The sequence below is a fragment of the Sus scrofa genome, chromosome 8 (genome assembly GCF_000003025.6).
Source record: "Sus scrofa isolate TJ Tabasco breed Duroc chromosome 8, Sscrofa11.1, whole genome shotgun sequence".
NCBI classification, from domain to species: domain Eukaryota; kingdom Metazoa; phylum Chordata; class Mammalia; order Artiodactyla; family Suidae; genus Sus; species Sus scrofa.
In genome coordinates, this window is record NC_010450.4 from 55,728,213 (window position 1) to 55,786,802 (window position 58,590).

The 58,590-nt window shown below is 42.0% G+C and overlaps 2 protein-coding genes across 5 annotated transcripts; both read left to right on the forward strand.

Annotated features, from left to right (window-relative positions):
• Positions 990-34,086, forward strand: SRP72 (signal recognition particle 72). The gene is given in 20 exon segments (XM_021100536.1): positions 990-1,146; positions 2,930-3,050; positions 5,522-5,619; positions 5,622-5,644; positions 7,226-7,369; positions 7,449-7,560; positions 9,933-9,964; positions 11,490-11,614; positions 11,708-11,765; positions 13,721-13,852; positions 14,677-14,805; positions 16,047-16,119; positions 18,447-18,496; positions 21,053-21,148; positions 22,411-22,514; positions 22,654-22,731; positions 23,427-23,564; positions 27,120-27,157; positions 31,338-31,497; positions 32,246-34,086. Coding segments are annotated over 20 exon segments (2,001 nt in total). The 5' UTR covers positions 990-1,034; the 3' UTR covers positions 32,424-34,086.
• Positions 34,690-48,437, forward strand: ARL9 (ADP ribosylation factor like GTPase 9). Of its 4 annotated transcripts, XM_021101374.1 has the most exons (5): positions 35,540-35,652; positions 36,567-36,669; positions 39,062-39,224; positions 42,008-42,183; positions 47,527-48,437. In XM_021101374.1, the coding sequence occupies exons 3-5, from the start codon at positions 39,209-39,211 to the stop codon at positions 47,704-47,706; spliced, it is 372 nt and encodes a 123-aa protein (XP_020957033.1). In that variant the 5' UTR covers positions 35,540-35,652; positions 36,567-36,669; positions 39,062-39,208; the 3' UTR covers positions 47,707-48,437. The 4 variants fall into 4 exon arrangements, with proteins under 4 accessions (XP_003356986.1, XP_003129075.5, XP_003356985.1 ...); XM_003356938.4 differs by lacking the exons at positions 35,540-35,652; positions 36,567-36,669 and adding an exon at positions 34,690-35,102; XM_003129027.5 differs by lacking the exon at positions 36,567-36,669 and having other exon boundaries at positions 35,304-35,652.

Genomic DNA, 58,590 nt, shown 5'->3' on the forward strand with positions numbered 1-58,590 from the left:
GGAACTGCTGCGCAATCAGAGTGCTAACTTGTTCTCTGGAACCAGAAGGACACAGCGATATAGAAAAGGCATTAGCTAGGCTGCTGGGAAAGAGGCGGGGAGTGGCAGGAAGCGGTAAGATGGTGCCAAAAATGGGTCTGCAGAGGAGGCGTTCAATGGAAGAGCCTGTCATTCTCCGGAGGAGCACACTCCTTTAGGTACTCGGTCCTGACCCTCAAACACATCCTAACCCCTACATTCCTGTGTCACTCCAGCGCTTATTGTGCCCGGATGCGTAGGTATCATTTATCCTACAACCCTGATACGTCACCCATACTTTATGGTGGCGAAAACTGGGACTCTGACATCCCGCTCCGTCAGACATCTGGGGGGTCGCAGAGCCAGGAATGGTACCTGGGTATTCTCGCTCCAAACTCATTACCCTTCGGGCCTTAGTGCCCACTGCTCCCGACCTGGCAGCCGAGGGGGATTCACCAAACATGCTTGGCGCCTGGAGAGTCTTTGCTTTTTCTGTGCCTTTCCTCATGTTCGCTTCTCCGCCTGGATTACCCAGAACCAGCCCCAGGTTTTCCGAATCCCCTGCCCAGACCCCCTTCGGACGGTGATTCCTCGGGGCAGTTCTAGGCAGCAGGAAGCCGACTCGGCCCTGCCCTCCCCTAGCGAGGCCTCCCACGGCTTCCAGCAGTGCTTCCCCACCACACAGGCCTCCCCTAGGCTCCGGGGACTGCTGCCCAGCTCCGCCTCTGCAGGCACGCTGCGCCGCCACCACCCCGGAAACGCACGTTGCGCCGCCGCCGCCCCGCTACCCGCCCCCCCGCCCCGGGCTTCAGGGGTTGTTCCTCCAACCCGCTCCAAGTACGGCGCATCGGCTCTGTCTACGTGCACTCCTAGCTCTACGAACCACGCCGGCGGAGCCGACACCGCCTCACGGTTCTGGGTGCCTCCGACCCCCGAGCCCCGCGGCCCCGGCTTCCGCTTCGCGCGGACCCTCCGCATCCTCTTCCGGGTCAGAGGTCGCCCGCGTCCCCGCCAAGATGGCGAGCGGTGGCGGCGGTGGGGGGGTGTCGGTGCCTGCACTCTGGAGCGAAGTGAACCGTTACGGCCAGAACGGCGACTTTACGCGCGCTCTCAAAACCGTCAATAAGAGTAAGTGCCCGCGTGGGCGCCGGGGCCGGGGGAGCCGGCCCGCCGGGAGGATGCGGCCTCCTTCGGGGGCGCGTGACCACCTCCCGGCAGACCCGGGGAGGGGAGAGCCCACCGCCGCCGCGGCTGGAGCGCCCAGCGGACGCGGGACGCAGCCCCTCCGCGTCCTGGCCGGCCCTGGGTCCGTGGCGGCTTCAGGCCACGTTTGCTTCCCTCTCTACCTTCTGCGCGAGGCCAGGGCATCTCTGAAGGGACTGCAGCTGCCGGAGTCCCCTCCAAGGTGTTTTTATTACACTGCACTGTTTGCACGTCCAGTCTTGCAAATGCTCCATTCCCATCGCGTCCTTTTCGCCCGCCTTTTAGCGGGGTGATGAGACAGTATCGCTGAGGGGCCTGTTCTCTTGGGGCGCAGCGCGGGGAGGCAGCGCCTAGGACACGTCATTGGGAAGCTAGCACTGACGAGGTGGAAGCCGCACCCACTCGGGGTAGAGGCTCGGGCTGGATCCGACGTCCGCAGACAGGCCCGCCCCACACCAGAAAAAGAGTGTGTAAAAGCAGTGACGTTTGAAATAACCTTGCAAAGCAAAGTTTATCTGATCATTTCGAGTCAGCTCCTCCGATATGACGTTCAGCCCATATTTTATCCTTCGTCATCCAAGTGTAATACGGCCATGCTTTTTAAGCTCTGTCGAGGTAAATTTTTACCTGAAGATATTCCCTGTATTTGTTAGGTGTGGAAATGTAGTTACAGAAATAACATACGAGGTATTTCTGTAACATACAAGTGTGAATTTTCAACAGCCTTTACTGTTCATCCTTTAACAGTGGGTTAAGGATCTGGCGTGGCCGTGAGCTGTGGTGTGGGTCGCAGACGCGGCTCGGATCCCAGCGTTGCTGTGGCTCTGGCGTAGGCCTGTGGCTACAGCTCCGATTAGACGCCTAGCCTGGGAACCTCCATATGCCTTGGGAGCAGCTCAAGAAAAGGCAGAAAGACAAAAAAGAAAAGAAAATTGAGATTTGGCAGTCAAATGACTTGTCCAGGACCTCAAGGCATTAGTGACAACCCTGTACTCAAAGCTGACATTTGCTTCCAAGTTCTATGTGAACTTTTTTCTTTTGCTGTGAAGTAATGAAATATGTATGATGTAGCGTGTGTCCCAAGATGAAAAAGCTATAGTAAACAGCTTCATTCTTGCTTCTTCTCTTTTTTTATTGGACGTTTATTTATTTAGTTACTTTGCCTTTTGTCTTCTTAGGATATGGAGGTTCCCAGGCTCGGGGTCGAATCAGAGCTTGTTGCTACCATCCTACACCACAGCTCACAGCAACGCCGGATCCTTAACCCACTGATTGAGGTCAGGGATTGAACCTGCAACCTCATGGTTCCTAGTTGGATTCGTTTCCGCTGAGCCATGATGGGAACTCCCATTCTTGCTTCTTTATTTCACTTTGCTTTTTTAGTACATACATCTTAGGAAGATATCTCACTGAAAGTCTAACTTAACTCCCCTTATTGTCACTTCTTAAGTTAAAAATAAAGATCAGCAGAGTTCCCACTGTGGCCCTATGGGTTAAGGATCAAATGTTGTCTCTGCAGTGGCTCAGGTCACTGCTTTCTTTGGCCTGGGAACTTCCATATGCCATGGGTGCCACTAATAAATAAATATTTTAAAAGGGTTTTGACTAATCATTTATGCTGCAATGCAATTAGAACTATAGCTTCCTGAGGCAGGAAGTGTAGAAATGAGATGGATTTAAAAGTTGCTGTCCTACAATTGCTCTCTAGTACTGCAGATCCACAAGGATGATGTCACTGCCCTACACTGTAAAGTGGTGTGCCTTATCCAGAATGGGAGTTTCAAGGAAGCCTTGAATGTCATCAATACTCACACCAAAGTATTAGCCAAGTAAGTGATTTAATTCATTGTTTGTGCACGTTTACCACAGCTGTAACCATTGCCATGTCCCCCCCAACCCCCGCTATTCAGTGATTTTTTTTTTTTTTCCTACTTTTTTCCTTCCTTTTACTTTCAGTAGTGTTTTTGATGCTGGAAGGAGCAGTACTAACTGTTCTTTTCTGCCTTAAGGAGCTGTTTCTTTACACTTGTCTTCCCTTTCACCCACTAAGGAGAAGGGAAACTGAGGAGTGTGAAACAGAAACCAGAGCAGTAAGACTCCTTGGAGGACACAGGGAGCACACCTCAATAGAAGTTTAATTTAAAAAAAAGTAGGGAGGAGTTCCCGTCGTGGCGCAGTGGTTAACGAATCCGACTAGGAACCATGAGGTTGCGGGTTCGGTCCCTGCCCTTGCTCAGTGGGTTAATGATCCGGCGTTGCCGTGAGCTGTGGTGTAGGTTGCAGACGCGGCTCGGATCCCTCGTTGCTGTGGCTCTGGCGTAGGCCGGTGGCTACAGCTCTGCTTCGACCCCTAGCCTGGGAACCTCCATATGCCGTGGGAGCGGCCCAAGAAATAGCAAAAAGACAAAAAATAAAAAAAAATAATAATAAAAAGTAGGGAGTTCCCATTGTGGCTCAACAGGATAAGAGCCCAACTATGTCCTTGAGGATGCAGGTTTGATCCCTGGCCTTGCTCAGTGGGTTAAGGATCCTTTGTGGCTGTAAGCTAATTTGACTCGGAACCTGTGTTGCTATGGCTGTGGCATATGCTAGCCCTGCGTCTCCGATTTGACCCCCAGCCTGGGAACTTTCATATGCTGCATGTGCGGCCCTAAAAAGAATATAAAAAAAAGGCAGAGCGGGCAGGACCTCTGGGATGGCATGGCAGTCTCAGGTGACCTCTTGTGCCTGCCTCCTTTGAGAATTATTTAGGCAAGTGTAATTTCAGGCCAAGATCTTTGAGTGTCAGAGTTCTTTAGCAGTCTTTAGAATATAGAGCAGTTTTTTGTTGTTAATCTTTTTCATTTATTTCATTTATCATTTCATGAAATGTGAACTTATATTCTGAATTGTTACTGTAATTTTATTTTTCTTTACATTTCATCCTAAACCCCAAAAGAAATGTATATTGAAATGAAATTTGCAGCATATTTATTCTTTAATGTTTATAAAGTTAAAACAGTATATTGTATGCTTTCTTTTGTGTAATAAAAGGACAGTCTAAGAATTTCTGTGTATTTTTTGTATTTGCAAAGACAAACACCAGGAAACCATAACTTAGAATAGTCACTTGTAGGACGTGAAGGGAACATAGTAAATTTGAATAACAGCAGGAGTAAAACCTTTCAATGTATGCCTTTTTGTTTTTTTTATTTGGGGCAACTGCATGTAGTACAGAATAAAAACAAATTTTTAGGAGTTCCCTGTGGCTCAGCAGGTTAAAGATCCGGTGTTGTCACTGCTGTGGCCCAGGTTTGATCCCTGGCCGAGGAACTTCTGCATGCCATGGGTGCAGCCAAACACCGCTCCCCGCCCCACAAGAAAACAAAAAAAAAAACCCAGATTTTTAAGCTGTATTAAAAGTAAAAGAGTAATAAAGGGGACACCGCTTTCTACTAATAAACACGTTTATGCTAAAATTCATTGTTTTGCATTTTGGCCATTTTGTGAGATAGAGAAATTTTCAGATAATTTTTTCTTAGTGTAGTAAATAAAGGATATTGCCATTTGCTTGATAATTATTTTTCCTCATTGAGTATGGTTGAAACTTGAAGATGATTTTTATATGTGACATTAAATAAATTTTTTAGTCTATGTAAGTAGTTTTTTGGTTAGTTGTGTGTTTACCAGTGTTTGGTTACAAGTACCATGTTGTAGTAACATAGCTAGTTACTATTTTTTTGCTAATTAATTGCTTCTTCAGCAAGTTAAAAGCAGCATTATATGGCTTGTTATTTGATTAATAGATTTTAGAAACTTGATTTAAAACAATGTTCAGATTGTCTTTGTATCTAAAACAGTTTTTAGCTGATTCATGATTTCTTCCTTTTTTTTTTTCCTGGCACAGCTGTTGACCTAAATGAGTTTCCCAAGCCAGGAATCAAGCTGGGGCAACACAGAATCCTTAACCCACTATGCAGGGCTGGGGATGGAACCTGAGCCAGTGCAGAGACAATGCCAGATCCTCAATTCAGTGTGCCACAGCGAGAACTCCTGACTTCATTCTTATGTATTTATGTATTTATTTCAAAAGGCCAATAATTCTACTATCCATGAAAGCAAGAGACCCTAGGGAAATGGCTGTAATATTTTCTGCCACTTATGAGCTGTCTGATTTTCTGACAAGTCACTAACCTTTGTCATCTTATAATGGGGATTAAATAACTTAATCTGTATCACGTGTGCTTAGAGCAGTGTCTGGCATATAGTGGGTACTCTGCAGCTTTAGCTAATAATCAGATACTGTTTTTTTCTTTTTCAGTAACTCTCTTTCCTTTGAGAAGGCCTACTGTGAGTACAGGCTGAACAGAATTGAGAATGCCTTGAAGACAATAGAAAGTGCCAACCAGCAAACAGACAAACTAAAGAGCTTTATGGACAAGTGGTAATTAATGCTTTAAAGTCCTTGCTGAAGTCATCCTGAGTGAGTGTGCCTCTGCCTATAACAAGGAGCAGGGATGAGCAACCCCAGCCCATCCTGAGGCTCTGTGAAACTGGCCACCAGCCTGGGTCTTGAGGTTTGAACATACTCCCCCTTCCTGATCTTCATATGAACAGTTGCGTATCTAGTGTTCTCTGGACAGATGACTGACTTCCCCAGAGTAAGTGGAAAAGTTGAAAAGTCCAAATTTCAACTGACTATGAAATTTGGACTTTTTAGTTGAAAAGATGAAGGCCAGTCAGCTTATATACTTACACAGTTTTGAAATAGTATTTTAGTTTTTAACTGGTATTTTATTCTAAGTTGAAAGTAAAAGTATGGTGAATAAGAATTTAGGTGAATTCAGATAGTTCATGAAATCCTTGGAAATGTATTATTCTAAAAGAGGTTTGAGATGCACAATTAAGCCTAATGTAAAATAGGGCTATTTTACATTATATTTGAAAGGACAGAAATGTTATGTTAGAATAAGCAAAACCCTCTTAAAATTTTTTAAAATGTCAGTTCAGGGCAAATAATGTTGTATTGACTGTATTGTTTCCGAAAGGTAGTGTGAGTTTAACAAAGAAAGATTTGGGCAAGGTCATGGATTGTAGGCCTATAAAGAACATTTTAGAGTTCGCGTCGTGGTGCAGTGGTTAATGATTCCTACTAGGAACCATGAGGTTGCTGGTTCGGTCCCTGGCCTTGCTCAGTGGGTTAAGTATCCGGCTTTGCCGTGGGCTGTGGTGTAGGTCACAAATGCGGCTCGGATCCTGCGTTGCTGTGGCTCTGGCATAGGCCAGCGGCTCTACAGCTCCAATTGGACCCCTAGCCTGGGAACCTCCATATGCCGCGGGAGCGGCCCTAGAAAAGGCAAAAAAACAAACAAAAACAACTTTTCGTGTAAGCTGGGTTCGCCTAGGGTAAATTCCAGCATTTTGAGGTTGGCAAAGGGCACTTGTCTTTGCATACACAGTAGCCTGGTTGACTCAGAGCGGCACTTCTTACTGCCCTCTGAACACTTGGAATGAAATAAGCAAGAATTGGGTTATGCATACCTGATACTACCCTCTCCAATAGTTGTTTTCTGGGAAAGAGGAATGAGGATTAAGTGTAATGAACTCCTAGCAAATGTTAAGTCTTTTTGTTAACATCTAATTTTGTTCCCATTTACTGGGACTTAGGAATCTTGTGGAAATTTTTTTTCGTTGTAAGTCAGATTTAGGTAACGGGGTTGATTTCTACAGAATGGTCTTCCACACCCCTGAGCCACCTGACCTCAAGATGGCAGTCAGTACAGCAGCTTTCTAACAAGTCATGCCACCACTATGCAGTAGAGTAGACATGGCAGGTCTGTTTGTGATTAAATTAAATTGATTATCAGTACTTTTTCTGGAAGTACTAATGGCATACAGAACTAATTGAAAAACTGTAAAGGCAAACCAGTTGATTGCCCATGTTATGCTGAATTCATTTTCCTCTGTAGCAGTTTCAAAAAGGTTTTGTCTTCTCTCATTTTTCACTTGCTACCTCTCTCTTCAGTTATACCGGTTAGAACGCTATGATGAATGTCTGGCTGTGTATAGAGATCTTGTCCGAAACTCCCAGGATGATTATGATGAGGAGAGAAAAACAAATCTTTCAGCAGTTGTTGCAGCTCAAAGCAACTGGGAAAAAGTGGTTCCAGTGAGTATCCCCATATGCCCACACAGCCGTGAAATAATATTCCTGTCCCATGTTTAACTGGGATTTTGCTCTGTGGCAGGAGAACTTGGGTCTCCAAGAAGGCACACACGAACTGTGCTACAACACTGCATGTGCACTGATAGGACAAGGCCAGCTCAACCAGGCAATGAAAATCCTGCAAAAGGCTGAAGGTTGGAAGTTAAAATTCTGTGTAAATGTAATGTGCATATAACCTTGTGAAGTATTTCCAAAAATTGCATTTGGCTTTGGCAGGTTTAAATGGAAATTGATGCAGTGCTAGATGCTAGGTACAGCAGGTCCATCCAGCCTTTCTCTTGGGTTCTTGACTGTGTCTCCACTGTTGCTGTCTTAGCCCTAAACCAGTCTACATGTTCATTTTAACTGCAACAAACCTTAAGATTAAATTTTGAAGAATAGGTTTTTGAACAAGTTAGTATGAATGTTAAATTTAAATTCAGTGAGTTAATGAGCATTTGGTAAATATTATCACTTATTGGTATTAAACAGATGTACAAGTGTAGTGACAGTATGGTGTGCCCATGTGTATGCACACGTGCACATACGTTTATATATTCATAACACTATTCAAGCATGTTTCAGCTCCATTTAGTATGTTTCCATATACAGAATTTACATGCTTTGAGGCTCTTAATTAAGAGAAAAAGAAAATAATTTATTAGCGAACTTATGTCTGGTTTCAACTCCGGAAACGTTTATACTTTGTCTGCATACATTTTTCTTGGAAGCTTGATGATATAGGGGCCGCAGTGAATGAGGGGAAGGAAATAAAGGTGGAATAGGGTCTGTTTTATTTTTAAATACTGATTGTTAAGACAAAAGCAGAGGTTAGAGCATCATGAAAAGAAAAATGTGTTTAAGAATTATAATTCCTGGGAGTTCCTGTCGTGGCTCAGTGGTTAACGAATCCGACTAGGAACCATGAGGTTGCGGGTTCGATCCCTGCCCTTGCTCAGTGGGTTAATGATCCGGCGTTGCCATGAGCTGTGGTGTAGGTTGCAGACGCGGCTCGGATCCTGTGTTGCTGTGGCTCTGGTGCAGGCTGGCAGCTACAGCTCCGATTCGACCCCTAGCCTGGAAACCTCCATATGCCGTGGGAGCGGCCCAAGAAATGGCAAAAAGACCAAAAATAAATAAATAAATAAAAAAGAAACGAGAAATGAATTAAAAAAAAAAAAAAGAATTATAATTCCTGGAGTTCCCATCGTGGCGCAGTGAATAATGAATCCGACTAGGAACCATGAGGTTGCGGGTTCGATCCCTGGCCTTGCTCAGTGGTTAAGGATCCGGCATTGCCGTGAGCTGTGGTGTGGGTTGCAGACTCGGCTCGGATCCTGCATTGCTGTGGCTCTGGCATAGGCTGGCGGCTACAGCTCTGATTAGACCCCTAGCCTGGGAACTCCATATGCTGCAAGAGAGGCTCAAGAAAAGGCAAAAAGACAAAAAAAAAACAAAAAGAATTATAATTCCTGGATCATACACAGTAAAATTTCTTTTTTTTTAATTTGGTCTTTTTTGGGCCACACCCATGGCACATGGAAATTCCCAGGCTAGGGGTTGAGTGGGAGCTGTAGCCTGTTGGCCTTCACCATAGCAACACCAGGCCTGAGCCTTGTCTGCAGCCTACACCACAGCTCAGGGCAGTGCTGTATCCTTAACCCACTGAGTGAAGTCAGGGACCACCAACGCACGTCCTCATGAATCCTAGTCAGGTTTGTTCCTGCTGAGCCACGACAGGAGCTCCACACCCAGTATTAACAGTGTGGGAGAAGGACATCCCCCTTTGTTGCAGATTTGGATGTAAAAGTAGTATAGGCTTTGCAGTGGCAGTTTGGTGCTGTGTAGCCGAAGTTGGCATACCCTTTGATCTAAGACGTTCATTAATGGAGTTAAGGAAATAATTATATATATCTATATGGGTTGAAGGGATGTTCATAAGAACAAAAATTTAGAGACATGAGTTTCTATCTTTTTAAAGAACTAGCTAAGTTGTGTTAAAACCACAGATTACCATACAGTCATGAACAATAATCATGTTAAAAATAATTTATATGTGTTGTAGTATAAAGATGTCCACAGTATGTTAAATGGGGAGAAAGGTATTTCAAAATAGTATATAGAATATTCCACTTTCTTTTTAAAATTATCTGAGCATTAACATTAAAGAAAAAAATAACTGAAATGCCAAAGTGGTTATCTCTGAGTGGGAGGACTATTGTCTTTATTTTTTATACTTTCCTATAATTGATTTTTTGCAGTCAACATTTGTTACCTTTAAATATTTTGAATTTTCCTTTAAAAAAATTTTAACGTAGAGATTACAAATGAAAGAACATGTCAAAGAGCTAGAGTAATCAGAGATTGATATTTATGTAATATAGTTGATGCTAGTGATACATCCCAAGTTTGCTTGTTATTAAGATAAGCTTAAATCTTCTGCTTAAGAATTTAGTTCTTGCTCTTTGGAACATAAAAGAAACAAGTTACCCAACAATGTTAATTTTAAAACCATTTTTCCCTGCAGATCTTTGCCGCCGTTCATTTTCAGAAGACTCTGTAAGTGTTCCTCTCTTAAACCCAGATTTTACACTTCTGGCTAATATTTTGTAGGAGACTCTTTGTACTGTTACTGACTTTTTGTGTGTGTGTGTGTGTGTGTCTTTTTAGGGCCACAGTTGGGGCATATGGAAGTTCCCACGCTAGGGGTCAAAATTGGAACTGCAGCCATTGGCCTAAGCCACAGCCACAGCAACGAGGGATCCAGGCTGCATCCATGACCTAGACCACAGCTCACAGCAACACTGGATCCTTAACCCACTGAGCGAGGCCAGGGATGGAACCTGTGTCTTCATGGATGCTAGTCAGATTCATTTCTGCTGGGCCAGGACGGGAACTCCCTGTTTATTGACTTTTTGAGATGTTGTTAAATAGAAATTGAAAAAACCTTCTTGAGCAGTTTATTTGCTGCAATCTCTTAGAGTGAGAAATTACCATACAAAGCTCTTGTATGCCCTGTGCATTTCATTGAATTTCATATTAATATACATTCATTCTGTTTTAGGTGTAGGGCTCAGGTCTTTGAGTAGGGCTTATTCATAGGAATCCCAGGTGTGTTTCTTACATAATCTGTACAAACTACAACAGTCATGTTCTCCAGTTTTGTGGGGTTTTTTTAAGTGTAATAATATCTTAAAGATAATTGTGAGTTGGTTCATTACAGAGTCCTTTTTTCACTAATCTCTTACCACTTTCTGGCTCATACCTAATTAGATAGTAATTTTCTTTAGGAACTCACCTTTATTAAATATTTCTGAGCATTCAACATAGTTTTCATTCAAACAAGTGTCTTTTCTCACTCATAGTTCTTGTCTTATTCTAATATTTGAGTTTTAACCTTTTTTTTTTATCCAACACACTTGGCATAGTGGGATTGGAAACACGCACCTGTGCCTCCCGATCAGCTGCTTACTGGATGAGAGTAGGAATGCCCTGTGTGGCATGAAAGAGCAGCCTCGTGGCCTTGAGATTCACTGTGCATGGGCACCAGTCAGCCTCTTCAAAGGAGTGGAAATATAGATGAATCTGGAGTGTCAGTTAAGAGGGCTGCTACTTTTAATTACAAATTAATTTCAGCTCTGCAAGTTCTTTGTACAATGATAATTACTAGTTTGAATTTTGTAATCTTTGGATTAGAATTGTTTTAGAATTAAGAGTGAAGCATTTTGAAAGTGTTTTTCTATGAGAAAATTATTTCCAGAATTTAGGAATATTGTTATAGAAGTTAAACTTGAAGGCTGGTTTTTACATTTTTTTTTCATTCCTAGGTTTTAGAGAATAAAAATGCTCAATGAATGGCATTCCTGAGCTTGTTGCCATGTTCTTCCAGAATCTTTTTGCCATTCTTACTTAAGGTTTCCTCTTTTGGTGGCAGTTCCTAAATTCTAACAAACAGACTCTCTAAGAAAATTCCTGAAAATGATATGGCCTCTTCAGAATTGTATATCATTTGAATGTTTGGAACACAAGGTAAATATGTGGATCAATTTGGAGAATTTATAGGAAAAACATTTCTTGTGCTTAGGATGGTGCTGAGGAGGACCCACAAGCAGAACTAGCCATCATTCATGGGCAGATGGCCTATATCCTGCAGCTTCAGGGTCGTACAGAGGAGGCACTGCAGCTTTACAATCAGATAATCAAACTAAAGTGAGTGAGTTTTTAAAATGAAGTGTCTTTTATAGGGGATGAGGTTTCTTTTTAAAGATTTGCTCTTTTTTGACTGTTGCTTTTTGTTTACAGACCAACGGATGTGGCATTGCTAGCTGTGATTGCAAATAACATCATTACCATTAATAAGGTATGGAATATCCATGGCTTTCCCACATTTACATTTGACCCTGAAAGCATATTACTCCAGCCTGTTCTGGCATAAGTTTTTCCATGACAGAGTCCACTTGCAGCAAAATCACAATTGCAACTGTTATTTAACTCTCATGATGATGATTCTGCAAGGTGTATTCAAGTGATAAAATATTACTTGAATGCAGTTATAGGCTCTGAACTTTAACATCTTACCCTTTTCCATTTCAAAAAATTTATTGAAGTTCCCACTGAAATATGAAGTGCAGTCTTAATCATTGCATAGTTTTAAAAATCTCATTCCTAGTGTTGGAAAAATGTGCACATTTAAATTTCTTGTCATGTACTTTGTAACTGCAGTAGTTGGTAACAGACAAGAGCTCTGGGTGGTAATTTGAGCAGAGGCTGGAAGGAGGGATGTGGCTTGAAGGTTAAGCAACGGCCTAAGCTGGTGAACGTAGGGCAGAGCGTTTGACTTGTGGGGAGAAGAGAATAGAAATAAGAAGTCACATACATGCTGGCTAGTTAAAAAAATAGGTTAGATTGGTATCAAGCTATGAGGGAGCCTTAAGAATCAAAATTTATTGATTACCTATTTAGGCTGCATCCATGGCATGTGGAAGGAAGTTCCTGGGCCGGGGATTGAATCTGAGCCACAGTTGTGAGCACAGCTTGACCCTCTGCTTTGAAAAATCAAGATTTTTAAAAAGTGCTGTGGTAGCCAAGTTCAAGAGAAGCTTGGCAGTGAGATGCATCGTGAATTGAAGTATTAAATAGTGACATAGGAGTACCAACTAGTAATTTATTTCTTGAGGATTGATTTATATGAAAGCCAGTTTCTTTCTGTACATTTAAAATAATGTCACATTGGTGTGGAGCTTCACACTCAGAAAAAGTGGAATGTATTTTAGATTTCTTCTTTGTCTCCTTTTAGTCTTTAAACTAGTAGAAGTCCTGGTTTAAAAAGCATATTTATTTATTTGAAAGTAAACATGCAGGAGTTCCTGTCGTGGCGCAGTGGTTAACGAATCCGACTAGGAACCATGAGGTTGCGGGTTCGATCCCTGGCCTTGCTCAGTGGGTTAAGGATCCGGCGTTGCTGTGAGCTGTGGTGTAGGTTGCAGACGCGGCTCGGATCCCGCGTTGCTGTGGCTCTGGCGTAGGCCGGTGGCTACAGCTCTGATTCAACCCCTAGCCTGGGAACCTCCATATGCCGCGGGAGCGGCCCAAGAAATAGCAACAACAACAACAACAACAAAAAAAAAAGAAAGTAAACATGCATTTGACAAAGGTGGAGTACTGTGCATAGAGTAGATGCTCAGACGCCCAGTGTGTCCTTCTCATAGTGCAGTGTGACATCATTGTTTTCCATTCTTATTCCACTCCATTTGCTTATATCTGATAATGAGCCAGAGAATAATGAGTTACCATCCTCATTTGTCGTCTAAATTCTGAAGATAGTTTGTAGAAATTACAAATTTAGGTATCTTTGTAGTCCTGATTTCCACTGTAAGATTCCACTATGCAATCTCTGTGTACTTTTCTTCAAAAAGCTAAAAACAGACGATTAATAATGGAGAGAGAGGAAACCCAGACTTCTGTGTGGTGTAGTAGGTTGAGGATCCAGCGTTGTCACTGTGGCAGCTTAAATCACTGCTGTGGTGTGGGTTTGATCCCTGGCCTGTGAACTTCCACATGCCTCAGGCACGGATAGAAAAACAAAAATGAGAAAACCAAGAACCCGAGCCAAATTTATATGCATCTTCGGAGCACAGCCACCCCAACCAGGCAGGAGTATTTATTATCTTCTAAGCTCTCTTGTTGTGTTAATATAAAATAAATAAATGAAAGAGGAATAAGGCCTTGGGATGGAAGTCCAAGAAGAGTTGAAGACTCTTAAAAGAGTTGAAGTCTAAGAATGCTCTTAATTGTGGATGAACTTTTCTTTGTCAGGACCAAAATGTCTTTGACTCCAAGAAGAAGGTGAAATTAACCAATGCAGAAGGAGTAGAGTTTAAGCTTTCCAAGAAACAGCTGCAAGCTATAGAATTTAACAAAGCTCTACTTGCTATGTACACAAACCAGGTGGGTAACAGCTCTGCCCCCTTGGCTGTGGAGTATGTGGCATAAGGGGTGTATCAGTCCGGTCTATTTATGTTTTTTTATATTTTGTCTTAAATCCATGTATTCTTTAGAATGTTATGTACCATAGATTTTATTTGTTAAATAAGTAATTTGCCCAATTCTTTGTAAAGGTGTGCAATTAGAGGCTTTTAAGATGAAGAAAACACTATTCACAGATAATTTCCTCATTATTTTGCATCTCTCTGAAATAGACAAACTACAGTCATGATGATTGTACATTTAAGTTCTGTTTCTCATTTTTGTTTGGGCATAATTGCATCAAATTATAAATGGTAAGGAGGTCGATTCTAAGTAACATGCATAAACTAATTGTGATTTCAGACTCTTCTCGAACAGAGGTTTGCCATGGGGGACTGAGAGGCAGCAATGTTTTTATTGTTTAGAACTGAGTCAAGTTATTCTTAAATACTTCAGTAGGAAATACCTATACATTTTGTTGTTTTGAAGCAAAGTCTGAGACTTGATTTTTTTTTTTTTTTTAACAGATTTCTGGAGTTTAAGCATCCAGATAAATATTTAGGAATTGTCCTTCCCTAAATGCTTTTAGAACTCATAGCTTAAATTCAGTAAATGGAAATCTTTTTTTTATGGGGAAAAAAAAAAAACTCACCCTAGGCAGGTCTTACTTACTATTTTGTTTCAGTCAGTTTCCTTCTACTCCCCCATCCTTCCTTTCTTTTTGGTCATTCCTTTAATGTTTGTTTTCATTAACCAGCTTATTTTGTGTGTGTGTGTGGTGGGGGAGTAATACTACTGTCTTTTAGGCAGAACAATGCAGAAAAATATCTACCAGTTTACAGTCCCAGAGTCCTCAGCATCTTCTTCCTGTGTTAATCCAAGCTGCCCAGCTCTGCCGTGAAAAGCAGCACACAAAAGCAATAGAACTTCTTCAGGTAAAGGAATTACTTGAATTTTTATTGAGATATCAGTTAGTTGCAGCCGTGTCTCAGTTTCATCATGAGTTTACAAGCTTATAACTTTCATGGGAGACTAATAGGTAATAATATACTACTGTATTATCCCAGAGTGTCACTTTAGTTAATTCTTGGGGTGCAACCTTTGTTTTTATGAATTTGCATTAGTAAATATTTGCAATAAACCTTGAAGAATGATTTTCATTTGGAGATCAATTTAACATGAGTTAAGGGTTTGTTTTAGATGGAAAATTCCAGAATATGCATCACATCTTTCTCAATAATGTATCTTCTAGTAAGTCCCAATCTAAAACCTCAAGCATTTAGAGACTGACTTGGTTAGACTACATGGGAAAGTTGTACCATGTCAAATTAGGCCCATCCTGAGGGGCAGAGTTACCTAGCAAGGACTCTTAGTAAGGAGTTAGCATTTAATTGAGTATCTCTATTAAAAAACAAAAAACTATGTAGTAATCTTTATTATTACTCTACTGGTGACTTCTAGAAGTTTGACATTGCACTTATTTTGTAAAGCAAAGGAGTCTCAAAATTTTTTTGCCAAAGTTAAATTTTTTTTTTTTTTCTCTTTGTTTTTTCTAGGGCCACACCCACAGCATATGGAGGTTCCCAGGCTGGGGGTCTATTGGAGCTGTAGCCGCCAGCCTGCACCAGAGCCACAGCAATGCAGGATCTGAGCCACATCTGCAACCTACACCACAGCTCACGGCAACACCAGATCTATAACCCACTGAGCAAGGCCAGGGATGGAGCCTGTGTCCTCATGGATCCTAGTTGGATTCGTTAACCACTGAGCCACGACGGGAACTCCAAAGTTAAAATTTTGAGCTGAAATCAGAAGTTTAACTTTTTTTATGACTGCATCCATGGCACATGAAAGTTCCCAGGCTAAGGGTTGAATCAGAGCTGTAAGCCACAGCCATGGTCACAGCCATGCCGGATCTGAGCCACATCTGTGACCTGCACTGCAGCTTGCAGCAATGCTGGATCCTTCACCCACTGAGTGAGGCCAAGGATCAAATCTGCATCCTCATGGATACTAGTCGGGTTCTTAACCTGCTGAGCCACAACAGAACTTCAAGTGGTTTAACATTTCAAAACTGATTTAAATTTTAATGAGACTAAAATAAGTAATTAGAATTTGTGCACTTAGTTGTGTAAATTAAATGTGTTTTTTTCCCTCCCAACTAAAAAAATTTTAGGAATTTTCAGATCAGCATCCAGAAAATGCTGCTGAAATTAAGCTGACCATGGCACAGCTGAAAATTTCCCAAGGTATTCATGATTATCTCATCATGAGTAAAATTGTTTTAATGGAAACGTATTGTTGGAATGATTCTGAAGTAGTTGTGCACTATGTTATTTTTAAAAGTTTTGCATAGTGAAGCATAATTACTGCTGTTTCAAACATAAAGCTAGGTTGTGTGAGCAGACTTAGTAGTGGGTTAGTAGGCCTTTTCTTGGGTTATCCCTAAGTTGTTAGAATGTTTCTCAGTCTCTGCCTTGGCGTCTGTAGAAGCAAAGAAGTCTCCCGTTCTCTACATAGATTTCCTGGGTATGTTGTGTAGAAATCTTTATTATATCTGTCACTTGGTAGTATTTGCATGAAATAAGGTTTTACATTGCATCCTAGTTTTCAACATTTCTTAGTCCTTTATTCTTCATTTATACTTTATAACATGTCTTTGGTAGAGAAGAGACAAATTTAATGAGAATTGATGTTTTTGAATCTTACAGAAAACTGCTAGTGATTTTAGTTTATGATTTTGAACCGACCCCAAGTACCTTGAGAGCTGTGTTGTCCATATTTAGTAACCACTCTCCATATGTAGGTATTTTAAGTTCAAATTAAAATTCAATTCCTGGAGTTCCCGTTGTGGCTCAGTGGGTTAAGAACCTGACTGATATCCATGAGGATGCAGGTTCGATTCTTGGCCTTGCTTGGTAGGTTAAGGATCCGGCACTGCCGGGAGCTGCAGTGTAGGTCGCAGGTGCAGCTCAGATCCCGAATTGCTGTGGCTGTGGTATAGGCCGGCAGCTGCAGCTCCAGTTCAGCCCCTAGCCTGGGAACCTCCATATGCTGCGGGCATGGCCCTAAAAAGAAAGGAAAATAAATAAGTAAAATAAACTTCAGTTCCTCAGTCATGCTGGCTGCATTTCAGAATCTTCAGCCACTGTGGTTTAGTGGGTGGTACAGTGACCATCACCGAAAGTTGTGTCAGACAGCCCTGCTGCAGACCACGTTGTCTCAGTGGGGACCAAAGTGGCTTGATCAGAGCAGAGGGTTGAAAAAGTCTTAGATACTATGATGCTAAAGTGAAAATTTCATGGGTAGAGGGGAAAAATGTCTTTAAAAGGCTCCTTAGTGGTGGTGTAATAAAAATGAGGTTGAGACCAGCTACCCTCTTCTCACATTTCTTACCTTCCTCCTTTGTTTCTTTTCTTTTTTCCACCTCTCTTCTTTTTCTTGGCTTTCCTCTTTATCTTGTCTCATCTGGTTTTCAGTTTATTTTTGTGAGGATTATTTATCATACTAAAATCGCTGAGAGTAAGTCTGCTGGGGTTTTTGTTTGTTTTGTTTCATTTTGTTTTGTTTTTTGGCCACTTCTAGGGCCGCTCCTGCAGCATATGGAGGTTCCCAGGCTAGGGGTCGAATCAGAGCTGTAGCCACCAGCCACAGCCACAGCCACAGCAACTCCAGATCTGAGCCATGTCTGTAACCTACACCATTGCTCACAGCAACGTCGGATCCTTAACCCACTGAGCAAGGCCAGGGATCAAACCTGCAACCTCATCGTTCCTAGTTAACCACTGCGCCACAATGGGAACTCCTGTTTGTTTTGTCTTTAAAGACAGTGGAGGATTTTTTTGTTATTGAAGTTTGCAGTGAGTGGAAAATCAGGATTTTACACCGTAGGGAATTTTCCATTCCACTCACAGTAACATGTCAAGGCCTTCAGGGAAAGGAGTCCTACCTTTAAGTTAACAGTCTGAAAAAGGAGAATTGGGACTCACCAGATGGGGTGGGAGACTTCTTTTTTGCTAGCAGCTCTGCCATTACCTTTTTGAACGTAAGCAAGGTATATTATTTCTTTAGAACTCAATTTCCTTTATTTGTAAATCGAGTAAATAGGGTACGTCATTCCCAGGATCCAAAGCTTGAATATTTATTTATTTTATTTTATTTTTTTTTTGTCTTTTTGTCTTTTTTGTCTTTGTTGTTGTTGTCATTGTTGCTATTTCTTGGGCCGCTCCCGCGGCATATGGAGGTTCCCAGGCTAGGGGTTGAATCGGAGCTGTAGCCACCGGCCACAGCCACAGCCACAGCAACGCGGGATCCGAGCCGAGTCTGCAACCTACACCACAGCTCACGGCAACGCCGGATCATTAACCCACTGAGCAAGGGCAGGGATTGAACCCGCAACCTCATGGTTCCTAGTCGGATTCGTTAACCACTGCGCCACGACAGGAACTCCCAAAGCTTGAATATTTAAAGATGTCACAAAATAGTATTCTTAAATTTCTTATCTTTTTCCTCCCATAAGACGATTTTTTCAATGGTGCTAATTTTATTTTTAATCTCTTAAGGTAATATTTCAAAGCATGTCTAATATTGAGAAGCATAGAAGAGTTAAAGCATAAACCAGGCATGGTGAGTATTATAACTGAAATATTATTAATTGAAAAAGTAATGAAATTCATAGTCCATTGATATGTTTGATATTTCTTTGTTTTCAATTTAATTTCTGCTTATTTCTTTATATATTCCTAATGTTTGAGTAGTTGTGGCCCCTAAATACCAACAGGAGTTTCTGTTGTGGCTCAACGGGTTAAGTACCCGACATTGTCTCTGTGAGGATGTGGATTCAATCCCTGGCCTTGCTCAGTGGGTTAAGCATCTGGCGTTGCCACAAGCTGCGATGTAGGTCAAAGATGTACCTTGTATCTGATGTTGCTGGCATAGGCCTCAGCTGTGGCTCCAATTTGACCTCTGGCTCAGGAACTTCCATATGCCTCAAGTGTGGCTATAAAAAGAAAAAGAAAGAAAATAGTAACAATAGTTCTTGTGTAAATTTAATTTCATTGTATGCCCTGTTTTGCATTGGTTTATTATTTAGTCAAATGTGTCAGGCACTGATTAGGCACTGAAAGCCAATCTTTAATTTCTTAGCCTTAATTATTTTATCTTATAATGTCTTCAGTATGATTTCTTTGAGTTAAATCAATTTAGGAATTCAGTTCTCTGATTTAGCTTTTAGTTTGCTGATTATTCAAGTATCACAAGTTGAGATCACTAATATAGCTGTGAACACGTATTATGAAGGAAAGTCTAGTTTTCTAGGGTGGTATATGCATTTAATACTGTAGTAATAGGGACTCTTGTTCTCTAACGTGGCTTATTTACAGTTGGCGCTTGGCGAAAGCATAATAGTGTTACGGTAGTGTGTGTTTTCTCCTTTGAAGAATCATTTATTTATTTAATTTGTTTTTGGCCGCACCTGTGGCATATGGAAGTTCCCAGCCAGGGATCAAACCTGTGGCATAGCAGGAAGCCAGGCTGCTGCAGTGACAACACCAGAGATCCTTAATGCACTGAACCACAAGGGAACACCTGAAGAATCGTATTTTAAAGACCAAACTATGATTACTTTGTTAAAATCAAATATAATATATGGCTGAAAATAATGTTTTATTTAGGTTGTCGAATTTATTGACATAAAATTGATTACTTTTTTTTTTTTTCTGCTTTTTAGGACTGCTCCTGCGGCATATGGAGGTTCCTAGGCTAAGGGTCGAATTGGAGTTGTAGCTGCCAGCCTGTGTCAGAGCCACAGCAACACCAGATCCAAGCCGCGTCTGTGACCTACGTCACAGCTCACGGCAATGCCGGATCCTTAACCCACTGAGCGAGGCCAGGGATTAAACCCACAACCTCATGGTTCCTAGTCAGATTCGTTCCTGCTGCACCACGATGGGAACTCTACATGTTCTTTTTATCCTTTTAATATCTGTAGGACATTTTGTCCCTGTTACTAGTTATTTTTCGTCTTTTTTTTTTCTCCTAATTAGTCTGTCTGAGGCTTATTAATTTTTACGTTTTTTTCCATTGATCCACCTTTTTTTCTGTTGCCTTTTTTTATCTCCCCCCTCACTCCACTCCAGCCACATGGGGCTCCTTGCCGTCTCTCCAAACACTAGGTGAGCTTTCACTGGGTTTATATAGCTGGAGCTACATGTGACTCAGCATAAGAGTTTAGCCTTGCTGGTGTGTGTACCTCACTGATCACGCCTTGATATTTCACCAGTATCTTATTACATAAACTAACTTTTTTTTAGGGCCACACCCTTGGCATATTCAAGTTCCCAGGCTAGGGGTCGATTCAGAGCTGTATCTGCCAACCTACACCACAGCCACAGCAACAAGGGATCCAAGCCATGTCTGTGACCTACACCAGCTCATGGCAACACCAGATCCTTAACCCATTGATCGACGCCAGGGATCCAGCCAGCATCCTCATGGGTACTAGCTGGGTTTATAACCCTCTGAGCCACAACGGGAATTCCTAAACTAACTTTCTAAATGCATAATTATTATCAACTTCTGTGCTTACCTTGTGGATTGGTGACAAAACACTTGTGAACTGGCACTGCTTCGGAGGAATGGTACTTTGTACAGGTAAACATTCTTGTGGTTCATGGTATTTCTAGTTATGCTCTAGCAATTTTTTTTTTTTTTGTTTTGGCCATACGCAAGCCAGGGATTGAACTCACGCCACAGCAGTGACAATGCTGGATCCTTAACTGCCAGGCCATCAGGGAACTCCCATCTCTAGTATGTATGTACTAGCAGAGAGCCTGGCTATCTTTATTTGCTGTTTCTTTAGTGTTTTGTTTTTGTTTTTGTCTTTTTAGGGCCACACCTGCAGCATATGGAGGTTCCCAGGCTAGGTGTCAATTGCAGCTATAGCTGCCATCCTACATCACAGCCACAGCAATGCAGGATCTGACCTACATCTGCAACCTACACCACAACTCATAACAACACCAGATCCTTAACCCGCTGAACGAGGCCAGGAATTGAACCCACAACCTCATGGTTCCTAGTCAGATTCGTTTCCACTGCGCCACGACAGGAACTCCTTTCTTCAGTGTTTTTCGTTTTCAAAAGGTTTATTCTGTTCACTGATTTATCCTGTTGGCTGGGCAGGTGTCTGCATTAGTGACCATGTATAGCCATGAGGAAGACATTGACAGTGCCATCGAGGTCTTCACACAAGCTATCCAGTGGTATCAAAGCCATCAGGTAAGTAAATGGAGGAAAATGCTATTAGGGCATGTCTTTGCATAAGAATGAAAAGCTGCAGTAGTGAACTCAAAATTAAGGAAAATTAAAACATTTTAACTCACTGTTTAAGAAATGGAATGGTCACTTGGAGTTCCTGTCATGTCTCAGTGGTTAACGAATCTGACTAGGAACCATGAGGTTGCAGGTTCGATCCCTGGCCTTGCTCAGTGGGTTAAGGATCTGATGTTGCCGTGAGCTGTGGTGTAGATCACAGATGCGGCTCGGATACCGAGTTGCTGTGGCTCTGGCGTAGGCCGGCGGCTTCAGCTCCGATTAGACCCTTGGCCTGGGAACCTCCATATGCTGCAGGAGCGGCCCTAGAAAAAAGGCATAAAGACCAAAAAAAAAAAAGAGAGAGAGAGAGGAATGGTGACTTATGATGGAGCATGATAATGTGAGAAAAAAGAATGTATACATATATGTGTGACTGGGTCACCTTAGTGTACAGTAGAAAATAAACCAGCTATAATGGAAGAAAATAAAAATCACTTAAGAAAAGGAAAAAAAGATGGAATGCTATTAGACTATCATTTAGTTTTTAAGTATACCAAATCCAAATAAAGTTATTAGAAGAAGTAAGAGAGAAAAAAAGCTCAGTTATGTTTTCTGAAGCTCCTTCCTATATGTGTGTATGTGTGTTTGTGTGTGTAATCTTGAGAAATGAGAAGAGTGTGCATGATTGCATATAAGAAAGCTCATCTTTCTGGCTAGAGAACCCATGAATGGGTCATTGCTAGAATAGTACATGGCATAAATGTATATTTTGTCTTCATTTGATTAAGAGCATCTTCATTTTTTCCTCTATGAGCTCTACAAGGTATTATCCAACTTATAGATAAACACACAGGCAGGTGACATCTACACAGCGCTCTGAGCAAGGAAGGAGTATCAGTGTCTGGGAGGTAGTGTGTTCAATTAATGTCTGAGAGCTATGGTGACATAATTTAATATTTGATTATTTGAGAATATTTCTGGTTGTGGACAGGACAATCTGGAGAGAGAAGAGTTGTACTCCACATTCATAAACTGGTCTTCACTTGTACTGATTTCCCTATCCTTCCCCTGTGTACGTGTGTGAATGTGTGTGTTGTTTCATGAGTTCAACCTAGGATGAGAAACCTGATGGATAGATCCATTTTAAAGATCTAATGAATCTAACTTCACTGATCTGCTAGGTTTTTAGCTTAAAACTTTTTTCCCTCTTTTTATTGAACCTATAGCCCAAGTCTCCTGCTCATTTGTCCTTGATAAGAGAAGCTGCAAACTTCAAACTCAAATATGGGCGGAAGAAGGAGGCAGTTAGTGACCTAGAACAGCTGTGGAAGTAAGCTCTGCAGTAGGGGAGGGAAGGGGTGGAAATCCAGGTTTTCTTGCTCCTGTTGGATAGAAGGGAGTTCTTTTGCTTTTTTATGTTACTTTCTCCAGTTTCATAAACTGTTTAATAACTTCTCCATTTCTTTTAGACAAAATCCAAAAGATATTCACACCCTGGCACAGCTTATTTCTGCTTACTCCCTCGTAGATCCTGAGAAAGCAAAAGCGTATCCTTTTGATCGTTCCAGATACTGGATCTGTCTTCCCTTGCATGTCTTTGACCAGGGCTTTTGCTGTGAATTTCAACAAACAAATCCCTCCTAAATAGTAAAGACTATGTTGACCAAAAAATACAGTGGAAGGTCCAGTTTGGAGCATGGCTTGAAACAGGCAAAATCAAAGTCAGCCAAATGCAGTTTCTCTGCAGGCTCAAGTAGAGCAGCAAAGAAGAAGAAAAAGCATATACGTGACTCTGAAATGTCTTTCTGATTGAACGGTCGAATGCCCATCGCAGACATTGCTGCCGATCGGAGAGGATTTGGTGCCCCCACTGGCTGAGCCCAGACCCTGTGTGTGCTCCTCCAGAGCCACAGGAGAGCCTTTCAGGGAACAAGTCTGTGTTCTATAAGCTTGACGCTTGATCTGGAATGTAATTTTTAGTAAGCCTCCACCTGCAAGTGTGTCTCCAGATTAACGAACGTGTCATTAGGTCCTGACTCCTTTCTCGAGTTCTTCTTTGCAGTGGATGGTACATAATTGACCTTATGTCCCACCAATTTGTTATTCTCTACAACACTTAGTAACATTTTTTTTACTTTTGATGAAGGGTACCCGCAAAAGATTCTGTTCTTCTCTTGGTGTAGGTATAGTGGTAGACATGAGTATATGTGTGTATTGTGTTCCTGAACCCCGTCTGGTCCAGTCTTAGTAAACACTTGCCCTCCTCGGATAGCATGTCTCTGAAAGTGGATGTTGATGCTCTTGAAAATTCTCCTGGTGCTACGTATGTTCGGAAGAAAGGCGGAAAAGTTGCTGGAGATAATCAACCAAAGGAACACGGGTAATGCTTTTCATTGTAACATTCACTAATGCTGAATGTGAATTTTAAGTCATAAAGGGAATAAAAAGTTCACTCTCATGAAAATTCCATGTGAATAAAGCTTAAGTCCCTTCTATTTCTTTTCCCTTTAGTGTGTATACGTCCATATGTTTTTCTTTGTGTTTACACACAGAGCTGATTTAGAAATACTTTTCTTAGATTGGATTATTTTTTGTTTTTTACAAAAATGGGATTATATTGTGTTTAACTGTTTTAGAGTTTTCTTTAATAAGTCTTAAGAGATGTGTCAGCATGGACACATTTTGTTCTTTTTATGCATAGTATTCTGTAGTCTAGATGTTGTCCTGCTCTATTTACCTGTGAGTTATTGATGTACATTTATTAAACATCATTAAGAATTCTAAACCGTAGTTCATATAAGGATTATTTTGCTCATTGTAAGGGAAGGTTAGCCAGCTTTAGTAACATAAGAAGTCACATTCCGATTTCTTTCCTTGTTTTCCTACTTTGTCAACTCAAAAACAGCAGAGGCCTATTCAATAAAATGTTTTGGGGTTTTGGGGGGGTGGTTCTTCTTTTTCGGCTACCCCTCGGCTTATGGAGTTCCTGGGCTGCAGTGGTGACTTACCTCACAGTGGCAGCAGTGCCAGCTCCTTAACCCTCTGTGCTGGACTGGCTCCAGAGATGCTGCCAATCCCATTGCACCAAGCGGACACTGCTAAAATGTTTTTAAGATTATATTTTTGACTCAGGATTAATAGAGAATAGAAGAGATACAACACTTCCTGAGTTTTGTGGCTTTCATAATTTTTCACTGTTTTCTCCTTTTTTTTGAAAGACTTTTGAAATCTAATTTTTCCTGACTTAAAGATTATATCATCAAAAAAAAAAAAAAAAATGTGGAGTTCCCGTCATGGCTCAGTTGTTAGTGAATCCGACTAGGAACCATGAGGTTGCAGGTTCGATCCCTGGCCTTGTTCAGTGGGTTACAGGATCCGGTGTTGCCGTGAGCTGTGGTGTAGTTGCGGATTCGGCTCGGATCCTGCGTTGCTGTGGCTCTGGTATAGGCCAGTGGCTACGGCTCCAATTCGACCCCTAGCCTGGGAACCTCCATATGCCGCAGGAGTGGCCAAAGAAATGACCAAAAAAAATTATATCATTAACAGTTTATGATTGACTTCACTATGAACTCTACATTTGGTAAAAAGGTATTATCATCTTTATAATAGATTTTTTAAAAGTTAAATAAGGAATTAGAATCTCAGCAATATTGCATTGTTCTATGTTTCATTTCATCCCAATTTCAAGCCTTATCAAGAACCCCAAAATAATTAGTTCAAGCCAGATCTTTAGGGCAAATAATGCCTATTTAAATACTTTCAGGTTTTGTTTTTTTTTTTTTTTTCCTCTAAAACAGGGCTGGGTAAGAGCATACAGTTCTTTTCTAATCCTTCACTCTTCCTCTTTTCCCTTAGACAGTTATTAAGATATACGTTGATTTAAAGCTTCTCAATTGCAGCACAGTATTTTCATTAGGCATTATTAATGCCTTTTATGCTGACTTTTAGATATAAAAGTTTCATTTCTTTTGAAGATATACTATGTTTTTGACAAAAAATAAATCATTGTCCTTGCCCACAAAAGAGCTTCAGTGTAGCAGAAAGAAAATAGATTTGAGCAGTAACTGAAATCGAGGTTGCACGTGCTGTGCTGGTGCAGCCGGAGGGGAGTACATCAGATGGGATGGTCACCCTTCCAGGAACTGTGGGTTAGAGAAGCCTGCGTGGGTTAGAGAAGGCTGCGTGGAGGGGCTTGACTGTGTTGTCTCCAGAGGAAGATACAGGTGAGGTAGGCAAGGTGTGAGCAAAGGCACAGAGTGGGAAAGGGTAGATAGAGTATTGGGGAAAGTGTAGATGGAGTATTGGGAAGTAGAGGGCTGTCACATCGTCTGGCTGAGCACTAGGAGCTCTGAAGTAAGGTGGCTGTGATGCATTTCCTGGTCCTCAGGGCACCCTAAAAGAACTTGCACAGTGGCATGACTGAGTCGAGTGATGTTTGGGGAGAAGTAGTTTGCTTTTTTGTTTTTGAGAACTGTAACGATTTTTAATTTTTACTTATATTTAATTTATTTATGCACCTATTTATTTATTTTGCTTTTTAGGGCCACACCTACGGCATATATGGAGGCCAGGGGTCCAATCAGAGCTACAGCTGCCAGCCTACACCATAGCCTCAGCAACGCAGGATCCGAACCATGTCTCCCACCTACACCACAGCTCATGGCATTGCCAGATCCTCAATCCACTGAGCAAGGCCAGGGATCGAACCCGCACTTTCATGGTTCCTAGTCAGATTCGGTTCTGCTGCACTACAACAGGAACTCCTTGAGAAGTTTTTGCTCTCTCTCTTTTTTTTTTTTTTGGTCTTTTCTAGGGCCGCTCCTGCGGCATATGGAGGTTCCCAGGCTAGGGGTCGAATCGGAGCCGTAGAGCCACTGGCCTATACCAGAGCCACAGCAACGCAGGATCCGAGCCACGTCTGCAACCTACACCACAGCTCACGGCAACGCCAGATCCTTAACCCACTGAGCGAGGCCAGGGATGAAACCCGCAACCTCATGGTTCCTAGTCGGATTCGTTAACCACTGAGCCATGACAGGAACTCCAGTTTTTGCTCTCTTATCTCTGTAGTTCTCTGTTTGATAGTTCCCATAGAGGCACGTCACATGGAGGGGCATCTCACATGGAGGGGCATCTCACATCTGAGTGTGTGTCTTCTTTTCTCTAGCTGTCAGAGTACTTACCAGTTAGTTTGAAGTGTTTTCTTGACTTTGTATGCTCTTTCAGTACTTTTTTTTTTTTTTTTTCCCCCTGGTCTCTGTACTTAATAAATATTTTACTTAAAGAATCCAGTAAACTCATAAGGTTCAAAACTTGAAAGATAAAGAAGTCCAGAGTAGGAATTCTCTGTTAGCTCAATGAGTTAAGACCTGGCATTGTCACTGCTTTGGCATGGGTTTGATCCCTGGCCCACGAACTTCCACATGGCATGGGCACGGCTATAAATTATGTAATTAATTAATTAAAATACTGCTTCTTTAAAAAAAAAAAGCACAGAGTAAAAATCTTCCTTCCATCTGTCTGCTCTCTTTCTTCCCAAGGCCACAATCAATGTCACTAGTCTTGTGTATCCTCTCAGAAATATTCTTTGCATTTTTTATACCTATACATGTTCGGGCAAAGAGTTTAAGTTATCCGTTTTCTGATTTTGCTGTATGTAAGGTAACTTGCTTTTTACATAGACTTAATTTGTGCCGGTATAAATGGTATCTTGTTTTCTGAAAACAATTGTCAACCCTCTTTTCTAAAAACTGCCTCCTCAAAACTAGTGTATGGAGGTTGATTAAATTTACCCTGAATTAATATCCCAACTAGTTTATTAGCTCAAAATCTTAAACATCTTTGTGATAAAGTACCCAGCTCACTCTTTGGCACATTCTTAATGCTCTATGAATATTTTTGTCAGTGATGGTAACAACTTTTCTTCTCTTTGTAGACAGGGAGATTTGAAAAAAAAGAAGAAAAAAAAGAAGGGTAAGGCTTTTTAAAAAAATCTTTAAATTACTTCCTGTAAGATAAAACTTGAGTTTAGCCCTGTATAGAAATCTTCAGATATAGACAGACTGTTCTATCTTTGAAACTGAGTTTTGTCATGACTGTAGCTAACATTTATTTAATTTTATAACTTTGAGGAATGCAGTTCAGGAGCTCTCACTGTGGTGTGGTGGGTCAGTCATCCAACTTGTCTCTCTGGCAGTGTCAGTTCGGGTTTGATCCCCCACCTGGTGCGTTGCCTTAAGGATCTGGCATTGGTACAAGTGTGGCGTAGGTTGCAGCTGTGGCTTGGATTTGATCCCTGGCCCAGGAACTTCCATATGCCATGGGTGCAGCAGAAAAAGTGAAAAAAGAAAAAAAAGAATGCACTTCAGAAGTTCGAGTCCCTGAGCAGCAGGTTAAGGATCCAGTGTTGTCGCTGCTGTGGTGCAAGTTTGACTCTTGGCCCAGGAACTTAATTATGTGGCAGGCACAGCCAAAAAAACCCAGAGGTTTGAATTAACATTGTTCTTTTGCTGTAACTGAACAGATTCTTAACATACTTGCCTGAGTTTTTCATTTGGAAGATGGAATATGATTGTATATTCCTTTTAGGATTAAAAAGATACTACACGTAAAGCTCTTAGAACAGCACCTGGCACCAAGTAAGCCCTTACATGCTTTCAGCTGCAGGTACTACAGAACTCCATCAGAGTGGCTTAAGAAAATTAAGAAAATTTACTGTTACGACACGGGCAGTGTAGAGCAAAATTGGCATCAAGGTTGGTTTACCCAGTAGTTTTGTCTTTGTTCTGCTGTACACAAAACAGTCCCATTAGAGTAATCTGATGTATGTTGAAAACAAGGCCACATACCTGTCATTTACATCAAGCAGGACTAAGAGAGCCTCTGCATTTGGCAAGTCTTTCCCATTAATCTGATTGGTCCAGCGTAGGTCAGTGTCCAGACCTGAACCATTAGCCAGGGGAATGCCATGCCTGATTGGCTTAAGCTGTCTTTAACTATGGCGAGAGTGGGTGGACTTCACCACGCTTGGCTTCAGCTAGGTTGAGGGTAACCCTGAAGCTACGTCATAACTGTAGCTAACATTTATTTAATTTTATAACTTGTTCCTTTGTCTTTGGGAAATGTGTGCTATTGGTCAGGTTGCATCTTGGTTTTGCCTGCCACAATCTAAGGATTTGGGTTTCACAGATCTCAATTTATTACCACTTCTCTGTTTTCCAGCTTCTAGAATGTTATTGATAGTATCTTTTCTCCTATTCTTCCTTCTAATGGGTTTATTACTATTTTAGTAGAGTTTTGGACAGTGCAGGAGTCTGATGTTTGCGTTTATTCCATTATCTTTACTAGTTCTTCCCTTTCATTTCTGTTCTTGAAAATTGGTAAAGACTCAGTAAATGTTTCATAATGTTTTATGTATTAGTGATAACTGTAGGGATCAGTAACCTCTGTTTTCACTTTCTTTTTTTTTTTTTTTTTTTGTCTTTTGTCTTTTTTTTTTGTTTTTGTTGTTGCTATTTCTTGGGCCGCTCCCGCGGCATATGGAGATTCCCAGGCTAGGGGTTGAATCGGAGCTGTAGCCACCGGCCTACGCCAGAGCCACAGCAACACGGGATCCGAGCCACGTCTGCAACCTACACCACAGCTCATGGCAACGCCAGATCGTTAACCCACTGAGCAAGGGCAGGAACCGAACCCGCAACCTCATGGTTCCTAGTCGGATTCGTTAACCACTGCGCCACAACGGGAACTCCTGTTTTCACTTTCTTTTCTATTTTTTGTGGTTTCCAGATGAGTATTTTTTAAAATTTACAGGTGGTATGCTCATTCTGAAAACAAAAGAAAGTAAAAACAAAGGAAGTAGACTTCTGTCATTATAGAATGGTATAATGAATGGAAAATCCCCTATCCCAAATTCAGGATCCTAGAGATAATTACTTTTTTTTGTATATATAAACACATAGACTTTCACATGCTCAGTCAATATTTTTACAACACTGATAGGATATGAACAGATCATTGGGATAATTTGTTTTATCTTCTACTTTAGGCTCTATTGTACAGATATTTTTCCAAAGTATTAAATATAGATACACTTTGTCTTTTTAGGGCTGTCCCATGGCACATGGAAATTCCCAAGCTAAGGGTTGAAGGCCACAGCCACAGCAACGCCAGATCCCTTAACCCACTTAATGAAGCCAGGGATTGATACTAGTTGAGTTCATTACCGCTGAGCCACAAAGGGAACTCCACTTCTTCTTCTTCTTTTTTTTTTTTTCATATAAATAGCTGCTCTAGCAGCATATGGAAGTTCCCAGACCAGGGATTGAATTTGAGCTGCACCTGTGGCCATGCCAGATCCTTTAGCCCACTGTACCAAGCTGGGGATCCAACCTGAGCCTCCACGGCAACCCAAACTGCTGCAGTCAGATTCTTAACCCCCTGTGCTACAGCAGGAACTCCAAGATGTACTTCATTTTTTTAACCCACTTGTATAGCTTGCTGTAGTTGGAGCTGCTATAATTTATTTAATCATTCTCTTACTGGTGGACATTTATGTTAGTTTGCTGGGGTTTTTTGGGTTTTTTGTTTTTCTTTTTTTTCTATTTTGTCTTTCTAGGGCCGTACCCAGGCTAGGGGTCAAATTGGAGCTGTTGCCGGTGGCCTCCGCCAGAGCCACAGCAACGCCAGATCCGAGCTGTGTCTGTGACCTACACCACAGCTCACGGCAATGCCAGATCCTTAACCCACAGAGTGAGGCGAGGGATCGAACCCACACCCTCATGGTTCCTAGTCGGATTCGTTTCTGCTGCGCGCCACGATGGGAACTCCTTAGTTTGCTGTTTTAAAGACTATCATAGAGTATTCTTACACATACGACTTGGTAACTTAGGAGTTTCTGCAGGGTAAATTTCTAAAAGGATAAATTTTGACTGGTCCTGCCAATTAAATTGCTCTCTACAAAGGTTGTACCAGTACACTTCTGGAAGTAGTGTTTAGTGGTCACCCACTGTCTCACCAGCACTGGGTATTACTGCTCTTAATATTTGTTAGTTTGATAGAATTTTTTACCCTCTTCATTTGTCTTTTTATGGCCGCACCCATGGCATCTGGAAGTTCCCAGGCTAGGGGTTGAATCAGAGGTGAGGCCTATGCCACAGCCACAGCAACACCAGATCCGAGCTGAATTGTGACCTATGCCACAGCTTATGGCAACACCAGATCCTTAACCAGTGAGTGAGACCAGAGATCAAACCTGCATCCTCACAGAGAGACTATGTCAGGTCCTTAACCCACTGAGCCACAATGGGAACACTACCCTTTTCATCTTTAATTAGTTAGATAGAGCATCTTTTCACATGATTGATGATGACTTATTTCTCCGGGCTTATTCTAATTACAGCTCTGTCCATTTTCTTTACCTGGTTTACTTATTGATTATCAAGAACTTTTAAGAATATTAATTCACTCTGTTATATAGTATGCAGATAAATTTTTTTTTGTCATTTCTCTTGAAAATGTGCCTTTTATCAAATGAAAATTTGAACTTTTTTTTTTTTTTTTTTAAGGGCCGCCCTTGCGGCATAGGGTGGTTCCCAGGCAAGGGGTCCAATTGGAGATACAGCCGCTGGCTTACAGCACAGCAACACAGGATCCAAGCCACATCTTCAACCAACACCATAGCTCATGGCAAAGCCAGATCCTTAACCCACCAAGCGAGGCCAAGGATTGAACCTGCAGCCTCATGGTTCCTAGTCGGATTTGTTTCCATTGCACCATGATGGGAACTCTGAAAATTTGAACTTTTTAATACAAATACGTCTATGAAATCTTTTTATGACTTCTGAATTTTATGTCATGCTTGGTAATGAGGTCTTTTCCCATGCTAAGTTATATAATTAAAACTTTCTCAGATAAGTTTATTTTAGTTTTGATGTTATTTTTTTGTTTTAATTACTCAATGAATTTATTACATTTATAGTTGTACGGTGATCATCACAATCCAGTTTTATAGGATTTCCATCCCACAACCCCAGCGCATCTCCCCAGCCCCAAAAGTTTTAATGTTATTTATTCTCAGGCTTGGACACAGTGTTTAAACAATCTTGAAAATAGTATGGACAGATCTCTCATTTCTTTATCAATTGTTACACAGGGAAACTGCCTAAGAATTATGACCCAAAAGTGACCCCAGATCCAGAAAGATGGCTCCCAATGCGTGAACGCTCTTACTACCGGGGACGAAAGAAGGGTAAAAAGAAGGATCAGATTGGCAAAGGGACCCAGGGAGCATCTGCAGGAGCATCATCTGAACTGTGAGTCACTGCCCCCCACCTGAGGGCCCTCAGAGTATAGGTTGCTTCTTTCTCAGATTAGCTCAGGTCATTGGTAAGAATTTTTTAAATATATTTTCAATATGAGAAGTATAGCCAGATATCTTTAATAAATGTTTTTGTCATATGCTTAAGTAAAGGAAAGAAAATGTATTATTTCTGGTTTGGTTGTACTGTAAATATTAGACTTGTAGGATTATATTGTGAACATTAGGATTATAGTATCTTCAAAAGGAAACTAAATACACTCATTCAATTAACTAAATATCTAGATAAACAGATATAAATAAATAATGTGACTAGAAAACAATTTAAAGTATTACTAGGGAGTTCCCTGGTGGTCTAGTGGTTAGGATTCGGTGCTTTCACTGCTGTGGCCTAGACACAGTCCCTGGTCTGGGAACAGATCCCACAGCAAGCCACTGTATGCCACGGCCAAAAAAATAAATAAAATGTTATTTCTGTATGATAGTATTATAGGTCATTAAAAGTTTTATTTTTTTTATAAGCTTTCTAAAAAATGACATGTACCATCTATTAGGTTTTTTAAAATTATAAAGCAGTAAAAATTTTATTCTAAAGAAAAATGGATAAGGAGTTGGGGAACCCAGCTTCAAAGAAATAGAACACATGTGGGAGATTGTGAAGGGTGGAAAGCGAAGTCCAGGTACTGAAGTGTTTCTAGGCTTTTCCTTTGAATGACCACCATTTCCTCATCTGATGATTTCAGGGATGCCAGTAAAACTGTGAGCAGCCCCCCCACCTCCCCAAGACCTGGCAGTGCAGCAGCAGCATCCACATCTACAAGTAACATCATACCCCCAAGACACCAGAAACCAGCAGGGGCTCCAGCAACAAAGAAGAAACAGCCACAGAAAAAGAAGAGAGGTGGGAGAGGCGGCTGGTGAGGAGCGCAGCCTTGTGGCAGACGGCTTTCAGACTGTCCTCAGTGACACTAGGAGCACGATAAAGGCGACACAGCAAGAAGTACAGAGCTGCTCCCTCTCCCATCCCCACATTTTTGCGTGATTGTTTCCTTGTGCATCAAACAGGGAAGCCTATTCCTTAGACTCGGCCAGGCCAGACCTGGCGCTCATAATGCCTGCTCGTGCAGATGAGGACGCTGGACAGCTGCCCCCTTGCTGCTGTCTCCTTTCTTTCTAGTGGCCTGGTGTTTCTTTCAGTTTCACAAATAAGGCATGTGATTCAGGGTTTCCTAGGATATAAACAGAAACTACTTCTGTTTGAACTAGAGTCCGAAGATACTTGTTCTGTCAAATCTTGCTTTAAGTTATGTCTTAGGAGGCTGTAGGAGCCTGCAAGTGGAGTCTTCTGAGCATTCCAAATACCTGCCTAGAAGCAGCATGGGAGGAAAAGGGCCCTTAGGGTACCCAGTGTTTGCACTTCATCACATGAGGGGCCACAGGAAATAATCATAAAGTCTCCATTATTCTGACTGTAAATCTGTCATGTGATCCTGGAATGTGGGGTGCTAATATATATAGAATATATATAGGAATGGAAACTGTGTATATACACATATACACACACATATATAAATTAGAACTTCTGGAGTTCCCTTTGTGGCTCAGCGGTAACAAACCCAACTAGTGGCCATGAGGTTATGAGTTTGATCCCTGGCCTCACTCAATGAGTTAGGGATCCAGTGTTGCTGTGAGCTGTGGTGTAGGTCGTGGATGCACCTCAGATCCTGTGTTACTGTGGCTGTGGTGTAGGCCGGCAGCTATAGAAGAACTTCTTTGTGCCCCCATGTCATTTTCAAATTATTATGTTGATTTATTAACAATCTCAAAGGAAATGTATCAGTGTTGCAAGAAGTTGTCTCTTAGACCCAGTGTTCTGAGGTCAGATGGATTTGGATTTTGTCACTCAGAAAGCTTTCAGTGGCCCCTACCACAAACATGAATGTTGACTTCCTACATAAGAGGGAATCGGCCTCAGAGTACAGGATTAAAACTGAGCCCAACTGTTTGGCCCAGTTAATAGGTCTCAAATGACTCCTCTTTCTCATGGGGCTGTGACCACCACTCACTGCCCTTCTCAGAGTCATGCAGTCTTTTAGTCAGGCTGTGGTCTCCGGGTCTCTGGTCTTGCCTTGCTTACAAGTCGCTTTCCCATTGAACAGGCATGAGGCAGACGCCCTGGACGCCCACTCTTGTTCGTATTCATTTTATGCTGCCCAGGCTGGTGCTCGGTGTCAGCTTAGGACTGTTTCCTTGTGTTCATACTGCTCTGTCTGTCCTTGTTAATAAAGTGCTGCTGTGTTTGAACATATCTACTGAAAAATTCTTCAGAGAGTTTTTTAAAAGGCTTTCCTCCTTTACCCAAGGAAGAAGTGTGGCGCTGCCTGTTTAGCGTGATCAGAATGTGGTGGCATAGAGAACAAGAGACCTTGGCATTATGAATGACTTACTGTGTCATTTTACTTTCTGGGCTCTCAGAATAGTCTTTTCGTAAGAGTGACAGATTCCTTTTCATGAGTATATACCCCATTACAAAAATAATTGTTAATTTATGACTTGGATTCCATTAAATTTCTGTGGTGAAGAATACTCATTTTTTAGATTAACTAAGCCACAGATTTTTGGTGAAAATTATCCATATCCATCATTGAAAATTTTGACCCAAAGCACAATGAAGTTAACGGTCATTGTAATTGCCAGTCATTACTAAGCAGCTGAAATTGCAGTTCAAATAAGTTGTAATTGTTAAATGAAGTGTAAACACCTACATTAACTTTCTAGGAGTTCTTCTTTGGGACAGATCTTTAACCAGTGACATATACACTTTGTATGTGTGTGTACATTTATAAAAACCAATATGGGTACATCCGTCTGCTGTGGCACATTTTAAAATAAATCATGTTAGCAGCGAGTATGGATTAAGGCATTTTGGAGTGTTGGCATCTTACAGAGGACTTCTGTTAGTATATCAAGAATTTTTTAAGCTGAGTAGCTAAAATTGTCCCCCTGTCCCTCCCAGCAAAACAGTAAAACTAGTGAGATTGAGAGAACCTAGTTTGCACTGAAAATTCATTATGTTGATATTTGTAAATAAATCGAGGAGTAAACATTTTTTAAGCTACTAAGCTTAGCATTTTCAAGACTCCTTGGAAAACACTAACCTTAAAAACTACTTAAAAAACTGTTGTATCACTCAAAAGTCTTCTGGAACCTGCCATTCATTTATTCCTTAAAAACCTGTTTGAGAGGTAGATCTGATAAAGTCAGTTTATTGCGTTAACTTTGTCGGATTGTGAAATACACTAAAGAGTCCAATTTAACAAAATAATAAAAAGAACCATCCATATACTTGCTAAACTGTTTACCCGACCTTACACCACCTTTGAAGAGCCCCGTGGTACTTGAGTTGCTGCACAGTAGATCAGACCAGACTGTTACTTTATTACGCGATATGACTGGTGGCCCTGATCCTTGCAGACTAATCTCCAAAGAATTCTGTTTTAAGCCAAGTGCAGCCAATTTATAAGGGAGACATTCTCATTCCTCTCTCCCTGTAAGCGTCCGGACAGCATCACTGCAGGCTCATGGTGCCCCGCGAGGAAGGTGGGGTCCTCCGGGGCGGGCTCGGGGGAAGGCCTTTCGGAGACATCCCTCTCAGCCCAGGGAGCAGCTTCGCCGCCCTCCCCGGCACCGCGGCGGCGAGCCTCGGGATTCCCGGGGCTGGGCGAGACCCCGCTGGCCCCGCTCCAGCCCGCGTGCGGCGAGTCTGCGGCGGGCAGGCCCCGGCGCGCGAGCGCAAAGCGCCGGGCCCAAGGGGCGGCGCTCGCCGCGGGGGCCTACGTCTGCTCCCGGCGCCCCGCAGAGGCCCCGCCGCCAGACCCTGGCCCGCGGCTCCAGCGCGCCGGCGCGCGGAGAGGGGGGGCCGGCGCTGGTGATGGAGAAGGGGACCGGGAAGAGGGGAGAGAAGGGAAAGGCGCGGGCGGGAGGGCGGACGCGGGAGACGGCGGGGAAGAGGGAGGGCGTCCGGGGGAAAGAGGAGGGCCAGGAGCCAGCCAGGAGGCCAGAGGAGACCGAGGGAGAGCCGGAGCGAGCCAGGGAAAAAGAAGGGAAAGCGGACAGCAGCTCGACGACAGGGCCCTCGCCGGAGCCGCCGGTGAGAGGCCGGGGCCGGCGTCCGGCGTCGGCCGAGCGCGGCTCTGTTACGTGAGAGGCGGCCGCGCGGCGGGTGGAGTGGGATGCGCCGGACTGGGAACGACCGTCGCTGGCCCATTCTTCCCGGCCCCTGGCCCGCTCTCTCCATAAAGCCGACGCTGGGTCTCCGCCCTGGCCGGGTCTAGGGCGAAAAAGCCCCCTAGGTGAAGTTCACGGGGCCGGGGGGCGGGGGGGCGGCCGCAGTCTTTGCTGAGTTCTTTGTGGCAAGGCGCATGTTCCAAAGTTGTGCGGGCTGCTGGGGGCTCTCTAGACCTTTTGTGTGGGCACTGCGGTTACCACTTGTTTTCAGACCTCCAGCTTCCAGAAGGGACAATCACTAAGGTTTAATTGAGAGATTTCAGAAACAAGGCATTGTCCTCGCAAAGGTGATGCCACTTCTATGCGTACCCAGCGTGGTCAGTCATAGCCAGAGAGTAGAATGGAGAGCGCCAGGGTCTGGGGGAGGGAAGGTGGGAGTTGGTGTTTCAGTTTTTTAAGATGAAAAGAGTTATGGAGATGGATAGTGGTGGTGGTTGCACAGGATTATGAATAGATGTAATATCACTGAACCATATGTTTAAAAATGGTTAAGATGGTAACTTTTATGTAACGTGTATTTTACAACAATTTAAAAATTGAGGGGGAAGAGAAAGAAAAATCGGGCTTTATTTGGATCAGTTTAGTGGGCTCTGTGCTCCTGGAGTCCCTAAACTCAGAGCTACTTTCTGGTTTTAAACAGTGTGAATTAATAACAGATTTTATCTCTGGTAAAACAGACAACATTACCTTCACATGGGGTAAAGGAATAACTTTTGACAAGGAACAGTGATCTTGAGAGTCACATTTCATGCCTGAACTCTTGGTTTGAGTTTGCAGTAATCCCAGCTTTTCTTCAGAGATTACGAACATGAAGAAGCTTGCATTTTAGACTAAAGAATAAGCAAAATGTGAAGCATCAGTGACTGTAGAAAATTTCCAGGTAGGAGAAGCAGTGTGATTCAAAAGGGAGGAGGGAGCTGTTTTATTCACAATATTTCTTGGGACCTAAGATGCCATTATTTTAGGTACTGGAGAAACATGCTGCCAACAAGAATATGAAACACTGTGGATTATAAAATCCTCATTTCAGAGATGTTAAAATGTGCAGGGGTGGGGGGGAACATCTTGGAACTGATGAAATATGTGGGGTAGTCTGAGTGGGGCGCTGGTGGAGATCATGAGGGGGACAGGCCACATCCTGCACCATTTCTTGGTGGCACCGTTGCTCTAAAGCAAGCCATTGAAAACCGTCCAGTGAAGTCCCTCTTCCTCATGGCTGCTCTCCCAGGGTGACATTGTGTGCAGGTGCAGGGATGGAGAGGAAGCAGATGGCAGTAGGGAGCCTCTGTGGAAATATATTTGCTTTAAGAGCCACCAAGAATTCACTCCAAAAACAAACATGTACTTTAAAAAGTGCTGTTATTCACCAGACAAGATTCATAAATCATCCTCTGTACACAAGATCTCTTGAGACTAGACCTTGAAAATCTGATTTTCACGTAGATCTTATGTATTAAAAAAAAAAAGGAGGCGGAAAGTGGGATAGACATTCTAGTGCTGTTTAGGATCACTTTTTTTCTTTTAAACCAGACATCTAGTCTCAGTCTAATGTCAGCATTTAGTGTTTAAGCAGAAGTATATAAGATGATGATGAGATGTTTGCTTTTTAGGGCCGCACCTGTGGCATATGGAGGTTCCCAGGCTAGGGGTCTAATTGGAGCTGCAGCTGCCAGCCTACACCACAGCCACAGCAATGCCAGATCGGGGCCTTATCTGTGACCCACACCGAAGCTCACGGCAATGCCAGATCCTTAACGCACTGAGCAAGGCCAGGGATCGAGCCTGTGTCCTTGTGGATGATAGTTAGATTCGTTTCTTCTGAGCCATGATGGAGTCTCCTGTCTTTTCGTTTTTTTAAATGTTTCCTTTGCTGTGCCCATGTTTTTGAGTTTAATTAGGTCCCATTGGTTTATTTGTGTCTTTATTGTCATTATTCTAGGAGATGGATCAGACAAGATATTGCTGTGATTTATGTCAGAGTGTCCTGCCTATGTTTTCTTCTAGGAGTTTTATAGTATCTGGCCTTATATTCAGGTCTTTAATCCATTTTGAGTTTCTTTTTGTGTATGGTGCTAGAGAGTGTTCTAATTTCTTTCTTTTAAATGTGGCTGTCCAGTTTTCCAGCACCACTTATTGAAGAGACTATTTTCCTCCACTGTATGTTCTTTCTTCCTTTGTCATAGATTGGTTGACCATAGGTGCTGGGGTTTAATTCTGGGCTTTCTATCCTGTTCCATTGGCCTATATTTCTGTTTTTGTGCCACTACCATACTGTTTTGATGACTGTAGCTTTGCAGTGTTGTCTAAAGTCAGGAAGCTTGATTCCTCCATTTTCATTTTTCTTCTTCAATATTGCTTTGGCTATTTGGGGTCTCTTGTGTTTCCATACAAATTTTGAAATATTCTGTTCTAGTTCTGTGAAGACTGTCCTCGGTAGTTTGATAGGGATTGCATTGAGTCTGTAGATTGCCTTGGGAAGTATAGTCATTTTGACAATATTGATTTTTCCAACCAAGAGCAGTGTATATCTTTCCATCTGTTTGTGTCATCTTTGATTTCTTTCATCAGCTTCTTACAGTTTTCAGACTTTAGGTCATGTCTCTTTAGGTAGGTTTATTCCTAGGTATTTTATTCTTTTTGGTGCGACTGTAGAATCAGATTTAAAAATACGTGTTTATGATTGGAACCAGTTTAACAATTTCTATAATCTTCACCTTTCATTTAATCATGATATTTATATTGGAAAGTATACAAGGGTAACCTTGGTCTAAGAGCTTTAAATCTAGTGTTCCAACTGGAAAGACAAGACAGATGCATAATGTGACACCTTGGATGCATACATGCTGAATGGCAGAGTCAATACATGGGCCATGAAGGTCCCAGGACCCCAAACAACAAATTGAATTCTGGTGTGGTTGCCAATGGACATGAACTCAGGAAGCCAGTGTGGTTGAAAATTGGCCCTGCAAATATGGTCCCTTCCATAAATCCTGAAATATATATACATATACGTATTATTTACACAAGCACTTATTTGATAAATTGACCAGGGTTGCAGGATGGAGAGGGGATTTGCAATTAAGATTGCATAACTGAAGGCTGATTATAAAATACAAAGTGACTGGTACAGTTTGTTCTAGACTTGTTAACTTTTTTGTGAAGTTTGGTTCTGGTTTACAATTCCACCAATATTATTGGCAGGCACGCTGCTGGAAGCCAGAAAGACAAGGCCTTACGAGCAGAGCTTTATGGACTTCTCTTTTGCTTCTCAGGAGAAGAGTAAGCAGATCCTCGTGTTGGGCCTGGATGGAGCAGGCAAGACCAGTGTTCTCCACTCTCTAGCCTTAAACAGAGTCCAGCACAGCGTGGCACCCACCCGAGGTCTCAATGCAGTGTGCATCCACACTGAAGACAGCCAGATGGAATTCCTGGAGAGTAAGCTTGCTTTCTGAGTAGTTCTGGGTACAGCCAAGAGCCTATAACCACATGATTGTCATGCTTTCAGCCAGGTGTAGTGCCACCAACAGTGAGTGCCTGTGAAATGAAACCCTGGGTAGACTCTCGTAGACTGAGGGTGCTGTGTGGAGGGGTCCCTTTCTGCTCTTTCTGTTTTCTCCTTTTTGCAGTGGCAGGGATCAGGTGGAGGGGAGGAGAAGGCTTCAGCACCTCGTCCTAATAACAGCCTCCCTCCTGCTCCCCCAGTAAACATGCAGCCCAGGTAAACACAGTGTGTGTCCTCCTCAGTGATGCACATACCGATGGCCCCAAACATCTTGTAACCAGACAGCAACCCAGAAGCCCTACCCCATAGTCATTCTGTAGTCCCACCTCTCAAAATACTACTGTTCCCCAAAGTTGCATCAGAGCCTCTTGTCTTCAGACTCTTTCTTAGGATGATTTCATCCATCCTCTTGACATTAAGTACTATCTACATGTTCACGACTCCTAAGTTCACCAGCCACACATATCCACGTCACCTGATGTCTCTACCTGGCTGCTGCATTGCCCTCCTCGCAAACCTGACCTTGTCAAAACAGAATGTTTGCTGTATCTCCTTATCTGTTCCTTCTCTGTGATCCACGAGTTAGGAAAGCACTCATCACCTGTCCACGTGCTCAAGCCAGAATACTTGGAGTTTCCATACCCTCTTTGTACCCCCACCTCCAGCCCTCAAGTAAATCTGTGAATTTTTGCTTTCGTCCAAGTGTGAGAAGAAAATAGTGGGCAGAGAAATTGGTAAACCTGTGGGTAGATCTTGAAGATAAAAGCATTATTAGGAACAGAGGCTTCAGTTTGCCCAGAAGCTATGGAAGAAATATTTTAAATGACATAGATGGCCAAGAAAATAGTCTCAAAATATAAAATGTGAAAAGAAAAAAGGGAAGGAAAGGGAAGGGGAAAAAGAAAGGAAGAGAGGAAGAAAAAAGAAAGGAAGATTTCAATTAGGGGGAGGAAAGGACCACTCTGTCACTGGAGTGAAGGGTTTCGGCATGTTTTTGTCAGTTAGTAATAGGACCAAGGAGAAAAAAATCTGTAGAGATATATAAAATTTGAACACAGTCAACAAATTTGATCTAAGAAAAATATAAAACTGTCCCACTAGGCAATTTTAGCCACATCCAAAAGTTAAAATGCACATTCTCAAACAGAACAGTTACCAAATCAACCATTTCCTGGGCCACACAAAACAACATAAGACAAGGCATCGTACAAACCATGTTCTCTGACCACAGGCTCTTAGAAGTTAATTACTAAGTGATAATAATCCCTGTCTTGATGAAATGTCCAAAAAGTGGGGAACTACCCAAATGTTCATTCGTATTTAAACTACAAATCTTAATCCATGTGAATTATTCAGACTACACGCATTCTTCTAAAAAAGTTAAAAACACGAAACACTTGAAAGAGTGACTAGCCTGGCTCTGTATGAAGGAAAACAAAGGAAAGACAAAGACTCTTCCTTATTCGTTTTTTAAACGTTTTTGTTAAGTCCCTCAAACAGGTCTGCACACGCTCTGCGAAGGCTCTGAGAGTAAATGATATAGGCTTTGTGGGCCATGCAGTCTCTGCAGCTGCTCAACCCTGCCGTCTGTTCTGAAAGCAGCCAGAGACCATGTGTGAACAAATCTGCATGTCTGTAAAGCTTTGTATCGAAATCCAAATGTAATATAATGTTTATGTGCAGTGAAATGTTATTCTTTTCTTCCCCAAAACATCTAAAAATGTAAAATCCATTCTTTATTCATGGGCTGTACAAAAATAGGCAGTGATGAGAGTTCTCTGGTAGCCTAGTAGTTAAGGATCTGGCATTGCTACTGCTGTGGCTCTGGTCACTGGTGTGGTGCCAGTTCCGTCCCTGGCCCAGGAGCTTCTGTATGCCATAGATTGTCCACATCTATCCTAGGAGAAAAGTTATAAACTGAATTCAGTGTGTATGTATTATTAGCATTCCAAAAAGTTTCTTCTGGGAAGAATCAGCAGAATGAAATAACCCTGAGGCACTTTTTTTTAAGGCAGGTATTCCTGAATGCCCACAGGGCCATATTAACTCTTAGTGCAAGGTTAAGAGGGAAATTAGCTCTGGGATTTTGACAAAGGAAAAAAGTTATGCAGCTGAGGCTAGCCAGTGAAATTTAAATTAGTCCATTTAAAGCCACTTTAGGAGCTCCCACTATGGCACAGTGGGCTAAGAATCTAACTGCAACGGCTCGGGTCACTGCGGAGGCATGGGTTCCAGCCCCAGCCCAGTGCAGTGAGTCAAAGGATCCTGCATGGCTGCCGCTGCAAATTCAGTCCCTGGCCTGGGAACTTCCATATGCCTCGTGTGCGGCCATAAAATAAATACATAAAATAAAACTCACTTTAGAGTAACGTATTTTAACCCACCACCTGGAAGTAATTATCAGCCTACCCCTGCTGGCTGAGCTGTGCCTGAGAGACACACATGGGCCACAGTGGCTGCTGTGGCTGACAGAACCAGGTCCACTATAGTGTGCACAGAGGGTGGACGGAGGGCCCTGACACTGGGTTTTTGTGCTCTAGAGGGATGAACGCGTTGTGGAGGGTAAGTGTTCCCTGATAACACCTCTCAGTGGTTCTCAGAACTGAATGCAGTCTCCCAGGGCTCTTTTGCCAGCGGTCCGAAATGATGAGAAAGTGCCCTTCCCGCCCCTCAGGGGACATTTCTGGAGCTGTGTGTCTCTCCTTGTTCTGTGCAGTTGGCGGCAGCGAACCATACCGTTCCTACTGGGAGAAGTACCTGTCCAGGGGACTGCTGCTCATCTTCGTGGTGGACTCGGCAGACCATGGCAGGTTACCTGAAGCCAAGAAACACCTTCATCGACTAATTGGAACCAACCCAGTCCTTCCTCTGGTTGTGTTTGCAAACAAGCAGGTAAAAATCTGTGCAAATAGCAGTCGTACTCAGTACTTTTCCCCTTAATGCAAGGAATAGAAATGTCTACTTTTAATAGCTGGATACTGTACAATATGCTGGGTGTTCAGTTTATACTGTTAGATCGAATGGATTATACAGCCAGCCCTCTATAGCTAAGGAGTCAACCAACCGTGGATCTGGAAAAGAAGAATTCCAGAAAGTTCCAGAAAGCAAAACTTGTATTTGCCACATACAGGCAACTATTTACATCACATTTACATTGTGTTAGTGTATGATGAGTAATCCAGAGATTATTTAAAGTATACAAGAGGAAGGAGTTTCCACCATGGTGCAGCGGAAATGAATCTGACCAGTATCCATGAGGACGCAGGTTCAATCCTGGGCCTTACATCAGTGGGTTAAGGATCCAGTGTTGCTATGAGCTGTGGTGTAGGTCACAGACAAGGCTCAGATCTGGCTTGGCTGCGGCTGTGGTGTAGGCTGGCAGCTGTATCTCCAATTTGACCCCTAGACCAAAAACTTCCATGTGCTGCAAGTGTGGCCCTAAAAAGACAACAACAAAAGTATACAGGAGGATGTGTCTAGGCTACATGCAAATACTGGGCCAGTTTCTGTGAGGGACTTGAGCATGCTCAGATTTCAATTTCTGCTGGTGTCTTGCAACCAGCCCCCCTCAGATATCAAGGGACAGCTGTAAACTCTTTGAGAACAAAGACTGCCATTCACCTCTGTGTCCCTTGTAAAACCTACTGTACTGCGTTGTATGTAGTATGAATTCAACAGAGGTGTGTTGAGTTCAGTAAACATTTACTGACTGTTGAATTGGTTTCAACAAAATATTTGAGTGTCTACTATATATGGCAAAGTAATTTTATTTTATTTTATTTATTTATTTTTGTCTTTTCTAGGGCCACACCCATGGCATATGGAGGTTCCCAGGCTAGGGGTCTAATCAGAGCTGTAGCCGCTGGCCTACAGCAACTCGGAATCTGAGCCACGTCTGCGACCTATACCACAGCTCATGGCAACATCGGATCCTTAACCCACAGAGCAAGTCCAGGGGTTGAACCCACAACCTCATGGTTCCTAGTTGGATTCGTTAACCACTGAGCCATGACAGGAACTCCGCAAAGTAATTTTAGATCAGTCAACCTGACCTGACTTTATTTCACAGACATGTGTTAAAAAAACTAAACAGCCATGAAGAAATTGGAACCCATCTACTGTGGGGTTGGTGGGGATGGTGCAGCCACTATGAAAAACAGTGTGGCAGTTTCTTAAAGAACTAAAAATAGAATTTTCAGGAGTTCCCTCTTGGCTCAGCAGGTTAAAAATATGGCATTGTCAGTGTGATGGGTGTGGTTAGAGCTGTGGCACGAATTTGATCCCTGGCCTGGGAACTTCCATATGCCGCAGGCGTGGCCAAAAAAAGAATTTTCATATGGTCCAGCAATTCCACTTCTGGGTATATAAACAATAGAACTGAAAGCAGAAACTCTTAGCAGATATTTGTACACCCATGTTCACAGCAGAATTATTTACAGTCACCAAAACATAGAAGCAACCCAAGCATCCATCCACAGATGAATGAATAAACAAAATGTGGTATAAACATACAATGGGATATTATACAGCCTTAAAGAAGAAGGAAATTCTGACATATGAAACAACATGGATGAATTTTGAGGGCATTATGCTAAGTGAAATAAGCCAGCCACAAAAGGACAAATACTGTATGATTCTACTTTTATGAGGTGCCTCTAGGAGTCAGTCATAGAGACAGAAAGTAGAATAGTGGTTGCCAGGAGCCAGGGGAGGGAGAAACGGAGAATGATTGTCTAATGGTACAGAGTCTCTATTTTGCAAAGCCTCTAGAAATGGATGGTTATAAAACAGCGTGAATGCACCTAACTGTACACTTACCGATGCTGAATATGGCAAATTGTGCTGTGTGTATTTTATCACAATAAAAAAAACATCAAACATCTCTAGCATTGTGACCACATACTTCATTTTATTGCACTTCACTTTATTGGGCTTTGCAGGTGCTGTGTTTTTTTTTTACCAATTGAACGTGTGTGGGAGTCCTCCCTGGAGCAGATGCACAGGCACCATTTTCCCAGCAGCCTTTGCTCGCTTCATGTCTCTGTGTCACATTTTGGTAACTTCTGTAATATTACAAACTTTTAAAATTATCACCATATTTGTTATGATGGTCTGTGATCAGTGATCTTTGATGTTCCATTTGTTTTCAAATGTGGCTTGATTGAAGGATTGTGGCTTGCTGAAGGCTCAGATGACGGTGTGCATTTTTTAGCAGTAAGTTCTTTTAAAATTAAGGTATGTACATTTTTTAGACACAAAGCCATTGCACACTTAGTAGTCTATAGGATTATAAGTATAGCTTTCATATGCACTAGGAGATAAAAAATTCATGAGTTGCTTTAATTCAGTATATTCCCTTGACTGCAAACCAGATTTGCAGGAGCGCTGAGCTAAGCCATCCTGTCAACTCCTCTCTCAGTTGCCAGGGTTGCCAGTCATCAGAGAGCTCAGTTTCTACGATTTCTCCCACTGCTTCTGTGGGTGAACGTTTATGGATGTAAACTAAGTAATTACAATGATGACCTAAAAGTAAGATCCTATGTTAAAGTCCAGCATAGATGCTAGATTTTTTTTTTTTTAATTTTTATGGCTGCACCAGTGGCATATGGAAGTTTCTGGGCCAGGGATCGAATCAGAGCCACAGCTACAACCAATGCTACAGCTGCAGTGATGCCAGATCCTTAACCCACTGCACTGGGCTGGGCATCAAACCCAGGCTGCCACAGAAACAGCGCTGGATCCTTAACCTGCTATGCCACAGCGGGAACTCCAGGCTAGAGATTTTTATTTATTTTTTTGTCTAGTTGTCTTTTTAGGGCTGCACCCGTAGCATATGGAGGTTCCCAGGCTAGAGGTCCAATCAGAGCTACAGCTGCCAGCCTACACCACAGCCACAGCAACACAGGATCTGAGACGTGTCTGCAACCTACACCACAGCTCACGGCAACACTGGATCCTTAACCCACTGAGCAAGACCAGGGATCAAACCTGCATCCTCATGCATGCTCATCAGGTTTGATAACTGCTGAGCCACGACAGCAACTCCCAGGCTAGAGATTTTTAAAGTGAGCATCTTAAGTACCACAAAATATAAAGATATAGAAGATCATGGTACATATATGTGAGCTGCTTGGTAGTCCACTGCATGTATGTACCACAACTTTACCATTTCCTGGCTGAGCAGTTGGGTAATGTTCAGTTTTTATTCTTATGAAGAGTGCCACAGGGAGCCTTCATGTGTGTATTTCCTCATAGGTATGTACCAGTGTTTGTCTAGTGCATGAGGTGTTGTTGGGTTTCACATGTGTACATATTTAGTTTTACTACATATTACCAAGTTGCTTTTCCAAAAATACCATACTAATTTATTCTTTCTACCAGCAATATATGGCAGGTTTTATAGCTCACATCCTTGTCAATCCTTGGTCTCATGAGGATGAAATAGTATCTCATTATTCTGATTTGCATTTCCTTAATGACTAGTAAGCTTGAATGTTTTTGCAGATGGTCACGGGTTCTTAGTTTCACATTAGTTTAATTCTTTGGAACGAATTTCCACATCTGTAAATTGTCTTTTATTGTCTTTTGTCAAATTCCTATTAGGGTGTTTATCTTTTCTCATTTGAGTTATAGGAGTCTTAGAAAAATAGTCCTTTGTCTGTTATATACATTACAGATGTCTTCTCCAGCTTGATGTCGATATTGTCTTGTCATTTTACTTTGTTCATTGTTCCCTTTTTTATACATAGGTTTTCATTTTTAGTAGTCAAATTTATCAATACTTCCTTGGTGGTTTATATCTCTTCATCACATTGAATAACCAGAGCCATTTGGTGTCAAATGTGCAACTTTTATTGGGGTTTAATAATGAAAGGTTTGGGTTGTTCCCGTCGTGGCACAGTGGTTAACGAATCCGACTAGGAACCATGAGGTTGCGGGTTCGGTCCCTGCCCTTGCTCAGTGGGTTAACGATCCGGTGTTGCCGTGAGCTATGGTGTAGGTTGCAGACGTGGTTCGGATCCCGAGGTGCTGTGGCTCTGGCGTAGGCTGGTGGCTATGGCTCGATTCGACCCCTAGCCTGGGAACCTCCATATGCCGCAGGGGCGGCCCAAGAAATAGCAAAAAGACAAAAAAAAAAAAACCAATAATGAAAGGTTTGGATATTCTAGTTTAAGTTTAGTGCATCTTGGTTGATACTCCTTGGCCAGAGTAATCTGTGCTTTTTAGATGATTCATTGGTTCAAGTTACTATATAATTTTTTTTTCTTTTTACAGCCACACTCTGGGCATATGGAGGTTCCCAGGCTAGGGGTCTAATCGGAGCTGTAGCTGCCAGCCTACACTACAGCCACAGCAATGCAGGATCCGAGCCACATCTGCGACCTACACCACAGCTCATGGCAACGCCAGATCCTTAACCCACTGAGCAAGGCCAGGGATCAAGCCTGTGTCCTCATGGATCCTAGTTGTGTTGGTTGCCACTGAGCCACGATAGGAAGTCCCCCTCATTTTAACTTCTCCTCTCTCTGCCTCTCCTCCTGGGTCTCCCCCGTTAAGTCTTCCCTTCTTCTCCGTCTTGTCCTCTTTCTCTCCACCTGTCCTTCCCTTCTCGGCCTGCTTCACCCGCTGCTCCTTTTCTAATCCCTTCTTGATCCCTTCTCTTTCTCTTGCTCTCCCCCTAGATTTGATCCAGATTTTTTTGTTTGGTAGAAATAATGATTGCAAACAAACAAACAAACAAACAAAAAAAAAACTTCCCATTTGGAAAATGTTAGAATCAATAAAATATGATGTGAATAAAAAAAGATTATTGAATCAAATTTCTGTTGTTAAAGACACATTAAAAATAATCTTGGGAAAATAAAGACAAAAGTGAGAAAACAAAATTAGAAGCAGACAGAACATTGTAAATCAGCTATAATAAAAAAAATTAGAAAAAAATATCAAAAGCAAATTGACTGGACTGTTTAGGAAATTGATTAAGTTATTATATTGGCTTAACACCATTCCAGAAAATGCTTTTTTGATGATAACTCGTAAGTGGTAGTATAATTCTGATAAAAATCTTTATATTCAAACAACCATTAGGATCATAATAATGGGATTCCAGTAGCCTCCATATTAAAATGGAGGTGGGGTCATTGAGAGCAATAGACAAGAGCGATAAATGTATCTATGCAGAAAGATTGTAAAATAACCAATTTTTTCTCAATTCTTTTTCCATTCTTGGGGAAGGATCTGGAATCAGCCTACCCCATTGCAGACATCCATGAGGCTTTGGCATTGTCTGAGGTGGGCAACGATAGGAAGATGTTCCTGTTTGGAACCCAGGTAACTGAGGACGGCTCAGAGATCCCTTGGGTCATGCAGGATGCCAGGGACCTGATCGCACAGCTGGCTGCGGATGCACAGTGATGGCCCCCCGAGGCTCGCCATGTGCACCTCACCGGAATGGAAAGCGGCAGGCTGAAAGCCAGATGTTTCCACTTTCCAATAAAAAACAAGCCATTTCCTGTTTTCTCCGCGCATAGCAATGTACATTTATATAAAGTTAATTGATCAGGAGCACCTCTTTATTTAGATTTTGAACTTTAAAAATATCGGCAAAACAATGTGTTCCCTGGCGGCCTAGCAGTTAAGGATTCGGTGTCGTCACTGTTGTGGCTTGTGTTGGATCCCTGGCCCAGCGGGAGTAACCCCCCCCAAATAAAAACAAAACAAGGTACTTGGAGAGATGTGGATTTTTAATCAACAGGATAAAGTGAACATTTGCAGAATTCCCTTCATGGCTCAGTGGTTAAGGAACCCAACTTGGATCCATGAGGATGCATGTTCGATCTCTGGCCTCCATTAGTGGGTTAAGGATCCAGTGTTGCTGTGAGCTGTGGTGTAAGCGGCAGACGCGGCTCAGATCCTGCATGGCTGTGGTGTAGGCCGACAGCTGCAGCTGTTTTGACCTTAGCCTGGGAATTTCCATATGCTTCAGGTGCAGCCCTGAAAAGACAAAAGACCAAAAAAAAAAAAAAAAAAAAAAAAAAAAAAAAAAAAAAAGAAGAAGAACTTTAGCAAGTAATCATCTCATTTGTAGTTTCTCAGTGAAATGAGATTTCCATTATAATATTTTAATAAAGTTTTTTAAAGTGAAAGTCCAAGTGTTTTTCCTTTCAGTGTGTCCATCTAACAATGTAGGCAAAGATATATCAGGCCAGGGCCCTGAGAAAGTAAGTACCATCAAACCACACGGAAGAGAGTTTAACAGCAGTCAGAAAATTTAGAAAGTCTTCTTTTAAAGACACTGTTGCACTAAGTGAAGGATAGTGTGGGGATATATTTGCTTTTTGTTTTGTTTTGTTTTGTTTGTCTTTTTGCCTTTTCTTGAGCTGCTCCCGCAGCATATGGAGGTTACCAGGCTAGAGGTCTAATTGGAGCTGTAGCCCCCGGCCTACACCAGAGCCACGGCAATGCCAGATCCGAGCCGTGTCTGCAACCTACACCACAGCTCACGGCAACGCTGGATCCTCAGCCCACTGAGCAAGGCCAGGGATTGAACCTGAAACCTCATGGTTCCTAGCTGGATTCGTTAGCCACTGCACCACGATGAGAACTCCGGATATGTTTTTTAAATGCTTGATATTTTGCTTTTTTATATAGATAAGCTGCAGAAAATCAAAGATGAAGAAAAATCCAGAAAGGAAGTAGAGGAAAAAAACACCCTATCTATCAAGAATCAAAGATAAGAATTACATTAGACTTCTCAGAAACCATGTAAGCAAGAAGAGAGTGGAGTAAAATGTTTGTAGTATCAAGAGGAAAAGGCCTCAGCCTAGGCTGCTGTACCCTGTGAAACCCTTCACAGTGAAGAGGGAGTTTCCTTGGAGCACAGCAGGCTAAGGATCTGGTGGTGTTACTACAGCAGCTCGGGCTGCTGCTGTGGCTCAGTTTTGATCCCTGGCCTGGGAACTTCCACATGTATGTGTGGCTCCAAAAAAAGATGGAAAAAAAAGTGAAGGAGAAAGAGTTACTTAGACAAACGAAACTGAGGGAATTTGTTGCTAGTGCTTCTGCTTTACAAGAAATGTTAAAAAGTTCTTTAGAAAGAAGGAAAATGATATAGGTCAGAAATTTGGCTCTACATAAAGAAAGGAAAAACACTGGAAAAGAAGTAAGTGAAGGATTTTTCTTACTGATCTAACAGATTACGGCTTGTTCAGAATATTAATTGCAACACTATATTTGACCATATGATCATGTGTATGTATAAATGATATGACAGCAATGATACAAGGGATCAGATGAGGGAATTAGGATTATTATGTTCCTGTCAGGTTTCACATTGCCCCTGAAGTTGTGTAGTGTTTGTTGTTTGAAAGTAGACTTGGATTTGTTGTTAACATAAATTGCAAACTCCAGGACAACCACTTAAAACAATAAAAGAAGTTATAACTGATATACCAAGAAGGGAGAGAAAATGAAATGAAGTAAAATGTTCAAAGAAAACCACAAAAGGTAGAAAAAGAGTGGAAGACCAAAAAAAAAAAAAAAAAAAAGAATAAGAACAACAAATAGAAGACAGTAACAAACATGGTAGCTATTAATCCAACTAAATAATAACAATTTTAAAGGTCTGAGTGCACCAATGAAAAGACAGAGATTATTGGGAGTTCGCATCTTGGCTCAGTGGTTAACGAATCCAACTAGGAACCATGAGGTTGCAGGTTCCATCCCTGGCTTTGCTCAGTGGGTTAAGGATCCGGCATTGCGGTGAGCTGTGGTGTAGGTCGCAGATGCAGCTTGGATCCCATGTTGCTGTGGCTATGCTGTAGGCCAGCAGCTACAGCTCCGATTAGACCCTTAGCCTGGGAACTCCATATGCCTAGGGTGTGGCCCCAGAAAAGACAAAAACAAAAAAAACAGGTTATCAAAGTGAATTTAAAAAAAGATCCAGCGGGAGTTCCCGTCGTGGCGCAGTGGTTAACGAATCCGACTAGGAACCATGAGGTCGAGGGTTCGGTCCCTGCCCCTGCTCAGTGGGTTAACGATCTGGCGTTGCCGTGAGCTGTGGTGTAGGTTGCAGACGCGGCTTGGATCCCGCGTTGCTGTGGCTCTGGCGTAGGCTGGTGGCTACAGCTCCGATTCAACCCCTAGCCTGGGAACCTCCATATGCCGCGGGAGCAGCCCAAAGAAATAGCAAAAAGACAAAAAAAATAAAAATAAAAAAAGATCCAGCTATATGTTGCCTATAAGAAACTCACTTTAAATATAAAGAGACATATAAATTAAAACCAAGTGAATGGAGAAAGAAAGCAGGAGTAGCTCTGTTAACTTCAGACAGAGAAGACCTCTGAGTAAGGGAAGCCCTTAGGGATAAGGAGAGGTAATTATACCTAAATCATAAGCAACAAAACACGAAAGTGGGACTACATCAAACCAAAAAGCATCCACATCATAAAGGAAATCATCAGTAATATGAGGAGACAATCGACAGGATAGGAAAAATATTTCCAAACCAAATAGCTGATAAGGGGTTAATAGTCAAAATATATAAAGAACTTGAGCACCTCAACAGAAAATAAATTTTTAAAATGGGCAAAGGATCTGAGCAGATTTTTTTTTCCAAAGAAGATATTCGGGTGGCCAAGTACATGAAAAGATATTAAACATTATTCATCATGATGGAAATGCAAATTAAAACAACAATGGAATATCCCCTCCAGTCTGTTAGAATAGCCATCATCAAAAAGACCAGATACCTGGGAGGAAATACTTTCAAACAATAGAACCGACAAGGGCTTAATCTCCAAAATATACAAACAACTCATATTACCCAGCAACAAAAAGAATCAAATAATGGGCAGAAGACCTCAATAGACATATCTCCAAAGAAGATATATGGATGGCCAGTAGGCACATGAAAAGATGCTCAACATCATTAATTATTAGAGAAATGCAAATCAAAACTACAATGAGGTACCACCTGACACCAGTCAGAATGGCCATCATTAAGTCTACAAATAACAAATGCTGGAGAGGGTGTAGAGAAAGGGGAATTCTCCTACACTGTTGGTATGAATGTAAATTGGTACAACCTACTGTAGAAAATGGTACGGAGGTTCCTCAGAAAACTAAATCTAGAACTACCATGTGATCTAGCAGTCTGACTCCTGGGCATATATCCAGACAAATCTGTAATTCAAAAAGATACACACACCCCTATGTTCATTGCAGCACTCTTCACAATAGCCACATTTCTAAATGTCCATCAACAGATGAATGGATTAAGAAGATGTGGTGCATATACACAATGGAATACTACTCAGACATAAAAAAGAATGAAATAATGCCATGTGCAGCCACATGGATGGAATTAGAGATTCTCATACTAAGAGAGGTAAGTCAGAATGAGAAAGACAAATACCATGTGATATCACATATTTGTAAGCTAAAATATGGCACAAATGAACCTGTGTACAAACAGAAAGAGACAGACCTGGAAAACACACTTGTGGTTGCCAAAGGGGAGTGGGGAAGGAGTGGGGTGGACTGGGAGTCTGGGGTTAATAGATGCAAACTATTATATTTAGAATGGATAAATAAGGTCCAAATAATGGATATAGCATAGGAAACTATATCCAATCTCCTGGGGTAGATAGACCATGATGGAAAATTTTATATATATGTAAATGTATGACTGGGTCACTTTGCTATAAAGCAGAAATTGGCACATTATAAATCAACTAGACCTTAATGAAATTTTTTAAACGGATAACAAATGCCTGCTTGGATGTAGAGAAAAGGGAAACCATTGGTGGGATTGCAAATTGGTACAGCCACTCTGGAGAATAATATGGAGGTGTTTCAGAAAACTAAAAATACAACCACCAAATTATCCAGCAATTCCACCTCTGAGACTATATTCAAAGGAAATGAAAACACTAACTCAAAAGTATTTCTGCACCACCATGTCCCTAGCACCACTGTTTACAATAGCCAAGATAGGGAAATAACCTAAATGTCCAATTATGGATGAATGGATTAAAATTTTATAGTATATAGTTATATACAATGGAATGTTATTAAGCCATCGAAAACCAAGGAAATCCTATCATTTTAGAGAAGATGGATGGATCTTGACGGCATTATGCTAAGTGAAATCAGAGGAAGGCAAATACTACATGCTCTCATTGATATGTGGAATTTAAAAAAAACCAAACCCAGAAAAAAAAAATCAGATATGGTTACACTATTGGGATGTGTGTGAGGGATTAGAGGAAGGTGCTCAAAAACACAAACTTCTATTTATAAGATAAATAAGTACCAGGGATGGAACATACACCATGATGAGTATAGATCACACTGCTGTGTGATCTATAGGAAAGTTAAGAGAGTAGATTCTAAGAGTTTTCATTACAAGGAAAATTTTTTCTGTTGTATTAATATGAGATGTGAACTAAACCTACTGTTATCATTTCACAATATATGTAAATCAAACCATCATGCTATATACACCTAAGTTTTTTTTTTTGTTGTTGTTGTTTTGTCTTTTTGTATTTCTTTGGCCGCTCCTGCGGCATATGGAGGTTCCCAGGCTAGGGGTCGAATCGGAGCTGTAGACATCAGCCTACACCAGAGCCACAGCAACATGGGATCTGAGCAGCGTCTGCAACCTACACCACAGCTCACGGCAACGCCGGATCGTTAACCCACTGAGCAGGGGCAGGGACCGAACCCGCAACCTCATGGTTCCTAGTCGGATTTGTTAACCACTGCGCCACGACGGGAACTCCAGTTTTTAAGTTTTTAATGTTATCGGAGTATAGTTGACTTACAATACTGTATTAATTTCAGGTATACAGCAAGATGAGTCAGTTAGACATATATGTATATCCACTGTTTTTCAGATTCTTTTCCCATATAGGCTATTGTGGAATATTGAGTGGGTTTCCCTGTGATATTAGTTTCTATTTTATATATGCTAGTGTGTTTTTGCTAATCCCAATTTACTAATTTATCCCTCCGCCCCACCATGTTTCCCCTTTGGTAACCAGAAGTTTGATTTCAAAATCTGAACCTTGGAGTTCCTGTCGTGGCTCAGTGGTTAATGAATCTGACTAGGAACCATGAGGTTGCGGGTTCGAACTCTGGCCTTGCTCAGTGGGTTAAGGATCCGGCATTGTCGTGAACTGTGGTGTAGATTGCAGACATGGCTTGGATCCTGCATGGCTGTGGCTGTGGCATAGGCCAGTGGCTACAGCTCTGATTTGACCACTAGCCTGGGAACCTCCATATGCTGTGGGAGCAGCCCAAGAAATGGCAAAAACAAACAAACAAACCCTGGACCTTAAGCTTATACAATTATGTCTGTCAATTTTATCTCGATACAACCATTGAAAATAACATCATTTATAAAAAGAGGGGAATGGAGATGGGATTAAGATGGCAGAATAGAAGGACTGGAGCGCAACTGCTCTCCTAAAAACAACAAAATTTACAACCAAATGCTGAGCAATCCTCAACCAAATGGTCAGGAAACTTTCAAAAAGTTATCCTACTCCAGAAGACAAAGAGGAGGCCACATCAGACTGGAAAGTAACTGGTTCACAGAGACTCACCTACAGGAGTGAGAGTTCTGAGCTCCACATCAAACTCCCACGTATGGGGATCTGGCACTGGGAGAAAGAGCCACCAGAGCATCTAGCATGAAGGCCAGTGGGGCTTGTGCACAGGAGCTCCACTCTTAAAAGGCGCACACAGACTTTCACATACACTGGGTCCCAGGGCAAAGCAAAGTCTCCATAGGAATCTGGGTCAAACCTGACTGCAGTTCTTGGAGGACTTCCTGGGAAAGCAGAGGTGGATGTGGCTTGTTGTGGGGGAAGGTCATTGGAAGCAAAGTTCTCAGGAATATTCAGCAGCATGCCTTTCTCTGGAGGTGGCCATTTTGGGAAAATCTGACCCCACCCATCAGTGCTGAGAAGCCTCAGGCCAAACAACAATCCAGGTGGGATCACAGCACCACCCATCAGTAACTGGCTGCCTAAAGACCCCACCCCCCAGGCACACAGCTGTCTCTAATCTCACCCAGAGAAAAAGCCCCATCCATCAGAGGGATAGGAATCAGCTCCACCTACCAGTGGGCATCAGTCCTTCCCATCAGGAAGCCTACAGCAAGCCCCCTGTACCAACTTCAACCACAAGGGGGGCAGACACCAGAAGTAAGAGAGGCTACAATTTTTACAAGTAAGTTATTTACAAGTAAGAGAGGCTCAAAAAAAAAAAAAAAAAAAAAAGCTGTAAAAAGGTCACCACGCCAAAAACCTATAAAAATGAAAAGACAAAGAACTATAACTCAGATGAGGGAGAAAGAAAAAAGCCCTGAAAAACAGCTAAGGGATCAGGAGATTCTCAGCCTCCAGGAAAAAGACTTTAGAGTGTTGATGCTGAAGATGATGCAAGACATTGGAAATAAACTGGAGGCAAAGATGGATAACTTACAGGAAACACTGAGCAAAGAAGTACAAGATATAAAACTTAAGCAAGCAGAGATACAAAATACAATAACTGAAATAAAAAAATTCATTAGAAGCAGCCAACAGCAGAGTACAGGAGGCAGAAGAACGAATAAGCAAGGTGGAGGACAGATTAGTGGAAATCACAGATGTGGAACAGAAACGAGAAAAAAGATTGAAAACAAATGAAGAGAGTCTCAGAGAACTCTGGGACAATGTTAAACTCACCAACATTATATTACAGGGGTTCCAGAAGGAGAAGAGAGAGAGAGAGAGAAGGGGACAGAAAACATATTCAAAGAGATAATAGCCCAAAACTTCCCTAACATGGGAAAGGAACCCCTCACTCAAATTCAGGAAGCACGAGTACCATATAAAATAAACCCAAGGAGGAACACCTGGAGACACATATGAATCAAACTGACCAAAATTAAAGACAAAGAGAAAATACTGAAAGCATCTAGGGAAAAGAAACAAATAACATAGAAGGGAACCTCAATAAGTTTATTGGCAGATTTTTCAGCAGAAACTCTGCAGGCCAGAAGGGAGTGGCATGATAGACTTAATGTGATGAAAGGAAAAAACCTCCAACCAAGATTACTTTACCCAGCAAGGCTCTCATTCAGATCTGAAGGAGAAATCAAAAGCTTCACAGATAAGCAAAAGCTAAGAGAATTTAGCAACACTAAACCAGCTTTACAACAAATAGTAAAGGAACTTCTCTAGGCACAAAAGAAAAGGCCACAACCAGAAACAAAAATACCACAAATGACAAGACTCACCAGTAAAGGTAAATATACAGTAAAGATACGAAATCATCCATGCACAATTATGCCACCAAAATCAGAAATCATGAGACATGGAGGGTACAGATGCAGGGCACTGGAGATGCACTTGCAGTTAAGAGACGAACAACTTAAAACAAGCTCGTATATATATAGACTCATATCAAAACTTCAGAGTGGAGTTCCCATCGTGGCGCAGTGGTTAACGAATCCGACTAGGAACCAAGAGGTTGCGGGTTCGGTCCCTGCCCTTGCTCAGTGGGTTAAGGATCCGGCGTTGCCATGAGCTGTGGTGTAGGTTGCAGACGCGGCTCGGATCCCGCATTGCTGTGGCTCTGGCGTAGGCTGGTGGCTACAGCTCCGATTCGACCCCTAGCCTGGGAACCTCCATATGCCACAGTAACGGCCCAAGCAACAGCAAAAACAACAACAACAACAACAAAACTTCAGAGTAACTTCAAACCAAAAATCTATATTTGTTACACAAACAAATAAGAAAAATCAACACAAATACAACACTAAAGATAGTCATCAAACTACACGAGGAGAGAACAAGAGAAGGGAAGAAAAAAGAGCAACAAAACCAAATCCAAAGCAACCAGTAAAATGGCGATAAGAACTTACATATCAATAATTACCTTAAATGTTACTGGACTAAACGCCCAAACCAAAAGACAGAGACTGGCTGAATGGATACAAAAGCAAGACCCATATATATGCTGTCTTCAGGAGACCCACTTCACTTTGAGGGACACATACAAATTGAAAGTGAGAGGATGGAAGAAAATATTCCATGCTAACGGGAATCAAAAGAAAGCTGGAGTAGCAATTCTAATATCAGACAAAATAGACTTTAAATGAGGAATATTTTGGAGTTCCTGTCATGGTTCAGTGGTTAATGAATCCAACTAGGAAGCGAAGTTGTGGGTTTGATCCCTGGCCTTGCTCAGTGGGTTATGGATCAGGCGTTGCCATGAGCTGTGGTGTAGGTCGCAGACGCAGCTCAGATCCCCTGTTGCTGTGGCTCTGGCGTAGGCCCAGCAGCCACAGCTCCAGTTAGATCCCTAGCCTGGGGACATCCATATGACGTGGGTGCCACCCTAGAAAAAGACAAAAAAAAAAAAAAAAAAAAAAGAGAGACCTGTATTCTGAAAACTATAAGACACTGATGAAAGAAATCAAAGATGACACAAACAGATGGAAAGATATACCATGCTCTTGGATTGAAAGAGTTAATATCAAAATGACTATACTACCCAAGGCAATCTACAGATTCCATGCAATCCCTATCAAATTACCAAGGACATTTTTCACAGAACTCAAACAAAATATTTTAGTTTGTTTGGAAGCACAAAAGACCCAGACTAGCCAAAGACATCCTGAAAAAGAAAAATGGAGCTGGAGGAATCAGGCTCCTGACTTCAGACCATACTACAAAGCAAGAGTCATCAAAACCGTATGGTACTGGCACAAAGACAGACATATAGATCAGAGGAACAGGATAGAAAGCCCGGAATTAGGAGTTCCCAGTTGTGGCTCAGTGGTTAATGAATCCAACTGGGAACCATGAGTTTGCGAGTTCAATCCCTGGCCTTGCTCAGTGGGTTAAGGATCTGGCGTTGCCATGTGCTGTGGTGTAGGTTGCAGATGCGGCTTGGATCTGGCATTTCTGTGGCTCTGGCATATGCCAGTGGCTATACCTCAGATTAGACCCCTAGCCTGGGAACCTCCATGTGCCTCGGGAGTGGCCCAAGAAATGGCAAAGGCAAAAAAAAAAAAAAAAGAAAGCCCGGAATTAAACTGATGCACCTACAGCCAACTAATCTATGACAAAGAGACAAGGATATACAATGGAGAAAGGACAGTTTGTTCAATAAGTGGTGCTGGGAAAACTGGACAGCCACATGGAAAAGAATGAAATTAGAACACTCCCTAACACCATACACAAAAATAAACTCAAAATGGATTAAAGACCTAGATATAAGACCAGATACTATAAAGCTCTTAGAGGAAAACATAGGCCAAACACTCTCTGACATCAACGACAGCAACATCTCCTCAGATCCACCTCTTAGAGTAATGATGGTAAAAGCAAAAACAAACAAATGGGACTTCATTAAACTTAAAAGTTTCTACACAGCAAAGGAAACCCTAAACAAAACAAAAAGGCAACCCACAGAATGGGAGAAAATCTTTGCAACTGAATCAACTGACAAGGGATTCATCTCCAAAATTTATGAACACCTCCTACTGCTCAATACCAAAAAAACAAATAACCCCATGATAAAATGGGCAAAAGATCTAAACAGATGATTCTCCACAGAAAACATACAGATGGCCAAAAAACACTTGAAAAGATGTTCAGCATCACTCATCATTAGAGAAATGCAAGTCAAAACCACTATGAGGTACCACCTTACACCAGCCAGAATGGCCATCATCCAAAAGTCTACAAACAAGAAGTGCTGGAGAGGGTGTGGAGAAAACAGAACCCTATTACACTGTTGGTGGTATTGTACATTAGTGTAACCACTGTGGAAAACAGTATGGAGATGCCTCAGAAAACTAGAAATAGAACTCCCATTTGATCCAGCAATCCCACTCCTGGGCATCTATCCAGAGAAAACCATGGCTGGAAAAGACACATGTACTCCAGTGTTCATTGCAACACTTTTTGCAATAGCCAAGAGGTGGAAACAACCTAAATGTCTATTAGCAGAGGAGTTTATCCAGAAGATGTAGTACATATATATATACACAATGGAATATTACTCAGCCATTAAAAGGAACAAAATACTGGCATTTTTAGCAACATGGATGGACCTAGAAATTATCATGCTAAGTGAAGTCAGCCATACAATGAGACACCAACATCAAATGCTTTCACTGACATGTGGAATCTGAAAAAAGGACAGACTGAACTTCTTTGCAGAACAGATACCGATTCACAGACTTTGAAAAACTTATGGTTTCCAAAGGAGAGAGTTCTGGGGTTGGGGAGGATGGAC

What these genes read in the sequence shown, in the direction of transcription:
- ARL9 (XM_003129027.5), top strand. Translation starts at nt 35,434, where the DNA reads ATGGAGAAGGGGACCGGGAAGAGGGGAGAGAAGGGAAAGGCGCGGGCG. An exon ending in GGCCCTCGCCGGAGCCGCCG is followed by an intron (nt 35,653 to 39,061) that starts GTGAGAGGCCGG and finishes TTTGCTTCTCAG; the next exon opens with GAGAAGAGTAAGCAGATCCT. An exon ending in TTGTGTTTGCAAACAAGCAG is followed by an intron (nt 42,184 to 47,526) that starts GTAAAAATCTGT and finishes TTCTTGGGGAAG; the next exon opens with GATCTGGAATCAGCCTACCC.